Here is a 72,089-nt window from a genome sequence, read left to right as displayed (position 1 = left end):
GGCCCAATATGCCTTATGTTATAATTCTACGGGAAGGTGACAACTTTTACCATACACCATTTGGAATGGTGTAAGACCGATCGGTGCTTTGAAAGCAGTCTGATATGCCCACAAGGTTTCATCAAGTTTCATTGACCAATCCTTCCTAGAGCTAGACACAGTTTTCTCAAGAATTCTCTTGATCTCTCTATTGGTCCTCTCAACTTGCCCATTAGTTTGTGGGTGATATGGAGTAGCTACCTTGTGCTTTACTCCATATTGCTCCAACACTTTCTCAAGCGGGGCATTACAGAAATGAGATCCCCCATCACTAATTATCACTCTTGGCGAGCCAAACCGCGAAAATATATTTTTCTTCAAAAACTTTATCACGGTCTTACCATCCGCTTTGGGTGAAGCAATCGCTTCCACCCACTTAGACACGTAATCCAGAGCTACCAAGATGTATTCATTTGACATTGAGGAAGGGAATGGTCCAACAAAATCAATGCCCCAACAATCAAATACTTCTACTTCTACAATACTTTGGAGGGGCATTTCCTCTCTTTTCCCTATTCCACCAGTTCGTTGACAACTGTCGCATGAGGCAACATGGTGGTAAGCATCTTTGAACAAAGTAGGCCACCAAAATCCCGATTGAAGGACTTTTGTGGCCGTACGCAAACCATTAAAATGACCACCATACGGCGAATTGTGGCAATGCCACAAAATGCTTTTTGTCTCCTCATTCGCGACACATCTTCTCAACAGATTGTCGCTACTCAACTTAAACAAGTGAGGATCATCCCAAACATAAAAATTAGCATCGTTTAAAAACTTTTTTCTTTGATTCCAAGTTAGATCCTCCGGTATCCAGCCAGATGCTTTGTGATTAGCCATATCTGCGAACCAGGGTCTAACTTCTTGTACCATGTACAGTTTTTCATCGGGGAATTCTTCCCTCACTTCTTTTTCATTGTTTGTCACCTCGGTATTCACTAACCGAGACAAATGATCCGCAATCAAATTTTTTGTACCTTTCTTATCTTTCACTTCAAGATCAAATTCTTGAAGCAAAAGAATCCACCGAATAAGCCTCTGTTTTGAATCAGGCTTGGTGAGAAGATATTTGATTGCGGCATGATCAGTGTAACACACCACTTTAGAACCAATGAGGTCAGAGCGAAACTTTTCCAATGCAAATACAATTGCGAGCAATTCTTTTTCGATAGTGGCATAGTTAACCTGTGCCTCATTTAAAACTTTGCTCGCATAATGTATAGCATGGAATTTTTTGTTCTTCCTTTGGCCTAGGACCGCACCAACTGCATAGTCACTCGCATCGCACATGAGTTCAAACTCAAGCGACCAATTAGGAGCGACAATTATGGGTGTGGTGGTCAAATTTGCTTTGAGTTCTAGGAAAGCTTTTAGACATGATTCATCAAAATTAAATTCCATACCTTTGTTGAGTAAATTACTCAAAGGCTTTGAGACCTTGGAGAAATCCTTGATGAATCTTCTATAGAACCCAGCATGTCCCAAAAAGCTCCTTATGCCTTTCACATTCACCGGTGGGGGAAGCTTTTCAATAACCTCGATTTTTGCCGGATCGACCTCAAGCCCCTTTGAAGATACCTTGTGGCCAAGAACAATCCCATCCGTTACCATGAAAGTGCACTTCTCCCAGTTGAGAACCAAATTTGTTTCAATACATCTTTCCATCACCACATCAAGATTTTTCAAGCACAAGTCAAATGACGACCCGTACACAGAAAAATCATCCATGAACACCTCGATACTTTTCTCGATCAAATCTGAGAAGATAGCTTGCATGCACCTTTGAAATGTTGCGGGAGCATTACATAGTCCAAATGGCATTCTTCGGTATGCAAAAACGCCAAAAGGACATGTAAAGGCCGTTTTCTCGTGGTCCGCCGGATTCACTGATATTTGATTGTACCCTGAATAACCATCCAGAAAACAATAGAAGTTTCTTCCGGCTAACCTCTCTAGCATTTGATCCATAAAAGGTAATGGAAAGTGATCTTTTCTTGTTGCTTGGTTCAACCTCCTATAATCAATACACATAAGCCACCCGGTCACCGCTCTCGAAGGAATCAACTCGTTCTTCTCATTTCTCACAATCGTCAGTCCACCCTTCTTAGGAACCACATGCACCGGACTCACCCATTCGCTATCGGAGATGGGATAAATCATCCCCGCCTCTAATAACTTCACAACCTCTTTTCTAACAACTTCTTTCATGGTTGGATTTAATCGCCTTTGAGGTTGTGCCACGGGCCAAAAATCATCTTCTAACATAATCTTATGCATACAATAGGCCGGACTAATACCCTTCAAATCGGATAAAACCCATCCTATTGCTTCTTGATTCTTTATCAAAACTTCCTTCAATCGATGCTCTTCCTTGCTAGACAAACCGTTATTAATGATAACCGGCTTAGTAGAATTGTCACCAAGAAACACGTATTTCAAATGAGATGGTAACACATTCAACTCCACCTTTTGCTCTTCAACTCTAGGTTCATCCTTCAACTCTTCAATTTGAGTTTCAAATGGATTCATCTCATCACAAGCCTCTAAATTTCTCAAGCAATCTTCAATTTCTTTCTCTTAATCTTTAGTGAGAACTTCAAGAGCTTCCATTAAAGTCTTCTCAAGAGGATTCGAAAAGTGCATTTGATTCTCCACTTTCATAATAGCCCTTTCGGTAACATCGATTCTAAAACAATCATCATCATCACTCGGATGCTTGATGGCTTCAAAGAGATCAAGACATAACTCTTCATCTTGGTACCTTAATTTCATTAAGCCATCATCAATATCTATCATCATTCGGGCCGTCTTCATAAAAGGCCTTCCTAAGATCAATGGAATATCAGGATCTTCTTCCATGTCTATGACAACAAAATCAACAGGAAACCAAAATTTGTCAACCTTGACAAGCAAGTCTTCCGCAACTCCATGAGGATGAGCTGTGGATTTATCCGCTAATGATAACGTCATTCTCGTCGGCTTCAACTCATTGATTCCTAATCTTCTCACCATAGACAATGGGATCAAATTAATGCTAGAACCGGTATCCACCAAACCTTTGCCTATGTGAACATTTCCAATAGACACCGGTAAGGTTACCCGTCCTGGATCATTTGATTTTATCGGAGTAGTGCGTTGAATTAACGCATTACAACAAGAGCTCACCGTTACTACCTCCGAATCCAAGAATCTTCTCTTCTTAGTGATGATGTCTTTGATGAATTTTGCATACATCGACATTTGCTCTAATGCCTCGGAAAAAGGAACATTGATTTTCAACTTGCTAAAGATGTCCAAGAACCGAGCATAGTGCTTTGCATCTTCTTTCTTTGACGGACCGGGAGGGTAAGGTAGTTTCTTCACTTGAATAGAATCATCCTTCTTCTTTCCCTTCTCACTCACACTCACTTTTTTTCTCTCTTTTTCTAATACTTTCTCAAGATTTTCTTTTTCCACTAATTCTTTTTCTTTCTCATTTTCAACTAAATCACCCTCAACATTTTTTTCTACTTCGATCACCCTATCTTTTTCACTCTCAACAATTTCCTCCTCAACTATCTCTCCTACACCCATATCAATATTTCTACCGCTACGAGTTATAATTGACTTACAATGCTCACGAGGATTTTCTTGTGTAGTAGCCGGAAAAGGACCTTTGTTTTGATCGGCAAGTTGCTTTGACAATTGCCCGACTTGAGTTTCAAGGTTCTTTATTGCGGCATCCGTACTCTTTTGGCTTGCAATTTACAATTGCATGAATTGGCTAAGAGTGTCCTCGATTGAAAGCTTTGTTTGTTGAGGTTGTTGATTGTAACCACCTTGATAAGGATTTTGACGATTCGATGGACCCGCATCCGGCCTCCATCCTTGATAACCTTGATTACCTCTTTGTTGGTAACCTTGGTTATTGTTGTAAGGTTATTGTTGTCTCCCACCATAGCCTTGATTCGGATTTGCAACATAATTCACCTCTTCACCCGGTGGAGGACAAAAACCAGTTTGATGGTCACCCCTACACAATTCACAACACATCACCTGTTGATTTTTAGAAGGGATCCCATGTATCTCTTTGATTTGTTGAGGGAGTTTTGACATTTGTTGAGTGAGCAATTCTACTTGTTGTGTCAATAACTTGTTTTGAGCAAGTATTGCATCACTAGTATTCAATTCAAGAACTCCTGGTTTTCTTTGCGATGCACTACGGTTGTGTTGCCCTTGATGATCATTCAAAGCCATCCTATCAATGATAGCAATTGCTTCAGCAGCTGTTTTTGACATCAACGAACCACCCGCGGTAACATCTAAAAGAGTTTTTGGTTGAGGTTGAAGTCCATTCCTAAAGATATGGATTTGAGACAATTCATCAAACCCATGACCTTTGCATTTTCTAACCATGGACTTGAACCTCTCCCATGCTTCATTGAGAGATTCATTCGAACCTTGAGAGAACACCGCAATAGAAGTTTTCGCTTCCATGAACCTATTGTGAGGAAAGAACCGATCCAAGAACTTCTCTTCTAACTCGTTCCAATTTGTCATGACATTATTTGGTTGATCAAGGTACCATTCCTTAGCTTTTCCAATTAAGGAATGAGGAAAGAGTCTCCTGAACACCTGTTCTTCTTCGGCTTCCGGAGCACCAATGGTTCCGGCGATCTCATAGAACTTTGTTAGATGAGTAAAAGGATCCTCGTGATCTGCTCCTGTGAAAGGATTCTGATAAAGTAATTGAAGTAACCCCGTTTTCATCTCGGAGTTTCTTCCATTGGCTTGATCACGAGCAAATTGTGCATTGAGTCGAGGGCTATTAACACAAGGCCCTCGAGGTGGAGGAGGTGGAATTTCTCCGGCCATTTCTCCTTCAACTAAGTTTTCAACCGGTGTTGAAGAAGAAGATGCTTCTTGTTGTTGTCTTCTTTCCCTAGCTAGTTGTCTCCGTCTACGAGTTTTGCTATTCTCTCTACAAGCAGTCCTCTCAATCTCAGGATCAAAAAGGAGTTGATCTGCAGGTATACGTCCTCGCATAAACTGTAATCTGAAAAACTAACCAAGCAAATTAACAAACACAAGGAAAATAAATTTAGAAACAAGATATTAATTATAAGACTCAATACAACACAAACTATTGCAATGCTTGCAATATCTAAACAACAATCCCCGGCAACGGTGCCATTTTGTTGATAGAGTATTGTGGTGTACTTTTCGTTTATATCGTATCCACAGGGATTATTGCGATATCACCGCCGTTCTATAGCCTATTTTGCCTTGAGTTAATGTTACTTTAGTTTTAAGTTTGCAAAAGATCATTCAATCACTTTTAGTAGCAAAGAGTAAATTAATGAAAGTTCTAAGTTAAAGAAAATGTATCAAGATTTGATTTCATCAACCTAAATTTTTATGTCTCCTTATAAATATATGTATATGAACTCGGTAACGATCAATATAATTACGTATCGACGCCTATATCGTCCGTGTCCGCAACGATATAGTTAGATTTACCGTATTGTTTAACCGACGATTTCTCCACCGTTTAAACAATACGAATAACGTTTTTAAAACCGATACTAAGTAAACATCAAACGCTAAATCCATGTCTGCAATTTATAGTTTGATAGATGATAAAGTTAAGTCTAGATACAAACATTGATGTCTCAAACACTTATACCAAAGAAAAGCTTTAATGAACAAACTAAACCATCTATATTGATCATCACTTGTTCATACATAGTATATTCACAAGAAAAACATAACAAAGGCTAGGAAGATTACATCTTATCTTGATACAAAAGAGATTTAGCTATCCATGAAAATGGTAGCTTGCTCAAGAAGGAAAGGATGAAGATCAACAAGCATCTACGGCGATTAATCGACGATCAAAGCTTCGAATCTCCAATTCTTCACTTGCTATAGTAGTTAGGGTTCCAAGATCTCTTTAGAATGTCAAGAAGAAAAATAAAATATCAGAATTACTCCTTATATAGTAAAACAGTTTTCTGTCCAGGGCGCGTCGCGCCCTCCAGCGCGCTTCGCGCCAATACACTTAAGGAATATAAACCTCCAATGAGCGTGACGCGCGCAACTCTCTGGTTTTGAAGCTCCAAAATATCTTGCCCATATCTCCGCGCGACGCGCGCTATCTGCTGCCCAGCACTCTCCAATGAAGGCCAAAACAAGCTCCAAACTTCCAAAAAATGGCTAAAACCTACAAGATCACAACTAAAACACATATTATCAAATAAAAGAAAGCTTAAAATTATAAATTATAAATAATTATCTAAAACTTCAGGGAATTGTACGAATATCCGATAAAAACGGTCGAAAGGTGCCATTAATTAAACTAAATATTAACACAATTTGGCACCTAACATAACTATATTCCAAATTTCCAGATTTCCAAATTTATGACTTTCATAACTCCATACTTGACAGGTTTGTAAACATTATTCCAAGCAATTGGACTTCTATTACTTGGTTCCACACCACTTGTCCATAGAAACGTATGACAAATTGTATTGATCTTCTTAATTACAAATTTTGGTAACGACAGACATTGTAACCAATAATTTGCAATTGCGAAGGTAATACTTTTTAGGAGTTGGAGACAACCAACATAACTTAATAACTTAGTACTCTAGTATTTCACCCTGTCCACAATTTTATCCACCAATATCATATAGTGATTGATAGAAAGTCTTTTCGTCGTTAGAGGAATATACCTAAATATTTGAATGGAAGCAATCCTTCATTAAAGAAAGTCTTCTGCAAGATTTATATCTATATTGTATCTTCCATTCCACCAAAATAGATACGACTTTTAGTAGCATTGAGCGTTAATCATGTGGCCTTTGTAAATTTTTTGAAGGCATACATCATAATCTCAATTGATCTTGGATCCCCCTGGAAAAGAGTAGAATATCATCAGCAAATGTCAAGTGGGTGACACTCAACTTTTCACATTTTACATGATGATTATAGTCAATTTTTTTTCATCTTATACAATACTCTTATTGCCACAATGTCTATTGCTTGGGTAGACTTAGCTTGTTTCCCCATTAGTTTCCCATAGAATTTAAGAACTTCTTCCTTGTTGTCTTTTTGCTCAGAGATAATTGAACCATCTTCCAGCTGCAACTTTTCGATGCTTTTTTCATTATGTTTGGCTCAAATTGCGGCGTGGAAATAAGAGCTATTCCCATCCCCCAATTTTAGCCATTCAATTTGTGACCTCTGTTTCAAAGTCTCTTCATCTATCTCATTCCAAGTAATGACATCTTCTGTAGATTTTTTTTACCATTTCTACTTTCTCTTTATTCATCTTGTCTTCACCAAGTGATTGTTGTGTGGATGTAAGCTTTTCTCTAGCCTTTGTAACACCCCATTTCTACCCGGCAATTATAATGCGGAAAATATCAAAGTATTTAAAAATTTCTTGACAAACAACTGAGGCGTCACATATTCACTTCAACAGTAAATCACTTCATCGCATTTAGCGGATACATAGCACTTTCTAAAACATAATAACTTCTTTTATTAATAAAACAGCGGAGTCATGATTCTCAATTTCTGAATCAAGTAACATCTTAATCACATAAACAACATCATATTAATAAAGCAATTTCACTTAACATATCATCCTAATAAACCAGGATAGTCACAATAAACAACAACATCATAAACATTATAAATCGCCCCCGAGTGCTACGTATCAGAGCGACAACCGACTCGATTAACGACAACTAAATCTTCATACTCGAACACCTGCACGTTACCAATATAAAGGCAACGACGAACAATAGAAAAGAGTGAGATATCAAATCATATAAGTGAGCGCATGATAAATTGTATATTAGGATTCAGACATATATAGTTATCACATCGCAGGTATTAATATTGCCATACACTTTATGCTTTCACTAATTCAGAAATATCACATGTTGTACATCTCACAACAACTCACAACACTTCATATTCACATCAATTATATATATATACTTCATTTACTTTGCAAGCCAAGTCACAATTCATCATAAGTATAAATCCCAATTCTAATCCTAAAGCATCACCGCATATAAGTCATACATCTAGTCACAAAAACATCACATATAAGTCACCAAGACATATTCAGTTAATTGCACTCACAGGTATTGATGTCATCATACTATTCATAAAATCATCAATTCACATTTTCACATACTTCCATCATTTAACAAGTCACCAAATACAATAACAATATATTCACAAAACGTCACAACTATGAATCACATAAGACACATGGGACATGACTCATGTATATGCATGTGGTACCAATCAGAGCTTCAACCCCCGTCACCAATTGCCATTTGGCCCGTCATGTTTGCCATAGTTTTCAGGCCGTCACAGAGTATGCATATGGAATGTGACTCGACAAACAAGACAACACAACATACTCATCACAATCACACATCATCACTAGGCATACGCCCACGTCACTTATAATTACCAATTATTAGAGGTAATTCAACGTCACAATTACTCATTCATCTTCACTTAGTCACAAAATTATCATCACAAATATATAGAACATCACGTATTACCAATCATCACAAACATCATCATGTTTCGACACATTAAGCCAAGTCAAATTCGTCTTATAATTCTCTATAAATTAGTCGATTTATTAACTCACTAATCCACTATCAACTGACCAAAATTATTCACCTAATAATCTTTAATTAATCAGATATATCCTACGTCACTACCGGTTATCTAATTTCCGGTTAAATCCTTAATATTCACGACTTTACGAATTATCGGGTTATACTCCCAAGTCACTAAAAACACAGCTCAACCGGTTAATTCGGATACAATTCTATTCTTTACCGGTTATTCGATTCGTTGGCTAAATTCTCAAGATAACGCTATTTACCGACAAACCGAATAATTAATCTAAGTCTAAATATTTTCTAATTAAATAGGTTTATTGAAAATTAATTCAACCATTAATTTAATCGACCGATTAATATCACAATTTCGACAAAATAACACCACCATGTTAATGTACTAATTAAACTTAGCTACCACGTAAATTTTCATCAAATTACAAACAATTATTTATACCGCTTAATTCGGTTATTTCAATCAAACGGGACTGTTTTTGCATTTGTTAAACAATTCTACTAATTATTAACAAACCTATTAGTATATTATTAAACAATATTATATTTTATATTTTATGTTATACTTTATGTTATTAAAATATTAGTATTATTATATATACTAGTAATTAACCATATACTAGTAGTAATTAACCAAAACTATGAAACAAGCAGAAACGTAAACGAAATAAAAGAACTTTGTGCCGTCGTCATCATTGGCTTTAGCTTGCGCCCGTCTGCCGTCCATCATATATACATGTATCAATGCTCACGAATAACACAAACAGCTGCAACATTAATGCAACAACAACAAGCAGAAACGACAGTTAAACATAGAATTCTAAAGTTTTCAATTTCCAGAAGTAACTTAACACGGCAACATCAAACAACAGCAACAACAATTAACAGAAATAATATCTCATAGGTTCCTAACTTCCAGCAACAATTTAACACAACAATTGCAATAATATAAATCCCTAATCCCCACATACAAGGTTTCATAAGCCCCATTATAGGAAGAGAACCTCACCCTTACCTTATCAATTGAAGCAACTCAATGGGTCTCCAATTTGACACCATGGATGGAAGTTTCTAAGCTTTGCTCATCTTCTCCAAGACTTGCCTCATTCTCAACTTGATTTTCCCCAAATGACAACACTACTTTTCTATCTCTAAAACCCTAATTTATCATTTCCAATTGGGCTTAGTTAACACTTCCTCTTCACAATCAATTTTAGGCCCAATAAGATAAAATAACACCAATTAAATTAAAATATCACTTTTAATAATATTCCGTCTATATAATATTTCCGACTTATAAATAATATTATTCTTAATATTATTCTTCGACCATCCGATTAAAATCCGACTTTTAACTTAATAAATTCAAATACGCTTCTTAAAATAACACCACAATCCAAATTCGACCAATATATCATATTTCCGGTCTAATCTTAATTACTCTGAAAATTCCCAAAACTTCAAATATTATTCCAATAATATTTCTAACACTGAAAATATCAAAATTCTTGATTAAATATCAATCCGCTATCCCGAACTAATACCGACTAAATCGTCTCAAAATACAAAAAACTTCACTAAACACTCCGAACGTCTAGATTAAGCGAATAATCGAATTTCCGGGCGTTACAGCCTTAGCTAGGTGAATTCAAGCATGTGTAAGGTGTTTGATCAATTCGCCTAGATATTTTTGTAACCTCTTCAGTTTCTTTCGTACCACCTCCATAGGACTTCCATAAACAGGATTGTTCCAGCTATGAGCAATAATATTATCATACCCTGCCATCTGAGTCACACAGTTCAAAAATTTGAGTTTTCTCTTTCTGTATTGTGGTTTCTCCTGGCCAGTAATGAGGTGAAGGATAGAATGATCTGACACATTAGGAGGTAAAACACTTAATGTATGACTTCTTGATAAGCTTGAAACGAGTCCACATTTCCCAATAATCTATCTATCGTTGAATAGATAGGATTTATGCTATGTTTGTTAAACCATGTATAGTAATCACCCTTGGACTCCAATTCAAAAATGCCAACCCTGTTCATCATACTTCGAAGATCATTGTATTTTGCTTCTGTTACTTTGCTCCCATCAATTTTGTCCTTAGTCCGTAGTACATTGTTGAAGTCTCCTACAATACACTAAGGGCCTGGTTGTTGAACATGTTTTATATCTTGCCACAGTTTGCTTCGAAGTTCAAGTTTTGTTATGTGCATATATAACAGTCAGCCAGAATAGGAATTTTCCCTGCACATCCTTTACTTCAGAGTGCACCATCAAATCCGTGCTATTAATTTATGTGATTTTAATTTTACAATCATTCTAATTCAGTCAAATCCTCCCATTCACATGATAATTATAATTCTCCAAATAACATCCTAAGAGTTTTAGTTTATCCTAAAAAAAGTCAAACATTTAAGAAAATTTAACGGTTAGTCGAGTATGATTCATTGATAATATAAACCTTCTTTATATTGTCAGTGTATTTTCAATTAAATTATTATTTTTATTAATAGTCGATTACTGATAAAATTGACGCTATCAAATTTATATGATAAAGTAACTTATTTAAAATTACTTTCTTTGCTATTTGTTCAACCATGTCATGATTTCTTCAATGATAAAAATGATTTTAAAAAAATATTAAATTTTTTTATTGGTTTCATAAAATCCTCTTAAATATTTTAACTGAAAATCTTATATATAAAAGTTGGTTAGTCATTTAATAATTTTTATATTTATTTATTATTTATTAACTTATTATAACGTGTTCTATAATTAGTCTTTCTCACTAATTTTTTAAATTATTTAATAAAAAAGTTTCTTATTATAAAAGTTGTCATGTAACTTAACAATTTTGACGTCAAAATTAAAAATAAATTTATAATTTCATATTTTTATAATTATATTGATTAATTCATTATTATTTATTTCATTGCATTCATCAAGAGAGAGAATGTTAATACATTGATGTGGCAATTAATTTCTCTCTCTTGATGAATTCAATGGTTAATATTTATTCCTCTCATATCTCATTATAAAATGCTCTCACTTGATATATATGGGGACGACTCAGGTGAGAACACTTGGTTATTATGAGAAAGGAGAACAATGAATCACGACCGTTAAATTTTGATTTTTTGATTTTAATGAACTGGATTGGTTTCTCTTTCTAAAATTTTTAATATTTATTTTAAATCAATATAGAAAGAGAAACCAATCCAGTTCATTAAAATCAAAAAATCAGAATTTAATGATCATGATTCATTGTTCTCATTTCTCATAATAACCAAGTGTTCTCACCTGAGTCGTCCCCTATATATATATATATATATATATATATATATATATATATATATATCGGAGAGGATCATTTAACATCGGTGTCAAAGTATTAATTTTGACACCAAATCCTACCCATTTATTCTTAACAATTCAATTGTTAAGATACATTCACTTAAAATTAATACATGAGTTTTTTAATGGAATTTATCTTAACCATTTAATTGTTAAGAATAAAGGAGTAGGATTTGGTGTCAAATATATATATATATATATATATATATATATATATATATATATATATATATATATATATATATATATATATATATATGATCGTACCTGATCAGAAGGATCGTCAAGGCCTGCTCGGAACTGGGTCTTTGAGAAGTGAAGGGGGTGTACCTGCAAGGTACTCCGATGCCAAAGTAAGAAAACGAGCAAGGGAGTGCAAGTACGAGCTAAAGGTTGGAAGAGATTGAAAACCTGACCCTCTAGTGAAAGAGGGTATTTATATCTCCTAACGCTGGGCCATGATCTCGCTACTGGGCTGGATTTCCAGGCCCAACTAGGAGACTGTCAGGTTTCCTAAGCGGAAATATCGGAGATGCGTGAGTGCTCTCCGTCCTGGTCAACCACTCCAAAGTTTAAGGGAGACGCGGTCTTTTAGGGACCACGTGGACTCCGCATTAATCAGAGGGTTGGATATGAAGGAGCCCTACGAGGAGTAGGGTCCTCGGCAGAGAAGGTGCTCACGGGGAGCACTTGTGCCGGGCGCCAGACAGCTCGTGGGGAGCCCTTATGCCGGGTACGGATTAGACGAGTGTTGTTTGCTCTTTGTGGGTCATGGGATGGTTTGGACTCCCAAAGTTAAATGGCCCGAAAGTAAATTGCGTCGAATCTTGGCCCAGTCCAGAAATATATATATATATATATATATATATATATATATATATATATATATATATATATATATATATATATATATATATATATATATATATATTATTTATTATTTATTATTGTTAAGTCACTTAACAATTTTGACGTGAAAATTGAAGATAACTTTGTAATTTTATTTATTTATTTGTCTGTTTGTTATTTGTTCTATTAACTAAGCCTTTTCCACTAACTTCTTACAACTTTTTAAATTATTTAATAAATTTTTATTTAATAATTTTTAATATTTATTATATTTTGTTTTGTAAGTTAATTAGCACTTTCAACTATTTATTATAAAACCAACTTTATCCCACTAACTTCTTACTTTATTCATTTTTTTCTTAAAAGTAACTTTATCCCACTAATTTTCTTAATGTATTTTTTTAATTTTCTAAACCCCGCATTTTTAAATAAATTACATTTTTTTCTATTTTTAAAAACTAACTCTTTTTACTTTACTAACTTTACATTTATAAATAAACTATCTGTTTTTCTACTATTCTAAACTAATTAACTTTAGTCTACTAACTTTTTATGTTCAATCTTATATATAAATGAATTTGTAATTTCATATTTCTATAATTATATTTCTCTATTTATTTTTTTAATTTATATTATTTTAACCATTTAAGATTTTAATCTCCCACTTATCCATTGGATCTCACGTTTTAGTTAATTTTCAGTCTTCAATCCATATGTCATTTAACACTACATTTCAATTTATTTGTAATAATAATTAAATAAAAACTAATAATAATAATAATAATTAAATTTAAAAATACTAATAACTCTCTATTTAATTTTATTTAATTCTTATTATTAATTTATTATTATTTGTTAAATTGTCTAGTCTCCGCCACTAATTTCTTATAATATCAGAAGATATTAGCAGAGAAGTAGGTTAGGGCATATCATATCGTTGATGTTTTACTTGTATGTCGTGGCATTTTGGATATTGCGGAAGCGAGTAGATAGAGGAGACTTTTCAGAAGACATTTTTGAGAGGGCCGATATAGATGTCATTCTAGTTGAGGCACGCACGACATTGCAGTATAGGAGGTAGAGAAGGAGCAGGGGGTCCGTTATATCTAGAAGGATAGTATTTGTATTATTGGTTATGGGTAGTATTATCGTTTATAATTTTGATAGTGTTATGGATTGGATTAATTCTAATATATGGCATTTTCATCTTATTACATTAGTGTATAGTTTAATTAAAAATTATTATGATAGTATAATTATAATATGGTATATTACATCAGTATATTTTTTTTGAAAAATGTCAAAATTTACTACCTAATTGGTGAATACGGAAGTGTATATCCATATTTGTTATGGAGATGCATCTCCCAACTAAATTATGGCAAAATGAGGATGTGACTCAGTTACAAACAGATATAGTGCATATTGGGTTATTACGGAGATGCGTGTTTGGACTCATTTCTGACAAAAAGAGGGCGTGACTCATTTACGCATGAATTTGGTATATATGAGTGCGTTCGAAAATATACTTTTGAATTAATGAAGGTCAATTTCAAGTTTATGTAGGGTGACTCCCCACGGCTAAGGATAGGAGAAGTAATCCCAAAAGTTGGTTATTTATAAATTTAAATTTGGCCCAATGATAGCCCAAACTAGTTAAACCAAACTTGAAAACCGTAAACCAATTAAACAAGGAATTAACTTGTCACCCTCACACTTACACATGGTAGCATCCATATTGCATACTTTTATCATTATACCTTTGTTCAAAGTAATCAATTTTTAAAAAGTATGAGTTTTCACCGGAAATTTCAAAACTATACCATAAATTCTGAAAAAAAATATCGGAAATTTCAAAATTTCTATGAATTTTTACAAGAAATTTCTAAATTATATCGACAAGTTTTGAAAGAATAACGAAATTTTCGGTAAAAACTCATGAAATTTTTAACCGCAATTCGAAATATATGCATTTTTACCGGAAATTACAAATTTTTCGATAAAGAATGTTACCAATAATTTCGAAATGTGTACGTTTTTACAAAAAATTTTGAAATTTCCGATAAAAACACTTGTATTTTTTACTAAAATTTTCAAAATGTATGTTTTCAAAAATTTTGAATGAACTATTGAAAATTTCGATTGCACTTTTTAACTAAAATTTGTCCATAAAAATTTTGGAAATTATCAAAATATAGGAGTTGGTTCAACTTGGGGGGCAAGTTAATTCATCCAATTAAATCTAACATAGTTTTGGCAAAAATTGATCTAACTTTTTCAACCATAAGTTAAGTCGGTTTGGCTAATATAGGCCCAAATCCACCCATAATCGACTGCTGGCCATGAGTTTACCTCGATGAAAGTCATGAGATTAGGCTTCCTATCATCTCATACAACGCCCCTTAATCATGTTCGATCAACTCAAAACGATTATTTCCACCATGACATTAAAAACCTTTTCCAAGCACCCACTTTTCAGTTTCACCCTCTAACTTATTACTCGGTGTGTAATTTGTGGCTTAATTTGAAACTTTTAGCATAAAACTTGTACTTTCGAATAAGATAGATGATATATAGCTTTTCTAAAGGGGTTGCTAGATAAACCCTCAAATTCTTATACACTTGGCAAAACACAACCATGTTTTGAACTAACCATTATTATGAATGTTATTCATCCTTTTTGAATTCAATAGAAGTGGACAACTTGAAAACAACAACAGCAGAAATTCTCTATACAATTCGTGGGTTGACAAACAACATTACTGATCAGTTGTGCTTCCCATCATAAAACTGAGCATTTTTGGAGGACTTGAAAGTCTCCAAAAAAGCTTTAGCCTTCTGAAGCTCTTCCTTCTGCCTTGATTTGTCCCATTTGTGCTCAGCTGCCAATAATTGAATCACCCGAGGTAATGCTCGTCTTGCTGCATCGGTGTCGAGGAAAGCCAGGCGAGATCTCCTTGCAATGAAATCAATGGCTGATTCACAGTATTCATGACGAGCACAGTAAGCCACCTCAGCCTCCAAAAATGGGTAGCCATGGGCAAGCCGCTTACCCAAATTTTCATTCTACATACAAAACATAATGTATAACTAATATAAATCTTCCCATGGATGAAATGGAACCATAAGCACATTGTTCATTTAGAAAAATAATCACCATTTATAAAGCATGCATAGCTTTTCTGTTGATTTTTCAAACTAGACATGTTTTAAGTTACTCATAGAAGCTAACCTGAGCAATGGCGGCCACGCGTTCACCCAATGTTCCATATGCATGAGACAAGTGTTTTGCTGATGCAGTGTCCATTACCCCAGGAACAACTTTTCCCCCGTGTGTTAGTTTCATGCGTACATACTGTTGTGTGAGAACTGTAAAAGATGCAGGATCCCACCCTTCACCACCAAGAATCCTAAGGTTGTTGGTCACACATCCACCAGCGGGGGTCAGTTTCCCAGCCTTTATAGCTGCATTGACTGCATCTTCAGCCATGCTGAAACACAATGTAATATTCAGAATGGCTTTTATGTGTAGTAGGAATATAGCATGCTGGAATGGAACAATGAAATGGAAAAACTCTAATGAATGAAGCATGAAAGTAAATATTTCTTAAATGGATTAACATCATGGTTGGTATTATATGATCATAATATGCCTAGCTGGAGAAACATCGGGACTAACTTCGACAACCATCAACTTGAGAATGATTACCTGCGATAGGTGGTCCATTTTCCACCAGTGATGGTGACTAGACCAGGGTGCTCTTCAAAGACAACATGATCCCTGGAGATGCTTTCAGTATTTTTAGCTGACGGGTCTGTTGCTAATGGTCGGATGCCACTCCAAGCAGAAAGAACATCAGAGCGTCGGACCTAAATTGTTTTGTTCTTAATAAAAAAACCATGAAGGGACAAAAGTATAAAGTAAAAGGACATCTAGATTGTGTGACAGCTCACCGAGATCATTTTTTTGGACTTAATTATGTATTTATGAGGACAAAACCAGTTAAATAAAAAATAAGGGCAGTGAGAAAGGGGTGTTCCTACAAATTGAAAGATAGAACACAATAGCAATAGAGCTAGCAGATATATGATGCAGAATACTATCATGAGTTTGGCTTAAGATTATACAAAATTATTTCCACACAAGTAAGATTGTTTTATTTCTGCGTTTTTTCCTGCATCTAACATTTGAAAGAAAAAGAAGAATAGTTGATTAAAAGTATCCTTTATTAGAAGCTATATCATACCTTAACATTAAGGTAGTCAGATATGGCGTCCAATATAAACTGTATTTCATCTTCATGTGGTTCTGGAAGAAAAGTAATGGCAGTGTTGGAATCTGTAGTTCCAGCAACGGTTCTTCCCAGCCAAGGCAGCATAAAAACAACACGCCCATCTTTAGTTTTAGGAACAATTAAGCCCATGCCCTCTGGAGAATAATAATCAGGGAGTATAATATGTACACCACTGCTTGGACAAATCACATCTCGTACATTTTTGTCAGCCATTTTCCTCACTGAATCACAATACGGACCAGCAGCATTCACAATTACTTTTGCGTAGGTATCAAACTCTTTGCCTGCGTAATGTAAAGTAATAAATAAAAGAAATTAACAAGGGAACTGTTGAAAGATACTAGTAAGGAAACTGTATTCATTATACTCAGTCCACAACCGAATCGTCACTCAACTCACATGTAACAGAGTTGCTAATTTCCTCATGAAATTAATTAACTGCTGAGTATTTGAACAGTCCTTGTGAATAATAATAAGTGTGCAAAAATAAAAGATTATACTTCTAAGAAATAATTCTTCTGATTGTGTGTTTTCCATACATTGTCTAGTCTCTTGGTCAATCAAATATAAAGGCCAATCTTATGCTATAAACCTGGTCCAAGAACGGGTCTGACTCATTGTGAGTCCCGTCACACAATAACAACTTCAAACTCCACGCCCCGACTCCCCTAGAGCATCCGGAAGAGCTTTTGTGGAGCTTAAATGGCCTTATCTTAGATATACGTATAAAAATCAACTGTCATAACCTCTTATAACACAAACTCTCATGTCATAAGTGATTATTGAATAAGGTCTTAATTATATTGTCTATCTAAACGTGTACTCGATCAGATATGCTATAACCAAGAAAGTTAAAAATTGTCTTACATAATAGAGGTCAATGGTAACAAATAGAAATAAAAGGTGTTACCAGTTAAATTGTCTCTAATCCGTGCCCCAATTATCCGCTCACCAACACTATCCTTCAATAGGGATACAACTTCAGCATGGTTCAACACTGCTGCACCAGCCAACGCAGCTGTGCAAGCCAATCCAACATTAAGTCGTGCATCATTCATCTGTCCATCGTAATAAACAACCGTACCCCTGAGGCTTCTACCATTTCCCTCCGTTGCCAAAGTAGGAAAAAGCTCAACGGACTCTCTTGTAGAATAATATCTTGATAAATGCAAAAGTCGTGCTCCCGCTACCAGATCGTACATTTTCAAGCCCATCCAGTAGTACACTACTTCAAACCAGTCAAAACACGGCGTCATGCAAGGTAAAGCATTGCATAGGTGTGGTGCATTGTCAATAACCTGTTTACGCTCCTCAAGAGCGTGGAATACTAACTTGAGTTGGCCATAGTCAAGTTTAAAGACAGCTTTCTCCAAGTAACGAACACCTAAGATCAAAAACCAAAATATTTATATCAACAATATAGCCAATCACATTGAAATTACAATGCCTAAAATATTTAGTACAAATTGACAAAAAATCCGCGTTCATTAGCAACAAAACAATTATAGTAATGATGATGATGATTATTATTATGATGATGATGATGATGATGATGATTATGATGATGATAATGATGATTATGATGATGATGATGATTATGATGATGATTATTATGATGATGATGCATATATAGATTGCTGAGAAGAAGAACATGTATACCTCCATGTATGAGCTTTGTGGAGCGAGAGGAAGTTCCAGAAGAGAAATCCTCTCTTTCAACGAGGCCAACACGGAGTCCACGTGTGGCGGCATCAAGGGCAACGCCGGAACCGGTGGCTCCGCCACCAATTACGAGAATGTCGAGAGGGTTAGCGGAGCTGGAGCCGATGAGTGACGACTGCTGAACTTGTCTGGACGGGAGGACAGCGGCAGGGTCGTGGATCTTCTGTTGGAAGGCAGAGAGCTGTGATCCATGATTGTTGGATGATAAGGGAGGAGAGAGAAGGATTGAACCGCCGTATGCGGTGGCTGCGACAGCTCCGAGAGTGGTGCCAAGTTTGCTCAGGCGAGTCATGGAGATCTATGAAGACATACGGAAAGGGAAATGTGGACTTTGTTTTTGGGCGACGACCAACAAGTCAAACAGATTGACCCATTTCTTACTTAAAAGGGCAATTTCCTTGGTATGTGAATCACACTTTGAAAACTCAAAAATACCTTCATAAATTTTAGAGATGTTTTTCCAAATGACCATATATTATTTTTGTAAAAATTATTTCTGAAATATATTTGGATATGCATCATCAAAAATTCCTATTTTAAGTATTTTCGAAAACTTTTCTGTATGTATTATGGGCAGAAACATTGTTCGAGTTTGTATTTTTTTTTATTTCGAAGTTATTAACATCTCAAAATAATTTGATTCCACCATTAACAGCTCAAAATGTGATAATACATTAATGGGAAAAGCTATTCCTACACCATTTTTTCCACATCTACACCGTAAATGTAGATATATGGTCTACTAATTTTAGTTTTTTAATAATTAAATGTACTTGAATTCTGTGCCATACAATATTTTGCCTTAAAGTCCTATACGGTGTAAATACAGTGTACCAATTTGAGTGTACAAATAGCACAGCTCTACATTAATAATTAATAATTAAAAAATGTTTCAAAATATTACAAACATCTCAAAGTATGAAAATGAGTGGTTAAACATCCAAAAATAAAAAATAAAAAAAAAAGAAAAAAGAAAAAGAAGAAGACATAACCTACTGTGGATAGTTCTAACTCCCTGACTCATCCTCTGCCACCAGTAACCCAAGGCATTTCGTGCCTTAATAAGAGTGGAACGTATTAGGGCAACTGCATTATCGCCACCTCTCTCAAAGAATCCAGATTTTATGCCCTTTCTCATAATTCGCATATTATTATGAAAGATCAGCAATACATCAACGACATTGTCATCCATGACCTGCTCATTCTCTAGGATCTCCTCATGAACACGCCTAGGTGGACGTCCAAGAGCGTATTGTGTCATGACAGAGTGTGACATATAGAACCAAGTCAAGTAACCCTCAGCATAATGCCACTAAGATGCGGTTGACATACTCCGGTACTCCTCTGGTACCAAATGACTATTGTAATCTGCCAGTATGTCATCAAGATCTCTGTGAACGATGCTAATAAGAGCAACCGCGAAGGGGGATCTCGGAATTATCTACACAAATCCAAATTGACGCATGCATCGCTCTGGCAGGTACCTGTACATCAAATTGCTCCCACATGTTAGTCATCTAGAGTAATATGAAATGGGGTCGAAGGAAATAGTGTCCCGCTGAGTGGTGTATGGTGTCTAGTCGATGTCATCATGTTGAGTCTTGGATGTCTCCATCTTTTCAAGAAATATACCATTATTTCTTGAAAGAATGGAGACATCCAAGGATTCCAACAAGGACATCTCCTTAACAGAGATCTCTGCATCCTTGGCCTTCATATCCTCCATCTTCTTCTCACATGTATCTTTTTCTTCTACATGGTCTTCAAAAACCTCTAACTATCATTATAGTTATCCATATACTTCTTGATTTTCACCTCCATCTCCTTCTCAACCTTATCTCGCATATCCTAGTCGACATCCTCTGGCATAAAGCCCTCGATAAAAGGTTATCCTTCATGCTTACGATTGCAAAAGTCAACTTAGATTGGAAGATCTGGTAGTCACTAGGAAACTCCTTGGAGAAAAAGAGATGAGAACTCATGAATTAGAGAGTGTCAAAACTGGAGCCACTCCACAAAGTAGAAGGAGAAGGTAAGTCTCGCTTTTAGGTGGCGTCTGAATGCTCGTTTTCCCTGAAATGGGAGAGACGGTACTAATAGCGGGAGAAAAGCCATCTTCCAGCCTCTTGGTCTTCACACTGGGCGAATTGGGAGCTGGTTCCTCAGCTTGCCTTTTCCTTCCCTTAATGGTGAAGCCCTCAGGGTGACTCTAGGAGCTATCAGTCTCCACTCAAGCAATATAGATCTTCTCTCATCTTCTTCTTTTCTCCTCGGCATAAAGTTTTGTCATCTTATCTATAAAATAATGCATAGAGGTCACAAATGTTGTCTCAAAATACCTACAAAATAAAATAGGGTATCCAAAACTTACTTAGGTAAATGGCGTGAAGATCGCTGTCCTCCAACCACATTTTAATTACTGTGCACAATTCCATGGCTTCAAACTTCCCTAGGAGGCGAACAATCCTCACCTCCTCAAGGGTAAGATATTTCTTGTCATAACATGTGATCACCATAAAATTATTCATCTAGGTTAAAGGAAATAATGGGCGCCATCGGCCCCTAACACTCAGATAGAACCCTCTCGCCACCTTACGCGGGAAAACCTCTCTCTAATTTTTGAAGTGGTTAAAGTGAGACGTATAAGGGGTGTTCCCTAACATAATGCCTAAAGACACACAATTGTCTTTCTCAGGCTTGGTAGTATAAAAAGAGAAAAAAACTCCTACGGTAGAAGGAATCTTCAGGTCTTCACAGACCATCTCAAAAGCCTTGATAAAACTTAAATTGTTAGGGAACAACTGGGAGTGCATAATATTGAGAACCCTCAAAGCATCTATGGAATAAGGATAAAGGGGGAAAAGAACCCCTTATATGCTAAATAAGAGGAGGTAGAAGTAAAAATAAGGGAAATGAGGATCGGAGGAGACAGACATGGTCACCATTTCCATCAACGAACAAGTCTTTAGGATAACCATCTCCTCATCTACTGAAGAGGAAACCTCACTTCTGTTCGAAAATGGAGGATTTATTCGTCAGAAGTGTAATAAGTTCCAATGTCCTTAACATCCTTGGGCACGACGGAAGGGACATCCATTATCATTTTGTTCTTTGGAAAATAGTAGAACAAAAAGAAATCACTACCACCTTCGCAATCTTCAAATGGGGTGACTATAACCCTTTAAAACCTACATCTCTATACTAACCTAAACCCTATTTTGAACATTTCTTTATAATCACTACTCACTATAGAAGAATGGAAGAGAAAAGGAAATGCATACCTGAAAATGGTTGTGAACGAAAAATCATAGGTGTAGAGAAGTTATGCAGTTCAAAGAAGTTTGCAGAAGTCGTGGGAGAAAAATAGAATAAAGAAATGGAAGGAGAAATTTTTATAAGGGAAGTAAAATCATAAGGAACCTTTTAGGCTCCCCCATAATTTTGAGAAACTCAACACGCTCCTGACACATGGCACTAGAATTTGAGGTCTCAAAAAAGAAGTCATCATTACTTACATCAAATGGAAATAAGTGTTACCATTTGAATGATTGATTGACATTCCCAACTGATATTTTAGTTAATTAACAAAAATTTGGCAAAGGAGGATGACTCACCCCCGAGTAGGGACTAATGCAAATAAAAATATAAACTCTCCCCAAGTTGAGGGACTCGCCTCCCATTAAAAAGTCCGCATTCAACTGAGGAACTCGCCTCCCATCCAAAAGACTGTCTTCAGCTGAGGGACTCCTCTTCTATTAAAAAAAAGCCTTTGGCTTAGGGACTTGCCTCTCGGTAAAAGGTTACCTTCAGCTGGGAGACTCATCTCCCATTAAAAGGCCATTTTTAGCTGAGGGAATCGCCTCAAGCTAAGGGACTAGCCTCCCGTCTGAAGGGGTTATGTTCCGAAATACTGAATTTTTCTTTTATCGAATGGCTTGCCCTAGACTGTGGGACAAGACCCGAAAGAAGCCTTAAAACACTTCGTCATTTAACAACCCTCGTACTTGAGGGACTATGTGGTGTTATATTTGTTATAGTCTCAAACAGGGGCGACGCCAAGGTCCTCGCCTAGCGTGACATCGCTTGTGCGACATCTTTATATAACGCGAGGACTCGCCCTTGAGAGAAGTGATGTATATAGTATCGTTATCCTCACATTAGTTAAATGAGAATATAAGTAAGGTCCTACCACGACTCCCTAAAAGGTAGGTAGTCACCAATCTTCTCTAGTCAATGGGGGAGCAGTTACTGCCTTGAAGAATTTCTTAAACCCTAGGCCCAAAGACCTCTATCAATACTTCTCCCATAACGGGAGAATGGGCATATCATAACTTGCGCATAATATCCAAAACACAATGCTAAGATACAGATTCTCTCACCTCATGTGAGCAAGTCCTCTAAAACTATTGTAATAACATCGTACAGGGATTCTCGGTGCAGTGAGTAAGCTCTAACTACCTCAAATTGTTATAAATCTACTAAGACCTCTGAGTATCTTATACCCTTGTAAGAATGTCATGCACATCTGTACTTTTTGACCAGTATAAAACTCAAATGTATCACACAAGATAAGAACGTGAAAAAGTTGGAAATTAGACCGAGGTTTCCTGTAGTTAAAAGTTTGTCGTAAGTAATCATGCATTTAACACATCCACAATTATATAACAGATTCAAATTTAAATTATTTGATCTTGATCCAACGATTATGAATCCATGAATAAAGAGAGCTTGTGATTGTTGTATACTCTAATTTCAGAGATAAAAAAATAAGGAACTGAATACACGCATAATATTATTATAATAATATCTATTAATACTAGTTAATGAAAATATCGAAAGAAAAAAAGAGATGTGCATTGACAATGTAAATTATATTTACACTGTTGTAGCGCTAAAAAATACTCGAGTTGTTTACAAACTCGAAATAGAACAGAGTCGCCACCGATCTTTATTTATTCCAAGAGGAAAGGGAAAATATCGAATAAAACCCACGAATGAAAAGAAATGGATAAGATGGTCATCACAACCAAATTAGGGTTCGGGAATCGGTTATGTGAGGGGAAGGTATTAGCACCCCTCACATCCATCGTACTCGATGGTACCCATTTAGTTAGTTTATGAATGAGTGTTTGCGTAATGTTTGCGTTCTTTAGTTTACTAATCGATAAAAGAGAAAAGAAAAAGGATTTTTATTTTTTATTATTGTGAAGAAAATAAAATGATTTTATTATTGTGCTCGCCAAGACGTTTGAGTCTTGTGCCTACATATCTTCAATGGAAGAATCAGAGCGATTGTAGTTCAAAACGAACTACTAGATCATTGATTGATTTTAGGATGGATGATTGCGGACGTTTAGTAAAGTGTTTGAGCATAGGTGTTCACCTAGCGCGTCCTTTACCCAAGGTATTCAACAGGAGCGAGTCTCATTGTCACTTGTTGTCCAAGTTTGATTAATGTATTTTTTATTCAAAAGATCAAGGTATTCAAGAGGTGTTCACTTCTTGTCACTTGATCACTTTGATTTGATTAATGTGTTTTGATTCAAAGGATCAAGGTATTCAAAAGGTGTTCACTTCTTGTCACTTGATCACTTTGATTTGATTAATGTGTTTTGATGCAAAGGATTAAGGTATTCAAGAGGTGTTCACTTCTTGTCACTTGATCACTTTGATTTGATTAATGTATTTTGATTCAAAAGATTAAGGTATTCAAGAGGTGTTCACTTCTTGTCACTTGATCACTTTGATTTGATTAATGTGTTTTGATTCAAAAGATCAAGGTATTCAAGAGGTGTTCACTTCTTGTCACTTGATCGTTTTGATTAAGAAAATAAAAAGTTTTGATCCAAAAGAATCGAGGTATTCAAGAGGTGTACACTTCTTGTCACTCAATTTTTTTGGAATGGTTTAAAGAATTTTTGTAAAAAAGAAACTCGACTTTGGATCGAGAAATTATTTGACGACTTGGCGTTGGACCAAGATTTATTTAAATGAAAATATTAATCTAATATTTTTTGATATTTTTATACAAGAAGTAAAATCTAACAAGCCTACATAATAAAATATATTTTTTGTGTTTTGTTATAAGAATAAAATTAAAACTACACAATATTAATACATATTTTTTGTATTTTCAATTAAACAAACAAAATCATAGTTATAATAATCATAACAAAACAATTAAAACAAACACCAATTAAATGAACTAAAAACTAAACAAATATGGGAGGTGTAGCGCAGACTGCAGGGTGTGTATGGTAAGGAAATTGGATTTGGGCTTGATGACATAGGCCCAGGAGCTAGCTAAAGTTTAGAAAACCCAAACTACCCCTGACTTCGGAAATGCATTTCCAAAATGCAAGAAAAAGGTGTTTTCGGAGATGCAACTCCGAAAGCGCCTTTTTTAAAAAAAAATTGACTTATTTCGGAAATGCATTTCCGAAAACACCATTTCGGAAGTTCATTTCCGAAATATTGCGCGTTTTGCAGATTAAGCAAAACAGCCCCCCTCCCCCCAAATCATTTACCCTAAACCAATATCAAACTCAACTCCTCTGAGATTTTCTGCAAACCCACTTCCAAGGCTGCATTAAAGGCTCCAATCACCTTGCTATACTATATTCAAAAGCCCTCCAATCACTCAATTTGTAAGTTTTATATTTGTTAGATCCATATTTCAAATGCATGTTAGGGTTGTTTTCAATTGCATAAATGATATAGGGGTAGGTTGTTAGTAGTATTTAGGTTGTTTAGAAGCATTATGGGTTGTTTTGAAGTTTGATTTCGGGGTCTGCCATTGGAGGTTGCAGAGAAGTTCTGCGCAGGGGTGTTTCGGAAGTTCATTTCCGAAAACACCTCCATCCCAGTTTCGAAAATGAACTTCCGAATTGTATCACAAGTGCAATTTTTTTAGTTTTTTCTTTTGTCTCGCATATTAATCGATTTCAATTGTTTACAGGAACATGTCAGGCAACCAACCAGCACGCATCAGACAAGGTAGAGAGACCCAGACTGCGTCGGCTAGACGCGAGCGGGCGGCGGCGCAGCTGGCGTCGACACAGGGACGGGGGTAGGGCCGGGGACGACGTGTGCGAGTTCCCGTGGACGTGGGAGAGGGTACCTCTTCATCTGGATCTAGGAGTCGGCTGGCTCGGGTATCTTCTTCCCGCCAGCGAGAGGAGGAGGAGGAGGAGGTGGCAGTGACATACCACGAGTCGGAGGGGGTACCGGATGTTGACCCTCCATCCGGGGAGGAGGATGAGTAGGAGGACAGCTACCCGGGAGGGCCCTTTGACACTTCCGTGCTGATATCCTACCGCGATCACGTCGCTCGACGTATCTGGGAGGGAGAGGTATTTTTTTTAATTTAACCGTTTATAATTTAGATGTTTATTCCATATTTTCTTAACGGTCTATTTAACATATGCTTTTATTTGTTTTTTTGTAATAGGAGAGAGATCCTTTGAAAATGGTGAACCATGCCCGAAAGATTTTCAGTCTATTTAAATCGACTGTCGAGTGGTTTAACAACGCGGTGCGAGGTTCAGGGCTTAGCGGGCTCTGCATGACGGGGTACACCACCATCAGCCACGACATGCAGGGGGCTTTTGTGGAGCGCTAGCACAAGGAGACGTCTTCTTTCCACTTGCCGGTTGGGGAGATGACGATCACCTTGCATGACGTGCAGTGTCTTCTCCACCTGCCGATCAGGGGTCCGCTGTTGGCCCACACCCGGATCCAGAGGGTCGAAGCCAGTCAGTGGATGGCGCTCTATTTGGGCATGGAGCCCGAAGCTGCTGACTATGAGTGCATCACGACATCTGGGCCTCATATCCGGTTCACCACACTGAGCTGCTATTTCGAGCACCACCTAGACGCGGCAGCCGAGGCTGAGGAGGCGGGTGACGATCTATTCACACAGTATCACCGCGGCTGCGCTCTCCGGTGCTGGTACATGCATGTGGTAGGCGCTGCATGCTTTGTGGACAAGAGTGAAAGGTATGTCGACGTGACCTACCTCCGCTACTTCATGGACCTGGATACCGTTCACCAGTGGAACTGGGGGGCAGCTACTCTGGCATACCTCTACCAGAAGCTGAATGAGGCCTCCAACTAAAGGACGAGGCAGTTGGTCGGATCCTGCACACTACTTACGGTACGTTTCATTTTAATTGTTTCGTACTTATTTATGTTTGTATTTATTTATAATACATTATCGTGTGTACGGCCTCCACATCGATCCTGTGTATGTTGACGCCATGCCCAGGACCGCCAGATACGTTCTCCAGAGGGGGAACAATGCGGTAGGACCATACCGTGGATACCTGGACCGCACGATGCATGACGACGTCACCTGGAGGCCGTTCAGCGACTACGCTCAGGTTGTCCCCTTTGACGATATTGCTTTATATTCCGTGCAGCAGATACCCAGGTCACCCTTTGAGGCTGCTCCCGACACAGTGACCCGAGTGCAGCTCACTGCCATATGGGAGGACTGGCAGCATCATGTGGTACCGGAGGAGTACCGTCGCATGTGGGTCACCCAGGACTGGCACAGTATGGAGGGGTACGTCACATGGTTCTATCTGGTGCAACATCCTCTGCTGACACTCGACGCTCCCGGCGCTCCTAGGCCAGCACACGAGGAGATCCTGGAGAACCAGCAGGCTAAGGATGGCCACGCCATTGATCTCCTGCCGATCTGCCAGCGGATAGAGATGCTTGGGCGGGACGCGTTGGATCGAGGTGTCGTTCATCAGGGCGGTCCAGAGGCAGTCGCCGTGATGGAGATGATCGTCACTGATGCGCGCCGTGCGGTGGCATACAGGCGGCAGAGGAGGGCCCAGGGTGAGAGGGTTAGGCACACCCAGTAGTGGTCGGGTTTATTTATTTTTTGTTTTCGGATTGTATCTTTAGCACACTATTTTTTTTTTGGATTTGGATCGGCTTGTATATATTACTTTTTTTATCATTTAGTTTTTTTGTTTATATGTCATTTATTTTATTTTCCGGTTTCCTTTAATTAAAAATACGAGACTGTTAAGAAAAACATAAAAAAAAAACACAGTTTCTGCATAATTCGGAAGTTCATTTCCGAAACCCCCCAAAATCTGAACAAAGGTGTTTTCGGAAGTTCATCTCCGAAAACACCCCCCATGAGGTGTTTTCGGATATGCACTTCCGAATTGTGTAAATTTTTTTTTAAAAAAAAAGTGCTTCGGAAGTTCATTTCCGAAGCAGGGGTAATTTGGGTTTTTCGCTGGGGGTGACCCCCATAGGGAGGTGGCTAAAGAAATTTTCAAAAAAAAAGTGAGCCGCCTCCATCCCTATATTCGTATAATCTTCAACCTCACACTAACAACAACAGCAAACTCGTTCCTCTTCTTGACTCGGTTTCCAGAAACAAAAAAAACAAATTATACCTCCTTCCCTCATATCACTCTCTCATGGAAATTTCTCTCGCTCAACTTGATCTCTTTCTGCCGATTGCTCTCTCTGAATCATGAATCAAGAACAAAACTCAAAATCCTCTCCCACTCTATGTTTCGGTGAAGACGAACATATAACAACAATCAAGCAACAAGAATAAAAACTCATCCCACAACAAACCTAGCCCTAACTTCACTATTTCGGATGTTTACACATTACAAGCTTTAATCGATAAAGGGAATGGAAACAACAGATAGGAATATCGAAAGAACCAAATCAACAAAGGAGTTAAGAGTTACCGTGACTGATTCAGTCGTGAGCCCAGGTATGATTCTCTGCGTCTTTCTTTCTTCTGCTTCTTCTGTCGGGCTGCTGTGAATTATGTTTGTTTTTGGTTGGTAGGCTGTGCGGCAGGCCCGGCCCAAGGCCTAGGCAAGTGAGGCAAGGGCCTCATTTTGTTGAGCTATTAAAAGGGGCCTCCAAATAAAATATTCAAGTAATATATTTAGCACTATTCTAACTTGAATTCATGTTGTTCTAAGGGTTGCATGCAGTATTAAATCATGGTTGTTGGCTTCTATTTTCCAGTATTATATTTGTCATTTTATCATTTAATTATAAATTGGTCTAACAAACGCATCCAAAGAAAAATTTGGTTCAATCAATTAATTCAATTATGTTACAATTAACTTATTATTTTTATATTTATATAAATATTATTTTTTAATAAAAATTATAATTAATATGGTTTAATTTTTACAAATTAAAAACTGTATTCATTTTTCCATTTTTAATTAATTATTATAGTTTAACAAATTGGTCTAACAATACACTATACACTTATGTTATAAATAATTATTTATTTTTAAAATTCTATAAATATTATTTTATAAAAAATTATAATTAATTGAAATTTGCTACACATATGTTTTATTTTTTATTTGACAAAATCATGTATAATTTGATATTAATATGTTATTTATCTTCTTTTAGGTTAAAAAAGTGATTGAAATTTACGATAGTTTCCGCACGAATATTTTGTAATGTAATTTAAAGACTAAATTGATGAATTTAAGATATTTTAGTGATGATTAGTTAATTTTATATTATTTAAGGATTAAATTGAAGAGAATAATAATTTAAAGATTTGATTGATAACTTATTCTATTTTTAAAAAAATTCATAGAATTTTAATAAAATATATTTTATTTTATGAATTTTTTATTTTAAATTTTGTCTTAGGCCTCCAAATCTGTTGGGCCGGTCCTGCTGTGCGGTTTGAAATGATGATAGAGGGTGAGGGTTTTTGTTGAGTGAGCACAATGAGGTTTGAGTGTGATGTTAAGTGCAGAGTAAGTTGTTGTCAGAAACGTTGTCAATGGTGTTCTCGTTGGCTTGTGTTGTTATGTAGGAAGGTTTGTGGAAAGGCCCCGAAGGTGGTGGTGTTGTTGATAATGTGTATGGGTGACGCACAGTTTTTATGAGGGAATCATTGTGTGTTTGAAGGTGAGTTGTTGTGTTAAAATGGAGGAGTCTTGAGTATGATTTGCATAGAGTTTTGACAGAGTTCTGCTAGGCTAATTTTTGGTTTTTCTCCCCCTCTTTTTTTTGCTGTGAGCTAAGCCCCTGTTTATAGATGAAACCGGATGTGTTTTAGGGGGGAAAATGAGGGAATTTGACCTGCATGCCACCCCTTTGAAATTTTAATCCCAATATGCCACCCTCCCAAAATTTTGTCCCAAAATGCCACCCTTTTGTACCTTTTTTCCACTTTTTGCCAGACTGCATTTATTTTTTTGCGTGCAAAGCAGGTGCCCGCCATTTTGAATGGAGGCCATGTGAAGGCCTTCTTGAGGCCGCCATTTCAAATGGAGGGGACCCTTTAATTTATTTTTTTTTTCATTTTTTCTATTATATTTAATTTTAATTGTTTTTTAATAAATAGTTAATATGAAAAATTATTAAATAATTATAATTTAATTATTTAAAGTATTTAAAAATTAAAAAATTAAATTTGTGAATAAAAAATAATTTATTTAAAATAATTTGTGAATATAATTATAAATAATGATTATATAAGTTAATTATTTTAATTATTTAAAAAAAATTAAATTTTTCCATTAAAGTTAATATCTTTTTATACATAAGAGAACAATAAAATTTAATAAATATTATAAATTAATAAAAAATAATAATAATATTTCCCGCCAAAGCAAAATATTGTACTATATTTTCCCGCCAAAATTATGGGTAGAAGAGGTTTGATCTTCTATAAATAGAGATATGTATGTGAGAGTTGAATTATCAATTCTTGTGTTGTGGTTAATTTTAACAGTTAAAAATCATGTCTGTTTGGGCTGTAGTATTTTTTGAGGAAGGCAAACACATCAGGGTATGTCTGAACCCGCATTGGAATTTCAGCAGAGTTGTTAGAGCCATCAACACTGGGTTTCGACAAGTTGACGGTCCTACCCGCAAAGTTAAACAAATAGACTATCGATGTCCATATATAACCTTGACGGATGCAAGCCCAGAAGGAACCTACATGTATACTGGGATCGTGTGAAAGATGATGTCGATGTGGATCTAATGTTTTGGACATACAGTGGAGAAGTTAATCGAGGCGTTCAAGATCCACTCGTTCTAGCAGTTATACTTGAGTAGTTTAAATGTTGTATGTTGATTGAGTCATGATATGATCTATTTGTGTCTAAAGTATGTCTTTTGCTGTTTTGATTATGTTGTTGTAATCTAATTTTAAATCGATGTGTTGTTGTAAACGTTATTATGATGTTAGTAGAAGTTGAAGATTCTAATTAGAGTTGTCATTGATATTGAAAGAAACTACAAGGCATTGATGAAAATAAATCAACATAAAAACTTAAACACAACTAAGATGATGGTCCAGTTCGGTTTGGACATGTCTTGCGATAATGTCCGAACTCGCGACAAATACCACATCTTCTTTTTTCCTTCTCATAATCATCCATTTCTGTTCGTATGCGGGTACTGTTTGGGCGACCTTTCTTTCTTCTTCTCATGGCGTCATTGTGGCAAAGAGTGTCTCCTTCGTATCGAGGCCAGTCAGCCTCAGTCCCCACCCCTATGAAACTTTCTTCGTAGACCTTAAACACGTTAACGACCTTGAAGACATCAGCTATATGCATGGTATAATCCTGATGTATGCTCGCGCACGCTGCAATGACATGCGAGCAAGGCACATGAAATGTTTGAAATTTTCCACACTCGCATGTTTGATTTTTAAGGTCGACATTGAAATGACGAGTTGGTCGACACTCATTATGGTTCATAGTTTCCTCCACCAAGAAGCAGAACCTTAGACGATCAAATTGCCTAACGTGATGACTACTTGATTTGGCAGCCTCCTCTTCAATACCTTTCAGGCAACTTTTGGTGTATTGTTGTCCAGAACCCAATTTTTTTGTCCATTCATGCCCTCTTCTGCCAAATAACTCACCCATCCTAAAGTACGTAGATCTTACCAATGCTGTAACGGGTAAATTACGAGTGGCCTTCAAGACTGAATTCATTGACTCTGCCAGATTGGTAGTCATGTGACCCCACCGTCGCCCATCATCGAAAGCTCTGCACCATTTTTCTCTTGGAATATTTTCTACCCAGTTGTATGCATCCATATTTGACATACGTATTTCACCCCTGTAGTAGTTGTAGGTTGATTCAGTTAACGCATAACCTGTAAGTGAAAATAAGAATATTAGTTAGTTAAGCAAAATATTTTTAAACAACATTATCAATTACAAATAAAACCTTGGATGTTGAGAATTACCCATGTTAACGACTTTTTTGCGAAGCTCCTTGTCTCTGATCTCTCGCATGAAGTTCTGGGCTATATGTCTAATGCAATAGACATGCGTAGGCGGTGGGTATTGCCAACCATTTTCTAGATGTAGGTCTTTGTTGTTTCAATTTGATGAAATTTTTTTATGTATTTTTTGTTTAGCTAAATAGATGCAAATTTTGGACAGATATGGACAGCAATGGTACAGGTTTTGGACAGATATGGACAAGTTGGAGCAGAGATGATGGTGATGTGCAGAGAATCAAACTTGGGAGCATAGTGAATCGGAAGGGACCCATGAAGAAAGAAAACTAATTTTTTTGTTTGCTTTTTTTGGTGTAATGGGCCTCATGGACTGCATTCTTTTCTTTTAATGTAATGGCCTTTGTAACAATGCTAAAATAAAATAAAATCAATGCATACAATACAATATATAAATCCTATGATTTACATTTAATCTTTAATTTAAATTGATAATAATTAAATAATAATTTAATCATTAAATCAATCTAAATAAAATTTCAAAAAAAGAAATGTAAGTTAATTTATTAAAGAGGAAAATGCAATGATAAAAATGAATTCAAGATGCAAAATTTAATGAAAATATGCAAAAATTAAAATGATGAGAAATTAATTGCAAATTAAACACTAATTTGAAATGCAATGCGCGGAATCAAAACTTAATTTGGATGCACTTGAATTGATCGATGCTAATACGAATGAATCATATGAAAAAAGCTTAGGGCAAAATTATGGGTATGACAACTGTCAACCACAACCATAAATATCTGTGTAATACTTTTTTACACTGATAGTGCACTATCATTAAACTCAAATCAAAATGACATGATTTTGAATCTCATTTTGAAGCATGTATCAAATGAGATGCAAAAATATGCAACTAAATATTATTAAGGTCATGCTAACATGTGCCCTTAGGGCACATGTTAAGAGCTAAATGTAGAAATTTTTACTTAGAAATTGTGCATTGTTTTCATAAAAAATTTATAATTAATGTGTTTATTACGTATTTCAATACAAATTTACTATATTTAGGTTTCTTAACATGTGCCCTTGGGGCACATGCTAGCTTTATCCATATTATTATGACAATAAGGGTCCGTTTGGTTGGAGGATTTTGGAGGGGAGGAGAGGGGAGGGAATATTTTAAACCAATTGTGTTTGGTTCAATTTTTTATGAGGGGAGGGGAGGGAAGGGGAGGTAATCTGAATCCCTCCGAGAACAGTTTTTTGTTCCCTCCGAATTGGAGGGATTTGGAGGGGATGGGAGGGAGAGGAGTTATATTAAAATCTATTTTTATTATATTGACAAAATTATCCTCATTTTTTTAATTATAATCATAAATTGACCTTAATAAATATTATATGCTAATTTGTCATTTTATTAAAAAAATTCATATTTTTTAACGGTAACTCCATTATTTAACTACTATGACTGAATTTTTTTTCATGTGTTTTATTCTATTTTTTTTTTGTGTTTTATTTTGTTTATTTTCAATTTTTTTTGGTTTTGTTTGTAATAACGTAATTGTTTTATAAGTTGTTGTGTTGTATTACATATCGATTTATAATTGTAGTATATGAGTTATATATTATATATAATTTAATTTTATAAATATTTTATAAGATTAGATGGATCATCAAGATGAAAAAATGATTCATTTGAAGATTGATAACATAATGATTTTATGGCATTTATCAATATTTTATTTACGCTTTAATATATTTCTGAGTATTTGAAATATTAAATATTTTATTTGTGATTATCTATGTTGTTAATGAGTTGACAATTTTTTTTTGTGAATATCATTTTGTTTTTATTTTATTTAGTAAGAGTGTTATGATATTTTAAGGGTAAAAATGTAAAGTAGTTTTAAAACCCCTCCCCTCCCCCCCTTGTGAACCAAACATATATTTGATTAAAATGTTTCCCTCCCCTCCCCTCCCCCTCTTTTGAACCAAACATACATTTAATTAAAATACATCCCTTCACCTCCCCTCCCCTTTATTAAAATCCCTCCTCTCCTCTCCCCTCCCCTCCGTTGAACCAAACGGACCCTAAATAACAAATAATCAATTTATCGATATATAAGCTTCAACTCTCACTGATCTTGGTGACAACTGACAATACCATAGAAATGCTTCCTATCTGTTTCTCTTTCCCACTCTGATTCCCCTTTTACAGTAACAGTAGCTATATAAAAATGTTAGGGTTAACCAACTCCATACCCTCCCTCTCAATTCCTTCTCACGGATATAAATTCCCCTTTTCCACCATATCTCTCACCTTCCAACCTCGACGAAAACCACACCCACTTCCATTGTTTGCATCATCCAACAACAACAACAATGAAGAAGTAAAGGAAAAGAGAGAAAATTCACAACAACAACAATCACCCTCTTCTTCCAATTCCAATGGAGAAGAACAAAAACGGCCCCTTTTTGGTTTCAATTGGAGTAACCTTCTAGACCCAGATCCTGACAATATTCTTGCACTGGGATTAACGGGTCTTCTCACATGGGCAAGTGTTCAAGTTCTATGGCAACTTTTGTTTATCTCTTTCGCTATTATTGTTGCTGCTCTTAAATACTCTTTCATTGCTGCTCTTCTCATTTTTATTCTCATCGCACTTCTGTAATTCACTCCGTATATTTCTCTGTTTATATCCATATAATACAATACAAATCTCGGGAATCTTTGTTCCATTTTCTGAACCAGAGTTGTGCCTTTTTGTATACTATAATGTTCATATATGTTATAAATTTGAGAATTTAGTTGTTGAGATGGATAAACCATTATTGTTGTTATTGTTTTGATAAATGTTAAGTGATAATCATTTTCTGCTCCAACTCATGGTTTGGATTGATGGAATATGATGGAATGGGACGAAATGGAATGAAATAAGTTTATGTTCCATAGTTTGTATCCATAGAAAGAGGATGAATTGAAGCGGAAATCCCATTCCATCACTTACCACAGTTTTCTTACCCTCTGATTTGGGCGGAATGAGAAAATGGTTTTGTTCCGTCTTGTAACATGTAGTCCACTTTGTTCCATTCAGTTCCATTTCGTTCTTTTCTATTCCGTTTGTTTTAAAAAACCAAACATAGCCTTAGTTTTTATTATTTGTCTAGTTTTTAAGGATTCTAGCTGTTATTGCTGTTGTGGATCTGTAGTCTTTTTTCAATGGCCACATCTTTCTAGTTGTCATTTGAAATAATGTGAACTAGTTTAGTGTTTCTGCCATTACTCTAGTGGTTCCGCTGTGTTTTCCCTCAAATTTTGTGACGTATAATTTCTCTCTATAGTGAAAAGTCAGGATTTTTGGCTTTTTTTTGGAAGAATGGCTTTTAAATTTTTGATGGGTTGTGTCTAAACTCTAAAAATCCTTTTAATGAGATTAAGATTTAGGAATCTTCCAGAATTCAGATAGGTTTCAATTGATCAAACTTGTGTTCCATATTTCTACAATTTGCACAAATTGCCATAGTTGATGTAGAAAAATGGAATGGATTCCTATTGTCATGGATGAAAGTGTCTCATTGTATTTTTGCTTTGCATTAACATTCCATAGATAAGTCTAATCTTGGGTATCAACGTGTTTAATGAATGATTCTGTTTGTTTAAGATCAACAAACAATGATGTTCCCAATTGAATATGATCTCCACTTTATTATGTGGCCAAGTGTGACTGAGAAGATGCATAAATTCAATGTCTTAATAGTTTTAATATTTTAGATGAATATGTGATATCTAATTCACGTTTGTGGTTTTTTTTTTTTTTCATGTGATAATTCATATCATTGATGTAGGCTTTCATGAAAGTCCCAACAATAATATCATAGCCCGATTTGATTGGTCGGAGGAACATAAATGGTTCTTAGTGTTGAATTAAGGGCTTGGAGAGAGTCTTGCATTTGAGAGTGATAATATTTGTGATGTATCAAGTGTGACTTGTTAGAAGTTTTACATTGAATAAAACAGTAGGTGTTTAACCATATATTAGTGAGATGATGGATACATCAAATGTTTTAAATTTGAGAGTTGTTTAATACACTGTGTTTCTTTAAAATCTTATGAATTTTTTAAATTGTCCTTGTTTGGAAGATAATCCAATACGCACATATCAAATGTTCAAATGAGTGGCTTTGGATAATAACATTCAGACACACCATTCAAATAGTAAAATTAGTAGAAACCCTTAATACAACATGCACTACGTTTTCTCTCCTTGTTCAGTAACTTTTGAATACAAAAGAGCAAATATTTCAACTTCCACTCACAATCATCGATTAGACTTTATTTGCGAGTTTGGAGTGGAGGAGAGGGAAAGACTTTCGAAAACGAAAACTTTAAAAAAATATAGAAAAATATTTGACATTTTTTAAAAAAATAATTTTGTTTAGAATGATAAAAGAGTGATTATCATTACTAAATTTTTAATTTTTAGAATACTATAACAACCTAAAAGATATTTAGAAAATTTATGCAAGCCCTCCAAAATCCTCCTTCAATATAATTTTTGAGTTCTCTCATTTTATGGGGTTTTTGGTGTTATAAATAAAATCAAACCCTCTGAAATCTTCCTACTCAAAATTTTTCTATTCTTTTCACCAAATCCTTCCTATTTTTCAAAGTCTTCTTCTCCCTTCTTCTTCAAACTCGCAAACAAAGCCTTAAAAAAAAATATCAATTCCTCTTCTAACTCATTCAAATTAAGTTTGTTAATCAATTTTGGAAGTTAACTTCCATCAAATTGTAGCATTTGAAGAATATTTGATGAATTTAACCACTTCATATCCTCACATTACACGTAGTTAGTATGATACATTCATTTTCTTATTAGTATTGAAGTAATGTAAATTATATTTCATTTGTTCTATCTATTGTTGATTGTTTGAATTTTTATTTAGTTTGATTGAGGGGTTAGGGTTAGGTGCGTTAATGAACTTTGATTCACAATTGTCTGGATAGTGTTATCTGGAGACACCCTTTGGATATTAATCTTTGGATATGAGATATATCTCAAATATTGAGATTAAATTATGTCTTTGTGTTGGGTTTGATAAGTATATGTATGTGTAGAACCAATAGAAACACATAAATATGAATAATAATTTGTATATGTTTACTAATATTGTCTCTTGTCTCTTGTATTGTGAGTATAGAAAAACTGTTGATGAATAACAAAGATACAAACATGGTTGATTATCACAACATGCATCAATTTATAGAGAGAAAGTTAAATCTTATAGGGCCAAAAGTGAAGTAGGGAAATCATATGGCACTGTAGAAGGATTGTTGTTACAAGGTCATGGATCTCGCTCTCAAGTCAGACCACGAGTCTGTGCATCTGCTCATGCACCTGCTCACACCGCACCTAGGCATGGCGAAGAGGCGAATCGAGAACGGTTTTTACATTCCCCAAACGCAAACTCAAATCCCTAATAAATACTCGCTACCCGCGCCAATCTACTAAACCCGTCCCCTGGGTCGATGATGAAAATTTGAATTCCAAACTTGTCTCCGAAAGGGTTTGGGTTGGGTTCGAGTATCCCCGTCCCGCTCCTATCTCTCCAATGTAATCAATTTTTAAATTAAAATCATATTTTTCCTTAATATCAAATTACATTATAAAAAATAAAAAAGTAAAACAATGTTTTTTAGACATACATTTCAAATAATAAGGTAAAAATCAAAATACGAAAGCATTGACAATACAACTAGTATTCAAAATTATCAAAATTATATAGTAAATTAGAAATTGATATAAACGGTACAGGTTTGGGATGGCAATGAATACTTATGTCTCAATTACCTGATCTGTTTTCATATTTTGCAATCGGGAAAAACTCAAACTCAAAAGCCAATACCAATCAAAGCGGATTTTTCTTGTCAAACTATGGGCTGGTTCGGATGAGTATCCACGGGTTCAAATTTTGTTCTCATACCTAGCCGCACCTGAGGAATTGGAATACCATTAAATATGTCACTTCTTCCACTATTTGCAGACCATGTTGTTGCTCAGATTTGGAACGGAAAGGTAAAACAAATATTTACTTGTGATCATAAACATCTGATTTTTTTTATTTTTATATCGATATTAATCATCTGACATTAAGGCATTAATTTGTATAATTCCTTGAGACACTAAAATGTGTTAACCATGGTAGAGAAGTAGTGCAACTACACCAACCCGGTAAAACATAATTTCAGCAAGTATTAGTAGCATTCAGACTGAAGGGTGTTTGTAAGGCTAAATTTGGTTACATTGATCATGAATTTCTGTCTACCTTTGTTAAGAGATGCCACTTATAGACTTCATCATTTCATCTTCTCATTAGTAATATGATTATCCCTCTTGACAATGCATCATGTATTTTGCATTTTCTTATTACACATACATTATTACTAGTTCAAAGATTAGATTCACTAGATATAATGAGTACACACTTTGAAGTTAATTTGGGTGAGGCCCAAGAAGAGGTTGTCAGTACGTGAGGAACACATTTATAATTTTCATTTCTAAGAGATAATTATGTGGCTCATTTATCTATTAATAATACTCATGAAGGTAGTGATGCACTGGTTTTTATCATAGAAAATGTACACATTTTATTGTATTTAGTTGACAGAATCTTAAAGTACAATCTATGTGGATTTTTATATTAATTACTTCACAGACTTTGATAAGATTCATGAGTATATTTAGGAAGTATCTTATTTGACTTACTTGTACTCTAAACTAGATAAATCAAGTCATTGTAGGATAAGACAAATGACATGAAATACTAATTATTTCAGGTAATATATATATATATATATATATATATATATATATATATATATATATATATATATATATATATATATATATATATACATGTAGCTTTAATTTTATAGCATTTTTAAAAATCTTGTATGTAGATATTAATGATTTTATCTGAATCATTTTTCAAGTATGATTCCTTTAACATTTTCTTTAAATTGTCTAGTGGCAGATTATGAACGACTACAACAAAGAATTGTCCCGTGCTTGTATGATTAAACCACGTAAGCTAAATTTGGAAATTGAATTGTAGAGATACGATATTTACCATATAATGGCAGAAAATATTTGCTTCCTATCGTAAAATGAGCACCGTCAGACACGACCTTTAGAAGATATTTGCTTGTGCACTGGTTGACTGGCTTGCATGTCTCGACTTTAGTACCCACGTCTACTAAGAGAATGTTGAGGCTCTTCAAGTATTTGCAAAGTATCCATAGAGACCCATAATTAGTTGTACCTCCCTTAGTGTATTGTAGAGATGTCGACTGGATGTTTGCGGAGTACCATGAGCATTAGGTACTAGAGGATGTACGTAGTGTGTCAGCTTATAGTATATGGAGTATTGTATATAGTTAGATCCAATAGTATTTTAAATTATCCCACTTGTATATGACACCAACACTAGAAGGAGGTCCTCAAATATAAGCTCTTTGATAAGATGTTGACTAACAAGTGTATGATTCTCTACTCCCAAACCTGTTAAAGATGAAACGTGAAATTTGCAGTTACCATCACATTTAACATCTACAAACTAGTTAATATATTTATGCATAAAAATGGTCATTTTCTCGATGCATCTTAATTTTTTGATATAGGTGTTGAGGGCTATGGTTTGCTTATGTGAACGCCATTTCTAAAAAAAATCGGAGTGTTAAAAAGGAGAATCCAAATAAAGTGAGACAACATGCTTAAATAATGATGGTGACTGCTTGGTAGAATTTTCATTAGGAGTTGGTTTGATCTTCTTTAGAACACCTTTAATTTTTACCGATTTCACAGGTGGTTTCATATTTGTGGTTTTTAGACAGGATATCTTGTCTATCTCCTCTTAAATGTTCAATTTTTACATTCAGCTTTCAAAAATCTCTCTTTAATCACCTCTCGTTCTGCCATAATTGAAATATCTAATTTACCAACATGAATCATCCCATCATCTTCAAATCGTAGCCTTTTTCAATTTGTTTACCTCATCCATATGTATAAGCCTATCAAGTTTCATCTTGAATATTAAACAAGGACAAGAAAGACCCTATGTTCTTCTAAGTGTATGGTCACTCATGAAGTTATATGGACCAGTTATCAATCAATTGTGAATATAGATTTTTGTCTTTGAATTTATGTTCTAATATTGTGATACTTTGACCAAATGATGTATGTGAATCTACAATATAAGAAAAAAACATGTTGTGGAAAATACCGGAATGTCCCTTTACTTCTAAATTGCTCCACGTGGACATCTTCATCATCTTTCCCTATTCTAACTTTTGTTTCTTTCATTGCATGCTTTGAAAAGACAAAATATTTTTCAAAATGAGACTGCATAAAGTATCATCATTAGCCTGCAAACTATTCTCATGATCAATGCATTTTTTTCAAAATCTTTTTTTCATTTCTCTCTCCCACTACCTTTTCATTTCTTTCTACCACTACCACTACTCTACCCACTTTATTTCCTTCTTCCTATTTTCTTTCTTCCACTTCTTCCCCTTCTTTCTTCATCATCTTCTTATTATATTTTTCTCTCTTTCAAAATGATTTACAAAAAAGGTTTACGAAAAAAAATTGTTTATGAAAATGGTTTATAAATATTTTGATTATTATTTCTTCTCCTTATTTTTATTTTTTTAGAAATGGTTAACAAAAATTATTTCTTCCAAAAATTCTTGCAAAAACTTGTCTTCATAAGAAGAAAAAATATTTTTATTGATGCATGGTTAATGATTGGTTTGACTCATTATTTTCTTGATTAGCTTTTTAAATAGGTTTGTTGAGGAAGTAAGTGTTCATCTTCTTCATCCGAATGCAGGTATGATTTTTTTATAGAAATTGTATATTTCGAATTTGTGATTGTCCTTCTCTTTTTTCTATTAATGTCGGTTGGTTTCTAACAATCTTATCCCCATTAACATGATAATTTTTGTTGTCTTACTTTGTAGCAGAGACTATTAGATAGAGGTTGAGGATGAGATTCTTGAAGAGTTGGAGTTTTGGGTTTGATTTTTTGATTTTGTTAATTGTATGTTGAAGGAATTTGTTAAAAAGGATGATTGTGTTCAAAATTTTGGTTGAAGTTCTTGATTTATCTGAGTTTGTGGATGAATATGTCAGAAATGTGATTGAAATTTTGGTTGTTGTTCTTGATGTTTCTGGAAAATTTTGTGAATGGGGATGAATGTAGTGTAAGAGAACTTGAGGGTAGAGAGGAAAGAAGGGAAGAGAGAGGAAGAAAATATAAAGAATGAGATAAAGATAGAATTAAAATCTGAGTTTAGGTGGGAAAGGATAAAATGAAATCCTGGAAGACCAATAAGGAGATGACACTAGGATGGAGAGATGAAATCATATAAAAATTAAAGAGAGTAGATATGACTAGAATCCTGAGCAATAAGTGGGAAACAAGATTTAGAACATGATGATGATATTGATAGCATCTATATCTAAAATATTAATAATTAATAAATATCTTTAATAATAATTTACTATCATAATTTTAGTAAAAATTTATTATCATAATTTTAGTAAAAATTTATTGTCATATATTTGGTAATGCTGAGCAAAGAAATCATTATTTTTACGGGTACCTTGACAAGAATTAAATTTTTTTATAATTGTCAATTAATAACGAAAAACATAAAGAGTAAGTTTCAGCTATATTTTTATAGTATTTTTTAAAAAAAAAAAATTATAGACCTAGATCATTATCTTCTTTTCAAGTTAAGACATTTAAAAAAATTTAATTTTTTATTCTACTATTTAGATCTACAAAATTATCATAAAAACTAATTTTTATTTTGCTAATTTTTGGGAGAGAAAAAAGACATCTATGTAGAAAATAAGTTTTGAAGTTTCTATAATATTTTTAAGAAAAATTATTCATTTTCAAAAAAACATAAATATATTGTTTAGAAACAATAATTTCAAATTATTAATTTTTAATTAATAATAATAAAAAAATGGTAGTATGACGATAAAGTCTGAATGTTTGAAAAGATAATATCAATAGTTGCCAAATAAGTTTTTAAATCTTTTCTTGAAAAGACAAATATAATCTAAAATATTAAAAATCTTCCATCTTAAAAATACAAATATTTAGTTTCTATTTGCTTCTAATATTTGCTTTATTCTATTTTTTGTTACATTTCTTTAGCTTCTATTATTCACATATTTTATAATAAAATTGTATTTCGTATTAAAAAATCTTATTGATTCAAATACTTTTACGGGTACCGGACATTTTTCTATACATTTAATTAGCATTTTTTTATGGGTATCGGACATTTTTCTATATATTTAGATTATTATTTTTTCACGGGTACCAGACATTTTTCTAAACATTCAACTATTATTTTTTCACGGGTGTTGAACATTTTTCTATATATTTAATTATTATTTTTTTACGGGTACCAGACATTTTTCTAAACATTTATTTTTTTTACGCGCGGGTATCAGACATTTTTTTATACATTCAATTATTATTTTTTCACGGGTACTAGATAATTTTTTAAACATTTTTTTCACGGGTATCAGACATTTTTCTAAACATTCAATTAATATTTTTTCACAGGCACCGAAATTTTTTCTATGCATTCAATTATTATTTTTTCACAGATACCAGACATTTTTCTATACATTGAATGATTATTTTTCACGGGTACCAGACATTTTTTTATACATTCAATTATTATTTTTTCACGGGTATCAGACATTTTTCTATAAATTCAATTATTATTTTTTAAGTACCAGATACTTTTCTATTAAAAAATATACATCTAAAATAAATGCGCCCCGTACGAGAACCCGTGCGAACGCACGGGTTTGTTACTAGTTTACTGTTGAAAAAAATTACAAGTGTGAATAGTGTGGGAAAGTCTTACATTGGTTAAGAATATGAAGACTTGAGCATTTATAAATGGAAGAACCCACTCGTCTATCACCTTAAGATTTTAGGTGAATGTGTGATATCTCTCACTAATATGTGTTGTTAAAAAAAAAAGTCCCAAAATAGAAAATGCTACTCGCTGGATCCCTGAATTGCGCCAAAGTATGAATTTAACGTTTAAAATTTTAAATGAAAATGTAAAGTCAACTTACTTGTATATTGTATAGTTATTCTTAGTCAATATATTAATCCACGTCATTGTTGTAAACTCTCCCGAAAGTTCCAATGGTAAAGGGATTTCTAACACAGTTCATCTTAATATGTTGATTTAAAACTATATTGATTGTCATCTCTACTTGTGAAGTGCTTTTTAACTCAAATTTCATCTTAATAATTTTAAAAAATTTAGAGCATCGTTATTAGTAAAGACTTTTCTAATAACGAACAATATGTTTTGAAGATTTAGAATCTCTATTAGAGAATGATAGCTAATTCTTCCCTTGTTTCCATAACTACAACTAAACATAATGTGACTTGGGCATTATATGTCTTGTTTTGAAACGAAGGTTAGTGATGCTTATCGATATTTTCATTATTAAATGTCTTGTTCTAGTACGTCTTATTGCTTTCAGCTTTGGTAGTGAACTTGAGGAGCAGATGAGCTAAAGGTCTTAAGAGTGATTATTGATTGTTTCATTAGGATCGGGAGGATTTAACCCCCTTAATATTTTTATAATGTCAAAAAAGCTCTTGATAAAAAAAAAACAAAATGGAAGACTGAAATCTTCAATAGTTTATTCAAAATTTCCGATAACAAAATTTCCGATAGTTCATTCAAAATTTTCAGAAACATCTATTTCAAAATATTTGATAAAAAAATACAACAGTTTATATCAAAAATTTCAAAAATTCTGATAAAAACGCACACAATTCAAAATTGCTGATAAAATTTTCATGAATTTTACTAAAATTTTCAAAATTTCCAATAAAAACTCGTGAAAATTTCCAGTATAATTTTGAAATTTATGGCAAAAACTCGTGGAAATTTCAAAATTTCCGGTATAATTTTGAAATTTCCGATAAAACTTACACTTTTTGAAGTTTCCATTAAAAACTCATACTATTTGAAATTTGATAACTTTAATAGTAAAAGCATACAAACTATTTGAAATTTGATAACTTTAATAGTAAAAGCATACAAAATGGAGGGTGACATGTATAAGTCGAGGGTGGCAACTCAATTCCTCTGTCATTAGCCATTGTCCTTTTCTCTCACACCCCCATCAAAACCTAGCAACATTTGAAAATGTTAAAAAATATTTTCTAAATACCTATTCAGTTTGTGCCTATTATTATTTGGTTCATGTTGATACATAATTTCACCAATCAAATATTCTTGATTGGTTGCTAGCAAAATTACTAGTCAAACAAAGGTATAGTTGAGAAATGATAAGGGGTGCAGATAATTGGGAGAGGGGAGAATCGACAAAAAATAGCTAAAATATTATTGAGCACTTATCTACATTTATCTTCCCACTGTAATGACAATGTTGAGAAAAAATAGCATTTTCGAAAAGAATGATAAAAAGAATTACCAACATACATCAGCCAAAGCAAATAGTAATATAGAATATGTGTGAGTAATGATATTGTATATGTATAGAACATTAAAAGGTAGGCTGCTGCTCTCTAAACCACCAGCATAATTCAGCTCTTCAGCAAGATCCTGTAAACCAAACACAAACAATCAACAATATATACACTATAAAGCTTAATCGTCAATTGAAGGTGTATTAGTACATTTTTACCAAAAACTTGATGCAAAATGGGGGTGTTTTTTAGTAGAACTTTAGTTGGGGTACTTAATTGGAAAATTTTCATTTTGGACATCTTGGGGAGTTATTTATTGGTTGGCTTAGGAATATCACTACACTGGGCTTTCTTTGCGAATTAAGCTAAGTAAAAACATGAATTGCTCAATTTATTTGCACATCTATTGCAAACTATGTTCACAAATGATTCTGATTTTGAAATTATGAGAGCCACATTAAACAAAAGTAAGTAACAAAATGCTGCACTTAAATAAATTCAAATTAAGACGCACCTGAATAAATTGTAATCCAAGTATAATACTGTTCAATATTGATATTTATCATTAGTATAGTGGTTGATGTTAATCTGCAGGAACTAATTCACACTTTCGCGTCGGCAATTATTTGCAGCAAATATTTCATAATGTAGGAGAAAGAAGGCCGCCTCCTTGGATCCCTACAGTGAGAAATTATTATTTCAGATTCAACTATATGGCAAGGTATTACAAAAAAAAATGCAAACCAACAAATTATAATTAGTTGGCTTAATTGGTAAGAGTACACTACATTAACTAGTTGGTGGGATTTTAATCCTACCAAGGCCATTGTTAATGAGTTAACTGTATGTGTCTCTATAAGTTCATTGAACCCAGGGTATTACCCTAAATGTAGGATGAGACGGGCACAACAAAGCCTAAAACTTCATCTAAAAAAACAGAATAATTAAATTAATTATTTAATTTACTTACGCAGACCAACAGAGCTCAATCAAGGCAGCCACTTGAGGATTCACATGCCTTGGAATTTCTAGCCTTTTGCCCATAAAACCAACAGCTGCAACAACCTACACTAATAAAGAGAACTTTCTCAACAATCAGAGTTCAAAGAGACGAACAATATCTTTTCTTCTGTGTGGTATTCTAGAGATTAGCTTACAATCCAAAGTGTCATGACAAGGCAAATAACCTGTGAAGGATTTAACTGCCTCCATGGTTGTTGAAGGGTCACCAGTTCCCACAAGATTACACCAAAGCTGAATACATCACATTTTTCATCTGATTGTTCACCTCGGATGACTTCTGGTGCCATCCATTCAGGCTGATTTAGAATGTGAAACCATCAGAATTATTTTACCTAAAAAATATTAAAAAATAACGTTTTTCCGTTGAGGAGTAGAACTTACAGTTCCAGCAGCTGTTTTAGATGAAAGATATGTATTTGCTTTTGTACGTGAAAGGCCAAAGTCACATACCTGAGTAAATATCATAAACAAATGAATGTTGATACACCATAATCTATAGATCCATATATCCATAAATGTATGCAAGGAGATTGTACAAGGAATAGCTCTCCTAGGCAAATGCTTTTAGTTTGTATCAGTTCAGGTTTTATCTTCTTCTTATACACTAATTTTAGAGGGGATGCCTAGCACTTAGCAAATTTAGTTAATGATTTGGGTGAGTCACCTCGCTATGGACCTTCCTTGAAAACCATATCCCAGACTAAAATTGATGATAGCATCATAAGATGTAAGTGACAGCTTACTGTAGAGTTTTCCCTAGCTAGAAAAAGTTATGTTTATTAAATGAGAAATTTATTGCCCTGCAGGTTATCATGGATGGCCCATGAACAAAACTACTTGTGTAGTTGTGTCAGCTATTCAAAGCCAACAGGTACAACAAGAGGGAACAAGTTGAAAAGGCATTGCATTTGGAAGCAGAAGTCAAAAAAGGGCTCCAAGGGGTTATCAAATTTGTGAGTTGTTGAGTTTGTCCTCTATAGAAGACAAGTGTTTTAGGCTGCATAGGGGGATTGTTTCACTTGGAGATTAGGCTTTAAGTCTAATTCAATCCGGAAAAAAAACTAGCTCTAAATGTGAGGATTGTTCAAGTCTTATAAAGACTGCTTCAGCAACATCTCTAGTCAACATGGAATCTCAGCAGTTCAATTCCACTAATTCTAAATGTAAACACCAGACCTCATACAACCTCGCCAAATCATGTTTTTGGGCAAGGGCAAGATTGCTGTGTGACAAAAGTCAAAATAAGCAATCTCACGATTATGACTACAATTTTAACTATCATGTAATGAGAGACTTCAAAACAAAAGGCTATTGGGTGCACATGGATATACAAGTTGAGATCTCAGTTATTCCACCGGCAATAGTCTACACTTTAGATGTCAAGTCCTTGGTGTGATGGGGTGTGTTGAGTTATTCCATGAAGACTTAGTGGAAGAGATCTTCCTCGTATTCGATTCAAATAGAGGAAGAATCAAGATGTACAGGATAAAACAGGTTTTACACAAATTAAAGCAGTCTCCTCATGCCTAGTTTGAAGGATTCACGAAGAAAATGTTGTTCCTTTTTTTTTATTATTAGAGTTTGGCCTAACTCATCCTTACAAATATAAGCACATGTTTAAGTCATATATTGTCCAATGTGGGACTCTTAACACACCCCCTCACGCTCAGGGTTGGACATTTGGAGCATGGAAATAAATGGTGGGTGGCCCGATAACAAAAACCTGATAGCAGGTGGTCCACCGGATCTTAAAACAAAAAATAATATGATGTTATTGTTTGACCTAACTCATCCTTACAAAACCGACTTGTAGGATGAGGATTGTCCCACTTATAATCACATGTTCAAACCATATATTATCCGATATGGGACTTTTAACAATTACTAAAAAAAATGATGTTCCTAGGATACAATTAAAGTGAATGATACTTTCTACTTTAAATTTCCATTCCATGAGGTAAACTCGTTGTACCTCATATGCATATTTGATTGCATCATTACATCAAGCATAGACTACTAAGAAGCAAATCATAAAGGAGAAATTAGTAGCATTGTTAGCATTGAAGGATCTTGGAAAACTAAAGACCTATTTCATTTGTGTTTTAACTTCTAATTACAAAAAATGTCAATTTATTACCTTTTTAAAGATTTACCTGGAACATTAAACACTCCCTTTGTCCCTAATTATAAGATCCACTTTGTCTTTTTTTATAAAACCCTTTACAAACTTTCATGTGTAATAATGACTTCCCAACAATATCCCTGATAAATTTATAATTGGAAAACACAAAATTGTTTTCTCTTACCGATTATATCATTAATTATAGGGGTAGTTATGTAAAATTCGCATACTTTTTTTACAAATTTTGAAAACTGGAAATAAAATGAAAACAATGTGATATTTTTATAATGAAAAATCAAAACAGTAAATAAGAACATAAATCAAACAGGCCTTGATATACTTCCTTGGGATTAATGTATCCTTCAAATCAAGGTATCTACAGTTATCAAAGGACACGTGTTCTTTGCCTGCTATTTGTGAGACTTTTCCAGAGGTACTTGACTACTGAGAAGAAACCTGTGATTGGCAATTCAGCTCTTTTTCTTAAGGAAAGTATGTGTAATTCTCCCATTTAAGAAGTGCACTCTCTATTGAAATAATACAATTCTATTTTCCATATTAATTTCGAAAGTCTAGAACCTTCTCAATGAGATAGGAAAGTTTGGGTGTAAGGCTATACAGGTGTACCTATTAAGTAAATTCTTTGTATGCTATTTCATGGACCACCCAAAGTAAGGCCATTGCAGGCCTAGATCATGTTCCACAATATTTTTATGACCATGTTTGGAAGAGAACTACAATTAGGAAGGGCGAGATTTATCCATGGAACTGAACACAAATGCTCATTTTGTATGCTCAAATTCTCATAGGAAGTAAATATCATGTTGCTATTTTTTAGGTGGAAATCCGGTCATGGAGGAGCAAGAAATAGAGAATATAATTGCTTGATCGAGTTCAGAGACTCAGTTTAGGACAAATTATTTCTGTGTAAAATTTATTTCCCTTGTTTCCTTTTATTATAAGGACAATTTTGCTTCCTGGAATCAAGCGCTATTCTAGGCATGTAGTTATTAGCATAATAAATAGGAATAAATCTACATAAGTGTAAATGACCTCTTTACAATGAGTTTAATTAATAATATTCAGAAAATGGTCACATAAGATTCTCTAACATATTTGATTTTATATTAGTTACCTTAACAGTGTATGAATCATCAACCAAAAGATTTGGAGACTTCAAATCTCTATGAACAATGGGAGGTTTCATTTGATGAAGATAATTCATTCCACTTGCCTAGACAAACATATCAAATCTCAGAAAGTCTTGGTGAAAGTGGTATTTTCTGTCTGATGACAAAAAAAGTCATGTAAACTGTAAGACTAGCAGTAGAGATCAATGAAGACATACCACATCATATGCCATACTTAAACGACGCTTCTCACTAATTGAGGATACAACGGTTGGCATCTGCAGAAGTTCATACAAGCTTCCTCTGCAATTCAAAGAAATTATTTGCTTAAGAATAAAACATTAAGCCTAGAATCACTTCCAACCACAAAAAGGGATGATTGTGCCGGGAAATTATTGCACCTTGATAAATATTCTGTTACAATTGATAACTTCGGGGGTTGGATTACAGCACCCATTAGAAGTACAATGTTTGGATGACGCAAGCGCTTCATGAGTGTGACCTATGAAATAAACTGGATACTGAAGTAAAATCAATGGGGACAAAAAAAATGAATATGTGAAAATATAAAGTGAAAGTGTTCCCTGGACTCAATCTGAAAAAAACTAAGAAAGAATTCGAATAAAAATCATAATGAATACCTCCTTTAGAAACTCTTCAAATCGTTCAGAATCAAAACCTTGTACCTTAAGTATCTTCACAGCAACGTCCTGAATGGGAACACAGTTAGTATTTGGTTATCGGATTATACTCTATATAACCCCAGCCAATGCAGAAAGGACAGCATAAAAACATTTAAAATGGACTAATAGTTGTCACTTGTCACAATGGTAACTTGTCCTTTCTTCACTTTTGGAGTCAGCAGTTCAAGAGCGAACAATCCTCTACTTTCTTTACTTTTGTTTTCTTCATCTACATGATCATCTTGGACATAGTCCCCTAAATACCTTGAAGTCGTATCCCATTTTGGAGACCTCTTTTGTTTAAAATGGTGCATCTTTTTAGTTTTCTAAACAGTAAACACCATCAAGAAACTTAACCACCTAGAGTCAATAAATGGGTTTGCAACTTTGCATCTCGTTTTTTTTACTTGTTCACTTGTATACTCTGTGGATGATTACTCTCATGCTACATTGCTTTACACATCCATGCAAAAGTATCAGCATCATTCATGAAACGCCTTGTATCATCACTTCTCAATAAAAATGGAGACTGAAAGAAAAATCAGACACTTACTTCAAGTTGCCCAGGCTCTTTTGTTTCAAAGGAAAGTCTCTAAAACTATTCAAATTGTTGTAGTTTCTACAGCATGTTAATAAATTGATTGTTTTTCTCCTTTTGTTATAGATGGTCAAATCCCATACTTTATCCTCTTTCCATCTCAATCCCTTTTTCTCTTCCTCTTAGATTTTTTTTATTGCCTGTGCATTATGTAGAAATGTCCGTTCTCAAATCTATTAATTGGTTACTCATTCTCTCCGGTGAATTTTCGTAGGATATTCTCACGAGTCAAAGATGCTGTTCACCTAGTTTGCATTGTTGTCTTCAGTACAGAGGTCATGGACATGCTATTATTAAGGGCTTCTCGATGTTGACTGTGTTGAGATCCTTAGGAGAACCACTTATAGTCACCGTGTTCTTGTTGAAAGTGGCCCAATTGATCAGGGATGTAAGAAGACAAAGTGTTACTTGATCTAGTCTAAAAGTATCAGGCAATGGAACAGATAACATTTGAATTGATGCAGATAGTGGCAAATCTATTAATAAATGAATGGGAGCAAATGCCCCCGCAACAAAAATTGATCATTGTCTAGACTAAATTACACTCCTCTCTTCCAGTGATACTTAAATTACCCTCCCCTCCCCTCTTATACAAAGTATGAAAGAGAAAACTATACTCTCATTCCCTGAAAGATGATTTACATTTCATTCTCCTCTTGCATTAAAATCTACACTCTCTTTCCTTGATAAACACTTTAGTCCATTTTATTAATCAAACTTCTAATGCATATTTTTTCTCTATTCTTTATTCACAGTATAATTAACATAGAGTTTTAAACACTACTAGAATTTATGAAGCAATACAAGATAAAATAAAAATCTTGGAAAGTCAATAAAAAAAATGTTATTTAAAATGAATTCTATATTCTCAAATCATAAAACTGATAATACAATGATTAAAGTTAATTATCATTGACGTTAGAAGTTATTAAAAAAAAAAAAAAAGGAAAATCATTTCTTAAATGGTGGCTAAAAGTTTTTTTTTTTTGGACAGAAAATGGTGGTTTAGAATTAGTTGTTATCATAAAAATATCTATTCATGTTAAAATTGATTAGAGTGTAATACATATTTAACTCTCAAGGGAGCAGAGGGAAATTGATTTCTTAAATAGTGGCTAAAAGTTTTTTTTTGATAGAAAATGATGGTTTAGAATTAGTTGTTATCCATTCATGTTAAAATTGATTAGAGTGTAACACATTTTTAACTCTCAAGGGAACAGATTGTAATCCAAGCATTGCTTTGCAGAGGATAGTATAATTTACTCTATATATTTACTTCTCAAACTTCTTTAAGGGGAGGATGATAAATTTACTCCACTAATTGTTATATAAGTTGGATTTGTCCGTCCTATATTGTGTTTTTTATCTTTCAGTATAAATAAATATGGAGATAGGAAGATTAAAAACACTCAGTTAGCCATTCGCATTCTTCAATTTTTCCAATAATGAATGGCAGCAACAGCATGAATGTCGAGATGCTTAGACTTGAAGAAACAAATACTTACAGAGCCACGCCAGTCCGCACGAAGGACAGTTCCAAACGACCCTGAAAAACAGTCATTGTTGCTCTTACTTTACTGTTTCATATTAGATTTTCTCTAAGACACAAAGACTGCTTGGATAGAATCAGAAATTTTTTACTCAATATATCTTGAACAAGATTTCAAATACAGTACCTGTCCCAATGTTCTCTTTCAAAATAAGTTCACTCCACGGAATGTCCAGATCCTCCTCCTCAAGGTCAACTTCATGACTTGAATAATTCATTCCAGACTGATTTGAATCATTGAAAGACAAATGTTCCTCTGTGCCGGGAGCTCCAGGACCTGCATGAGATGGTATATCAATTTAGGAGAATCCAGTGCCATTATCACAGAAAACAGAGTACAGGTCATTTGAATTTATTTATTAAAAAAACCGATTAGGCATATTAAATATCAGTAGGTATAATCTGTTCAATGAGAAGGATATTGCTCATTCTTTCTCCTTCTCCTTTTATTGACAGAAAAGACAATTCATTCTTACTCAAAGCAACAATATGATGGTTGCCCCCAGCATAGTTTGCACCAAACATTTCAGTTTGCTGTAGATCCATATTGCCACTGCAATCAAAAGTACCACCTGTAATGATGAAAATCAGCAATTTTAGAGGTGTATAACTATGGGGACAGATACCATGTTAAACTTTAGATATTTCTCATTAACCTTTATATATTCAAAACTTTATTTTCTTCCTAAAATAATAATGACATATTAAGGATTACCCTGCATGAATAATATCACGCAAGATATTAAATTGATATGGTAGAAGCAATTAATATAGAATAACATAGAATATCAGGCAACAGAATAACAATACCAAAAAGACTAAAGTTCGTGCGCACAGAGACATGGTCAAAGGATTACACTGAAAAATTTAGTAGGAAAGCACAAAACAAACACAGTCCAAGGAAAAATTACAGAAAATGAAGCCAACACAGTATCCACGAAACTCTACTAGGAAATTTACTCGAAAAAACACCTATAACGAAAGGGATTAACAAATAATAAAACACAAAACAGCACTCCTTCTGTCTTCAATAAAGTAGAATATATTTAAATAACAAAATGAAAAACAACTCAAGTACAAGTTTTTTTTAAGAAGTAACTCAAATGCAACTAATACAAGTCAAACTCAATAACCTTTGCTCCTAATTATAAGAAGAAAAATCAAGAAACATCAAAACCAATAAACTTATTTATTGTTGTGGCTTTTTTATATTGTTTTTCCAAATTCACCCTCATGAGGAAAATTGTGAAACGTCCACTAATATTACTAAGACTAACTTTTTAAATGAGGGAAACATCCACTAATATTAAAAAGCAAATATATCTACTTTCACGGTGATTAAGAAATATATCTACTTTCTAAATTTCTTGCAAAACATAAGACAAACTTACTAAATTGTCCTTGTTTATCAACTACTTCCATTAAATGCTTTTTAATTAAATAAGGGTATATTGGGAATAATAGCATTAAATAAGTCAAAAGTAGTTGTGCTTATAATAGTTATCAAAATTTGAATTTTTTTTTTTTGCTTATGATTGTGACCGCAAGGAGTACCTTTTAAAAGTTGTAATTTTTTCTTACAAATGAAACCAAAAAATGCTCTTATAATTAAGATCAGAGGTTGTGAATAACAGAGTAATATTCCAAATAATGTAATATAACATATGATTTGCCACTTTTGTGCATTTCGGCAACTTCAAACATTTCATTGAAAGCCAAATATTTACTGCAGCAGTTAATATTTGAAAGTTTGGAGATATAATTATAAAAGCCCAGGTGATGAAAATAAGAGAAAGAAAAAAAAAAAAAAAGATAGTTATTTTCAGTAAAAAGCCAAATAAAAGGTTACCTCGCTTTTCTCAGTATCCTAAGTCCACCCAACAATTACTTTATTTTAAAAAGGCACCCAGAAAGGCAATAGAAACAACCTGATGTGGTATCAAATGCAAGATGTAGTGCCTGACTGTCCAAGAAATACAATTGAGCCATTGCCTTTGTATAATCAGCTGTTTCAACTGGTTTGAACCTTGGATGACATAATGGTGAAGGGATCAACATGGAAGATGCAGAGTTCACTGAAGAATCAGGTTGGTATGTTTCCCCGGGCCTTCCTACTAAATCAATCATAAACTCCCTGGAAAGATGTACACCGGATTCTATTAGACCTCTTAATAAGGATTATTATAAGAGTAGAAAATCTCACAGTATTAAAAGAAATTGATTTAGGAAATTTGTAATATCGTTCTTATTTATGCACATATTGATATAATTAGAAAAAATTTCTTTAGTTCTAGAGATTTCAACTAGAACAACATAATTACTATTTCATTAATTAGTAAAGGAATTTTGTATATATATTCCCATGTACCTTTCAATGTTTATAATATGAGAAATAATTTACTCATATGGTATCAGAGCATCCGTTCTGGGTGCCACTGTCCGCTGTGAAACATTAAAAACACTGGCCTCCATTGCGGCGCAACCTAAACACTTAGAAACCAGTCTTCCTTGCTGTTGCGATTTTGTGTGCATTCATAGCATATTATTTAACCTTTTTTTTATCCTACAATGTCTGGATCTGATACCGACTCAGATAAATCTACAGAGGCGCATTGACAGGAGATGTCAAGACTTAAAACTCTGGAGAACTGCAGAATATTCATTCTGCCCACGGACTGAATGGGAAAAATTACCTCAAATGGTCCCAACTCATTCGTACAATTCTGAAAGGAAAATGAAAAGTGAAGCACCTAACAGATCCTGCACCTAAGGAGGAGGATCCCAACTTCATCAAATGGGGTGAGGAATTATGGCATGGTTGTGGAGTTCCATGGTTCAAGAGATAAGAGACACTTGCATGTTTCTCAGTACATCAAAGGAGATTTGGGATGCTGTAAATGAAACATACTCCAAGGCCAAGATGTTGCCCAAGTATATGAAGTAAAGGTGAAAACTATGGCAGCAAAGCAAGGTTATAGAACTGTCACTGAATATGCCAATCAGCTTGAGACATTATGGATGGAACTTGACCACTATAGGGTCATAAAAACCAAGTGCTCTGCAGATGCAGCAATTCTGAAGGAGTTTATTGAACAAAACAGGGTGTATGATTTTCTGGTTGGTTTAAACTCTGAGTTTGACAAAGTTGGAATTCAAATCTTAGGGAAACAAAAAGTTTCCAACTTTAATGAAGTGCGAAGATAGCAAAACGAGTCTGATGTTCGACACTCCAATAGTTGAGAATTCAGCCATGCTAACAGGCCTTAACAAGGGAGAAGAGACAGCCAAGAGTCTTGACAAAAGGAATGGAGAATCAACAAATATGGAGAAGAAAGATGATGAAATATGGTGTACCTTTTGTAATAAGTCTCGCCATACTAGAGAGAAATGTTGGAAACTACATGGAAGCCTCAAAACCGAGGTAGAGAATGGGGAAGAAAGATGATGAAATCAGGTGTACCTTTTGTAATAAGTCTCGCCATACTAGAGAGAAATGTTGGAAACTACATGGAAACCTCGAAACCGAGGTAGAGAATGGGGACCCAAAAGGAGTTTTCCAAGAAAAGGAGGAAATGCTCAAGTTGCTACAAGTGAACTAGTGAAGGGAATAAATCTGTTGAACTTGAGCATTTCAATTAGAAGGAAATTGAAAAGATGAAGAAATTTTTGTGCAAATTGGAAAATTGCTTTTTTTGAGGAAAATTGATTTTCCTAAAGAGCATGGGTTTGTCAATCACTGGGAAAAACTTATCCCTTTGTTATGGGTTACTTATGCCTCTCAACTGTCGCATTTATTTCTTCAAGAAAAAAGATAAATCTCAATATATACCCACCCATACTTGAATATCATTTCAAAATTCAAAAGCACCAATTTTTAAAAGAAATAATCTAAAATCCTCATCTTCAAAATCTGATTATTATAACAGCCCCAAACAAATTTGCAAATAGTTCAAAAATATTCATATTGGAATTTCATGTAGTTTCAATAATTAACCGACTGACCTGTCAGAACCAAATTGCACTATACAAGAAGCACCCGTGTCCTTTCTACAATACTTGCAACCCTTAGCAATTCGACACGGTAGGTTGATTAAATCCGCTAACACCTGCAATTAAATTTGTTATAGGATATATTCACATGTAAGAAGTAACCAAACTTCAGCAGTATGCTAAAAAGAGGAACATAATTATGAAATGAAAGATAACTCTGGTAGTGATCACAAAGATACTTTTATTTTGCAAAAGCTCATTTCAGCAAAATTGAATTAAAAGAAATGTCAAAATAATGAATATTACTTTAAACAGCAATGCTCGATGGACACAAAGGCCAACAGGTAAGCTTCCAACAGGAAGAATGATAGACTGTAGACAGCTTTTAAGAATTTCAGAGCATTCCTTCCAGCGTGTACCTAAATTTTCTTCGTCGGAAGATCCTCCTCTATTAATAAGAATTAAAGCTGGTTAAAAAAACGTCGTCATTGCTAATGTTACTTATTCTTTTAAAAACAAAATCTGAAATCAATTGAATTTACCCCATCCTATTATAAACAAGATTTGCAAGCTGATCAGTTGCATCTTTGATCGTAATCCAGTTACTCGAGAGACTTAATACACCACTTTGCAATTCTCTCAAGGCAGGGTCTCTAGATTTGTCTATAGCAACCACTACAATTGACGAGTTATCAGATGGCTTAACCGACATGAGTGATTCAAATGACGGAATCGTACCAACATTCTGCATATCGGTGCTTATAGTCCATGTATATGCATCCATCCCATGAATTAGGTAAAAACCATCTAGAATTTTATCAGAGTATTGCAAACAACCATTAACCTAATCAAGAAAGATTAATCAACACCTAATAATAATATAATTCAAGTTCTAGAAAGATCAAACATGCAATTAAACAGTACATGGATGATTCGAAAGTAATTTACCCAAAAACGGTGTGAGAGTGATTGGGGGGAATCGGAAGGGGAAGAGGTGGTTTCGGAGTCCAACAAGCAGTTGGATTGAGAGGGAGAAGATGAGTGAGATGAAATGCGAAGCGCAAGTGCGAGCTGTAACTGATAACTTTCTTGTGTTTGCTTTGCCCAGCTCTTGAAGGAACCTTCTTCGTCTTCTTCGTCTTCGTCGTTGTGCATCCTGGTGCTGTCGGATTCGGATTCACGGTGACTACCGCCGTACATTTTTCTTCGTGATTTCCTGTTGACCTGACCTGAGTCTTCACGAAGTTCTAGGCATAACAAACTTTCGTCTTTCGACTTCTCCCTTTATCGTTACTCCTCTTCTATTTTTTTCTACTTTTGTCAATATTACATGTAGCTTTTTTTTTTTTCTTTATCTTTCTGGTGGCACTTATGGTGGTGGCCATATGATCTCATTTTTTCTACGGTGACAAAATGGTCAATATATCCCTTCAAATACTAGTTTAGTATTGAATGGACAGGATCTTTTAGAGGCAATTTGTAACTTTACATCTATTAAGAAATGTAGTCAATAATATGTGAGACTAGACTTTTGACTATATTTGATTAAGATTGGATAAAATTATATTAATGGTATATAAATAAAACAAAATATAACTTTCTTAAGGTGTTTAGCAAAACTAGTAACAAATCCGTGCATATCGCACGAGTTATATTGCGCATTTATTTATATAATATATTCATTTTAAATAGAAGATTAAAAAGAAAAAAATATTTAAATCAATAATAGATTTTTCATATGTAAAAATATTTAAATCAAAATTAGATTTTTTTCCGTATACCATTTTTGGATCATAAATATTTGAATCATAAATATCATCTTTTGTATATAAAAATGTTTAGATCCATAATAAATTTTTTTCCTGTATACAAATATTATTTATGTTTAGGTATCATTTACATAAATATCTGGATCAATAGTAAATTTTCGTATATAAAAATATTTAGATCAATAATAATTTTTTTCCATATACCATTTTTTAATCAAAATTTTGTGGATCATAAATACCATTTTTTCCCGTATACAAATATTATTTATGTTTAGGTATCATTTACAAAAATATTTAGAGCAATAGTAAATTTTCGTATATAAAAATATTTAGATAACTAATAATTTTTTTTCCCTATACCATTACTGAATCATAAATATTTGGATAATAAATACGATCTTTTAGATATAAAAGTATTTAGATCAATAATAAAAAAAATTTTTCCGTATATAAATATTATTTATGTTTAGCAGTGTCACCATGTACATGTGCAAACAGTGCTACAACACAGGACCTCAATATTTAAATGACATGTAAAAATCAATGCATCTTTAGTTAAATAATTATGAAAAATTATATTATTTTTATGTGTAATGATTTGGGCCTTAATCTATAGTAAAACGAAAAGCTAAGCCTACAGATAACCAAATTAATATTCTAATTTTTAAGAAAACGTCTTATATTAATTGTACACATTTTTTTTTAATTTCAAAAGTATGTATATTTATCATTATACTCCTCGAGTATATATAATTTAAAAAGTTTAAATTTTATTAGGAAAAAGTGCAAACCATAAAACTATAAATCTAAAACAAACTAACTATTATAAGTAATATACAATATAATTAGGGGTGTCAAACATATCCAAATAAATTTTGAAAGCGAATTTAAAATTAAATTTTATGAAATTAAATATGATTTTCTTTTTTTATCTAATTATCCTAAATTAAATCGAATCGTAAGTAATTTTATTTATGAATAAGATGTGTTTTTTACTTTATAGTCGATATAATCCGCGGTGTAAATATTTTTATTACGCCCATTTTTTATTCGAACGGGTCTCTGGATTGATTGGGTCAGCCCTAATGTTTAGGTATCATTTACAAAAATGTTTGAATCAATAGTAAATTTTCGTATATAAAAATATTTAGATCAATAATAGATTTTTTCCCGTATATAAAAATAACACCGTTTATAAAAATTCATGGATCGAATATATTTTACCCTGTACACAAATATTATTTTTTGTAGGCATCATTTATAAAAATATTTAGATTGATAATAGAATTTGACTTTGACCCATAACAAACATTTGACACATAATTAGACTAATAACATATATTTTAGAAACTAATTTACTTGTGAATTAAAAAAAGAGAATAATAATCATGCACCGAAAGTGTATAACTATTTTACACATGCAAAAAGTAAATTTTAGACACAAAATTTCTCTAAAATAGTACAATTTAGTTGCAAAAGTACAATTTAGAATCAAAAGTACAATTTAGTTACAAAAAATAAATTTTTGACACAAAATGCCCCTAAAATGATGAGATGACGGACAAAGACAAAAGGTTAAAATGGTATTTTTCAAAGCATCTAATTTTCTTATATTATAGATTTCAATTTTATTTCATGAATTTGAATATACGCATCAATTTTTGTTTTTTTAAGAGTGTTTTAGGAGATGTATTTCCGAATTCACCCATTGGTGGGTTTTAGAAGTGCATCTCCAAAATAATGATTTCTAAAAACAAAACCTAAAAAACAAAAAAATTTAACATAAATTTAACATAGATGGTCCAAATTACATAGATATTGAAACTGAAATTTAACATTACATTTTGTTATAAACGGGTACCTGAGGACGTTGCAATATTTTAATGACATATTCTCTAGATCTCTGAATCTTCGCACCGACTTCAATCGGACCCTTAGTGAGGTATCGGCGAAAAGTACTCTACATAACCTTTAAATCATCATTAGTCTTCAGTGCAAACTAGGTGAACTGCACCTTTCCTTCAGAGTCAAGTGATGGGGAATGATACTCGAACTTGACTACCTTTAGATTTTCTGGATATTACAGAAGAGAATTAAGTATGGTAATCAGCTCGGCGAGAGGCGTGTCCTCGGAGAATCTAAATTGAAGTGGCAGTTTCACATCATTGAAGTAAACAAAAGCAAGGTGAGGATATGTTTGGGTCATCTTTGATTTGTGGTATGTGATGTTGAAGAAAAATGGATTGAGAATGGATGAAGTTTATTGAAATGTTTTTGTTATGGGATGGAATGAGGTGAATAGAATAGTTAATGCCGCAAGGTGATTTATATTGAATATTTTCGAAAATACATCTCCAAAAATGTCCCTGAATGTTTAAATTTAACGTTCAAATGTAAACAAGATATTTTCGGAGATGCATTTTCGAAACATCCTAAAATGTGATATGAGGTGCATTCGGAGAGGCATCTCCGAAAGGTATTTTGGGGGTTTTCAAAGTTTCTTTTCACCCCTCCAAGATGTAAAAAAAATTCTCTTTGAAAAACTTATTTATATACAACGGTGGATAAAAATTAGTACATTGTTAATATTATCTGTAGGATATTGGGTCGAACTCTAGATTCGACAGGGATAACTTCATGGTCTAGCAGGGTTAGATGCATCTTGTAGTCAAAGTCTGTTCAAGCATGTAGGTGTCGAAGGTGTGCATGTTGTAGTCAAGGCGTGTTCTATCATGCAGTTGTATAAATTAGTTTGTTGCTTAAGTTAGCTTAATGTTAAAGTTAACTTAGGGTATAAGTTAGCTTATAGCCTATGAATAGCTTGCTCTCTCAGGTTGTTGAGAGAGATTTAAGCTTAGTTGTCATTTTTTTGTAAGGGTATTTTATATTGACTTTTCTGAATTTGGTATTATAACATTCATGCAAGATTATCTCTTTGGACGTGTTAAACAGGGGTGTACTATGAGAATCAGGACTACGCGTGTAGGGGAAACCAGCACGTGGTCTCCATCCTGAATCAACTATTCCGAGGTTTCAGGGGAGACACGATCTTCTCGGGAATGTGTATATTCCGCCCTATTCGGAGGGTTGGAGATAGAATGAACCCTACGAGGAGGAGGGTCCTCAAAGGGATGGAAGATAAGAGTGTTTGCATGACTCGCCTGCTCGAGACTATGAAGGCAGTTGTGCTCGGTCCACAGTCCTGCTCGAGGGGCTCATGGACTTTCTAGGTTTAACCCAGAGTGATTTTGCCCGGTGTGCGTACAGGTGTAGGCTCGGGCGACGAGGAGCTCGATTGGGCCTTTTCTTAGGTTAGGATGGATTTGGGCCTTACATTGTGTTTAGACCAAGTGTCGGCCCAGTCCAAAACAGTTTTTTTAATCCTAAATTTTCTATGTACATGCAATTTGTAACACCCCATAATTTCAGTTTATTAATTTAATTTGGATTTAAATTAAATAATTGGAATTTTAGAATTTTAAATTGGATTTAATTGGAAAATGATGGAATATGAGATATTGGGCTTATGGTGTGGTGATAGTAAAAGGGGGGTGCTAACTAGTTAGGCCTTTTACTAAGTTGTGGTTAATTTATTTTATTTTATTTTTCATAAAATAAGAAAAAGGGAACCATTTGGGGAGAAAAGGAAGAACACGTGAAAAGAAGAGAAGAGAAAGAGGCAAGAACGTGAAATCGGAAGGAGAGCATTCAAGAAATTCATCGAGGTAAGGGGGGACTCTTCCTTTTAGTATCTCTTATGTGATCTTAGGTGATAGGTAGATTGATGTATGGTTTGATTCAATTAGACATTGGGATTGTTAGGTTAGGGTGTTCTAATTTGGATTGAATTGATGATGATTGTGTGAACTATTTGGTTAATAATGCGTTAAATGATGTTTTTGTGGTGTGTAATTGAATATATGATGATTGTATGTCTGTATGTGATGTCTGGAATCGTTTTTGGGTGAAAGGGGAGTGAAATCGCAGGGTCTGTCGCAGACTTGGGGTTTGCTGAAATCGCAGGTCCGCTGAGCGGAGGGGGATCCGCTGAGCGGAGGTCCCAACGTAGTTCGCTTCTGTTTGACGTCGCTTGAGGTCCGCTGAGCAGGGGTTGGAAGGGTTTCGCTTCTGCCTTGCTCCGCTGAGCGAACCTTGCTGTGTGTGAATTTTTCCAAACTTCAAAATAACGTATCTTTTGATCCGTGTATCATTTCTTAGTGCCGTTTTGGGCGTTGTGCAATTAATTAAATGTTTTATATGATGAACGATGAATATTGGTATTATCCGACCTTATTTCTTTGAAACTCGATTTAATTACTTGATAAGAATTGAACATTGTGTGCATATGAGATAGGTGTGACAATGTGTTTGATGTGATGATGAATTGGTGTGATTTGTTATTATGATTGTGATGGATGCATGACTATTTGAATGATGTTGAAAACATGTACATACTTATTCGGTGATGTGGTGTTGAGATGAGTTGCTCATCGTGATTTAGTGTGTTTTAAGTATGTTATATGTGTTTCATTCATTCATGTGCATTGATGTTGGATCCCGGTGAGGTTTGGATCGTTGGTGGACATATTTCCCATTGTGTGGAAATTGTGTCGGTGGGCCGTATCTCGATGAGGCGTAGATCGGTTAGGTGGATTGATTACCACATGCATAGTGTCAGTTGTGTCATATGCATTTTGTCATAATATGATTGTATGGATTTCTGTAGTATGTGTTGTAATCTATTATTGTGTGAATTAATAATGGATGTGAATCTGAATATGTATAATTGGGTGAACGGCATATTATGATGCTTGTTGCTTATGAATTGCATAATATTTACTAATTGAGAATGAGACTCACCCTTACATGTTGTCATTTTCAGATTGAGGAGTAGCGGCATTAGTGCTTGGTGAGGATGACTCATAGAGTTTATCCGTTTATGTTGGGTCGTGTCGGTCATGCTCTGATCTGTAACACTGGGGAACGATAGTTGTAGAAGTTTTTATGAACTTATCCATTTTAATTGATGTTGAAATATGATTCCATTTGGTTGTATTTGATGATGTTTAGTATTCCGCTGTGATAAACATGATTATGTTTTGGTGAACCGTTTCCTAATGAAGCATGACTTTGACCTTAGTTGATTTAATTGTTTTGAATAATTTTGGCACCCTTGTGCATATGTTTTTACTCTGATTAATTATTAAAATTGCCGCGGGGTTTAGAAGGGTGTTACAATAGTGGTATCAGAGCATAGTCGGTCGTTTGAGTCAGAGTCTTAGTGTCAGTTAATCCCTCGTATGCGAATAGTGTAAGGTTGACACTATCGATACATCTTGTTCTAATGAATATTGTTTTATATTTAGCAGAACAATGGCTGGAAGAGGAGGAAGAAACGACGATGCAATTGCTGAGGCTCTGGGCATGATTGCTGGTGTACTGGGAGGGAATGTCAATGGGGCTGGTATTGGTTCTGACAGGCAGCTGAACAGTTTCCAGCGGAACAATCCTCCGTTGTTCAAGGGCACACATGATCCTGAAGGTGCTCAGAAATGGCTTAAGGAGATCGAGAGGATTTTCAGAGTCATCGATTGTGCTGAGAACTTGAAAGTGAGGTATGGTACTCATATGTTGTCCGAAGAAGCTGATGACTCATGGATGGCTACCAGGGATGAATTGGATGCTGATGGTGTAGCTATCTCCTGGGCTGTGTTCAAGAGAGAGTTTCTGAGGAGGTATTTTCCTGAAGACGTTCGAGGCAGGAAAGAGATTGAATTTTTGGAGCTGACTCAGGGTAATATGACGGTACCAGAGTATGCTTCGAAATTTGTCGAGTTGGCGAAGTACTTCGTTCACTACAACAATGACGAGGCTAGTGAATTCTCAAAGTGCATCAAGTTCGAGAATGGTCTTCGTGATGAGATCAAGCAAGGAATTAGGTACCAGAGAATTCGGCGATTTGTCGATTTGGTGGACTGTAGTAGGATCTTCGAGGAGGATAACCTTAAGCTGAAGTCATCTCACTCTCGCGAGTTGGTTGACAAGAAAGGTAAGAAGCCTATGGGGATTGGAAGAGGCCTAGTGGGGGAGATTCTGGTGCTCCCGTTAGGTGCTACAACTGTGGAGAGACTGGGCATAGAAGGAATGAGTGCAAGGGTGGAGAGAAGAAATGCTTCAAGTGTGGTAAGGCGGGCCATATTGCTTCAGATTGTAGGATGAAGATTGTGACTTGCTACAATTGCGGCGAAGAGGGTCACATCAGTCCGCACTGCACTAAACCGAAGAAGGATCAGGTTGGTGGAAAAGTCTTTGCCTTGTCTGGGTCAGAGACTACTCCAGAAGATCGTCTAATTAAAGGTACGTGTTTTATCCATGACACACCTTTAGTTGCTATTATAGATACTGGAGCGACTCATTCGTTCATTTCAATGGATTGTGCTAAACGATTGGGATTAGAAATATCTGTTATTCATGGAAGTATGGTTATTGACACTCCTGCGTCGGGTTCAGTAACTACTTCTTCTGCTTGTTTAAACTGTCCTGTTGACATATTTGGTAGAAAGTTTGGAATGGATTTAGTATGCCTTCCTCTTGAAGGACTTGACGTCATTTTAGGGATGAACTGGTTGCAATTTAATCGAGTTCATATCAATTGTTTTACGAAGACGGTTATCTTTCCTGAAGAGGTTAGTGTTGAAGATTTGACTATGCCAGTCAAACAGATGAATTTGGCCATCAATGATGGAGCGGTGGTATTTATGTTGTGCTCTTCAATGGAAGTAAAAGGGGGAGATAACACTGGTGAGCTACGAGTAGTGAATGAGTATCCGAAAGTGTTTCCAGAAGATGTTAGTGAGTTGCCACCTGAAAGAGAAGTGGAGTTCGCTATAGAATTGATTCCTGGAACTAGTCCTGTGTCGATGGCACCGTACCGCATGTCGACATCGGAATTGGCTGAACTGAAGAAACAGTTAGAAGAATTGTTGGAGAAGAAGTTTATTCGTCCTAGTGTGTCACCGTGGGGTGCGCCGGTACTGTTGGTTAAGAAGAAAGAAGGTTCAATGAGGCTATGTGTTGATTATAGACAACTGAACAAAGTGACAATCAAAAATCGATATCCTTTGCCGAGGATTGATGATTTGATGGACCAGTTGGTTGGAGCTTGTGTGTTTAGCAAGATTGATCCGAGGTCTGGATATCACCAAATTCATGTGAAGGCGGAAGATATTCAGAAGACGGCTGTAATACGGTGAACTGACTTTTTATCGATCGAAATGTCGCGGTTAAGCATGAGTCGCCACCGACTTTTATTTTATCCAAACTAAATCGGAAAGGCTAAAAGAAACAGAAAAAAACCTTTTAAAGAAATCTAAGTTCGGGGGGTAATTTATGCAAAGGGAAGGTGTAAGGCACCCTTTGCATCCATGGTTTTCCATGGGCTCTTAATTGCTTTGCTTGCTCGTTTTCAGAAAATGTAGATGAAAGAGGAAAAAGTGGACTTTAGCTCGTAAACGAGCGTAGCCAGTTTTCGAAGAATTGTGAGAAAGAATATTAAAGATGAGCATTGCAAGACAATTAGGGGCAATTACCTTAAACTCAGATGATAGGTCTCTTTTTAGCCTTTCAGAATGAAAGGATCTATCCTTGCCATAAGAGGGCAGGAAGCCTTTCGTTTGGAGGTTGAAGGGTCGTCGAAGCATCCTTTGCCATGAGACTGTCCCATGCCATAGAAGGGCAGGTAGTCTAAGGCAAGAATCAGAATAAGCCATTTTCGTTAGGCAACCAGAAGATACCTCAGCCTTTTTCCGTAGGCAACTTCCGAGGGTCGAGGTCATTTGTGTATCGAAGGCAGCATCATTTAGGGTCGTGACCTTTTTATCGAGGCAACATGGCTGAGGTATCCTCGTATTCGAGGGACTTGGCTTATTCTGCAAAAAAACACAAGGCAACAGGCAACAAGGCAACAGGCAACAAGGCAACAGACAACAAGGCAACAGAGAGGTTACCCAAAAGCGTGCGTGCACCAATCACGTGATTATATTCGATTATATTATCTTGTAAATTAGCGATTCTAAATTCAATTTAATGGTTGTCACTCCCTATTTTACTAACCACGCATTTAAATAATATAATTAAACAGACATGGGGGAGGGAAATTGTAACCAGCGGATCCCTTAATAGGGTTTGACACAAGTAATAATTAAACAGAAAAATAAAAGGTTAGGGTTTAGGGTTACCAAACTCGTGGCTTTGGCAATTTGACAAACCCTGGAAAAGGCAAACAAAATAGGGTGAGTGTATGGCTAATTCAGAGGCGAGGCGAACTAAATCGACCCTAAAATAAAGAATAAACGAACTTAAAGTAATAAAATAGGCAAGGTACTTAGCTTTGATTTGATCTGAGATGGTTAGTAGTCGGGAGAGACCTCAGGGTTAACCCTGAAAAAGACAAAGGCAAAAGAGGGATGAAGACAAAGCAACCCTAATTTTTAAAAGGAAACCAAATAAACTTTTAAATTAAAATAAACAGAATACTTAGCTTTGTGACGGGCGAGGCGCGTAATCGGAGTGTACTTGAAAGGTCAACCCTGAAAATAAGATACAAAACAAAAATACTCAGTGTAGGGTTATTTCTTGTGAACCCTAGCCAGGATTTGAATGGAATATGATTTTAATTAATTATTGGTCTCGCGACCTAATTAATTAAATCAGGACAGAAAAATAAAATCGAGTGAAAAACTGATTTTCATAATTTTTGGGATTAAAATAAAATAAATATGGTTTTTTTAAAGTAATTTAAATGTAAATCAAGAATAATTTAAATAAAAACAAAATATTTATTATTATGGTTATTATTATTATGATAAAAAAAGCAAAAAAACAAATGGTTTTTAGAAAACTAAATAAAGTTTTATTAATAAAATAAAAACAAAACAAAAACCAAAATATATATATATATAAATATAAATAAAGAGTTATGTAATTAAAAAAAAAAAATAGAAACTTAGCTGGTGGAATCTAGTGTGGAGAGTGGCTGAGAGTCTATGGTAGACTGGTATTCCCAGGGGCGTTGGATCTGCTTCTGTTGAGATCCCAGTGCTTTGAAAGTGAGGACGCATGATGGCCCTTTCCTGGAGGTATGTATGGGATCTGGAATCCTGTTATTTTGTAAAAAAAGCTGTTGGGACGAAGGATCGATCCCACGCCCTTTCGCTCCATAGACAGCGTCCTAGCCACGCAACCAACGCGCTTTGTTTGTCACGTAAACGCAGTTAATAAGAGAAATAAGAAAACAAACAGGGGTTTATGGAAACGCGCGCGAGGATTCAAATCGTCCAACCATACGAAGACACATCATCGTCTTCTTCGTAAAATTTCTTCAACCCAACTTTTACAGCGCTCATTACCAGTGAGCTGTAGAAACTTATACTTTTTATACCTGTCAAACGTTAGAGCCTCATACACGCATCAAAATCAAAAGCGAAACCATATTCTTGTTCGGTTCGACCATGCGAATATGATAGTACCTGCGTCAAGTCCTAATTCATGCTAAATCAAAGAACCCTAATTTGAAACTCACGAACCCTAACATAGCAACTCGGGGCAAATGACAATGGAAACGCAATTAAATGTCCAGAAAGAATCATCACATCATGCTAATTACAAATATGCAACAAAAATTCATTTAAAACGCAAGAATTGATGAAACCGAGCCTAAGAAAAAACGCACAAACCGTGGTAAAACGTGAGTATCCCCGAGTGCTGCGACCTTAGCAAATGACTGGAATTCCTTCAGGGATGTTCAGAGAGCACGTTTGAATCACCACCACTTCCTGAATTTGCCTCCAACCTTGAATCCGAACTCTCCTTTTTTCTGAAATTTTTTAAGTGTTTCAACTATGGTTTTGTCTGCATAAATCCTTATCTCTCCTCCCCTTGCGACTTGCATTTGTCCTTCTATTTATAGGGACTGTTTTTAGGTTAGAAACATGAAGCAAATCTAATTTAATCTTGATATTGAGATTTGGTTGAATTTGATTTTTCAATCTTTCCAAAAGTGTTCAATTTCAATTTTTCCTTTCCAATATTGTTTTTGCACGAAATTGACTCAAGGATATGGCCCTTAGATTAATGAAATTGATTGGGAATCAACATTTAATCAAATATTTTCATATTTTCTTCATTTATTTGATTTATCTATCTTTTTTAAATGAATAAAATTCATATAAAATCAAATAAATGTTAAAAATTCGTGCCAATTAAATTTGAAGTCTTGGATAAGTTGAGGATCAATATTGGGCCATAAAAACTTGGGCTCCTTTGCAAAAGAAATCAATTTGAGGCTTTTGGTTTCATATTTTCTCCCTCAAATTTGTCCAATTTTGACAAGACATATCTCCCTCCATTATTGAGCTATGGAAGTGTTCTAAGACTTTCTAGAAACCTTAGAGAGTCCTCTAACCAATGTCTTTGGTCTCACATCAAAATCTTTTTCCAGTCTTATTTTATGTCCTTTTGAAAAAAGTATCTTTTTGTTGACTTTTGAAAAGGACCTATAATGTATGAAGTCATATCTCTCAAACCATTGACCTATGAGCTCTGATTCTTGGACCATTGGATAGAGTAGTGAATTACCTTTAAAATGAGCTTTGGTGGGAATTTTTCTGATAAAGTATGAATATTTGGTGAATTTTCAAAGTTTGGTTGACTTTTTCAGTTCATGCCCAAAATAGTAACTTTTGACTTTTGACTTTTCTGATCTTTCAAATCATCATCATGATCAATCCTTGATCAAATGATGATTTTAAGTTTATGAGGATGTTGTGGACCCAATATCTTGAATTTTGACTGTATATTGACTTAAAATGACTATTTTGCCCTTGAGAGTTGACTGTTGACCTAATCAAGGTTTGAGGGACTCAACTTGCCCTGATTGGCTTGAAACCTTGCATGGAGATTCTTTGGGATGTTTGTGACCCTATGGATTCCACCTTGAGCCATTGATTCAATGATTTTCTTTTGAATGACCTAAACCTTAATTCAGGGCCTTGTATAGGAGAGTGTATTTTGGAGCTTTGTGTTTTGATTTGATTTTGTGCAGGAGAAAATGTATGGGCAAATTTTGGGGTATGACAGCTGCCCCTGTTCAATTATCTTAAACCTGAAGATGTAGAGTGGTTTGTATGCCAGTCGGTATCTGAAGGTGGAAGATGATTGAACACTAGAATACCAAGAAATTTGCCCTAGCTGAAGTAGGGATTTTTGTCAGAGATGGGCTTGGAGATGCCATCCAGATTCTTGGGATTTGATTGTGATGGGTTTGAAGATGCCATTTGTCTCGATAAGTTTTGAAAGTCAGAATGAATCATACGTTAGATTATATCTGAACTTGAAGTGTTGAGAAGTGGTTGTTAAATGTTAATCGTGTCATTTCTGTTCGTAGTAACAGGATTTAGACTTTGACAGTTGATCGCATCTACCTCGTTTGTGATGATAGATTTAGATCTTGTAAATAGAATACCATAACGGGTCATACATTAGACCATATATGATAGAGGACGTCAGAACGAGTCATGCATTAAACCATATCTGCAGGAGAATATTAGATCGTATTTGTTGGAGGGTGTCAGAACGAGTCATGCATTAGACCATATCTGATGAAGGATGTCAGAACGAGTTATTCATTAAACCATATCTGAAGGATAATGCCAGAACGAGTTATTCATTAAACCATATCTGAAGGATAATGCCAGAACGAGTCATACATTTAACCATATCTGACTGACAATACCGGAACGGGTCATACATTAGACCATATCTGATGAAGGATGTCAGAACGAGTTATTCATTAAACCATATCTGAAGGATAATGCCAGAACGAGTCATACATTTAACCATATCTGACTGAGAATACCGGAACGGGTCGTATATTAGACCATATCTGATTAAGAATACCGGAACGGGTCATATATTAGACCATATCTGATAGAGAATGTTTGTTTGTTAGGGTTGATGAGTTATTTGACGAAGTTTTGGAATGTAAAAAGGCTTGTCAGAATGAATCTCCAGCTCGCTTATATCTGAGAGGAATGATTGTAGAGGCGGAACCTGAAAACAAAGTTAGAAATATGCAATGTCATGATGCATGTATTGTATGACGAGTTTCTCCTGTATGTTTATCATAAAGTAATGTATGCAAAGTATGAATATGCATGTGATGTATATGATGTATGACCGATGTTGTTCTGAGACAACGAATCTATGTATCCTTGTGGATTGGATATTTGATCTTGTTTTGAAGATGTGTAGCTGGGGATTTATGATTTCTGCTTGGGGATGATCAGTAACTTGATGTACCCTGACTGGGGATAAGAAATATTAATAAACCATGTTGGAGAAGAACAAAGTGTTGGAGAACCAGCAGTGTTGAAAATGTAAACTTTGTTGAGGAGCTATGTCTTTGTCAGGACGAGTATGTTTGGAAGATATCTTCTTGAGGATTGCTCTGTGGGGATATGATTTTGTGAAATCGGAATTGCGGGAAGGCATGGATGCCTTGCATATTTCCCCCAGTATTATAGCAACTACCATCCCTGGATTTGATTAGGACACGTCACTGAGTATTGATCAAGATGTCGAACTGGACTTGCATAGATTTGCCCCTGCTAGTAGGAACTTTGGGAAGATTCGCCTTGCGAGGACTTTATGAGATGTGCACTATGGGCGACATGCCCCTAGTAATCGTATGATGCCCCTGACTGATCGGGAAGTAGCTTCGGGCCCACTTGGGTGTACGCCCTTGACTGTTTAGAATTTGAGAGATTCTTCGATTCTTGACTTGATTGCCCCAGATTGATTGGATAAACTGCGTCGTGCCCCTTGTATATGTAGGATACATTGCTTCTTTGGAGTAATCTTTGCTGGTTGGGATAACTTTGAGTCATTAGTCATACCCTGTGCTAGTTCTTTCTGATGCTAACATTTGAAATTATGTAGCAGAATATGTTTAATAATTAATTCATGAGATGCAATGCATATGTCTGTCTTGAGTTTGTTGAAAAACATTAAAATTGGATATGTAAAAGCATGATGTTTATAAAAACGTGATGTTTGTAAAAAAATGAAGTGTCAACTCAGCATTTGTGGTAAACCTTAAGGAGTCAGGATACCTTTTTTATGACAGTATGCTTTCGAACTAACCATGCTTCAGTTAGGACTTTTAAGGGTTGTAACGTGGCTTGGTTCACGGTTTAAGAAACGAAGGATAAAGGCTCAAAAATTGATTGTACCCACCCCTCTTCGTGATGATCTTCGATCCTAAGCTCAGTTAATTCAACTTGTGCATTCAGGTTCCAAGAGACTTTTGGATTTGCACCTTTGATAATGATGATGGTTCACCAGCAAGGAAAGCTTTTGAGATGGCAGTCGCTTCTTCCTTTGGTAGTCACAACATTGTGTTGTATATTGACTTCTCTTTCGTCTTTTTGATATCCCTAACTTTTGCCTGAACTGTCTATTTTGAACTTACAGTCAGCGAGATGCCTTGATTTTTGCCTAAGTCATCTTTTTTATTTTTGACTTAGCAGGCTTTTCCTTGTATATATGTTTTTTCATTTTTTTCTTTTGAAAGATATTGACTGCCTTGCTTAATGATTGATGAACCATCATTGGCTTTTGATTGACATCTCCAACACTTCTTTGATGTGTGCGGATGAACGCTTGTGATTGAAACCTTTGTTGAAAGGTGTACTGAATGATTCTCTTAAAATAGAATGCACAGCCAAATTAACTGAGAACTACCCTGCCCCAGGTTATGATCAAGGGTTTTAATTAGTACAAGAAAGAAACTTCTACTTCTTAGGCTCAAAGGGGTTGACGAGGGATTAACATCCTTATATCTCCAATGTTTAGGATTTGAAACAATGCCTGTACATCGTCAGCATAGTCCATTCAAAAGCATACTGTATGAGGTTGCGGTATCATTTTCGTCATCCTCCCTCAAAAAGGCTTACAGCTTTAGCAGGAATTGAGTATCATAAAACATATGCAAAGTAAATACATAATTTAAAATGAGTGATAGCGAAATAAATTACTCAAGACAAACATATGCAGTGTACTGATGATGATTATTAAAACAGATAATGTCTATCATAAGTCGAATATTTAAACAAACAAAAAAAGAAATTGCGACTGAAAGTAAAACTAATGATCTTAAAGTCCACCCTTCTAGCCATCCACAGTATTAGCATTCTTGTTGTGATTAGGCATGGTTGCAGGAGAGTCGAACTCAATTTCTCCAGCGTCAATCATATCCTGGATTTTGTTCTTCAGCGGCCAACAATCATTAGTGTCATGTCCAATGCTGTCGGAGTGATAAGCGCACCTTGCATTAGGGTTATATTGGTGAGACGCGGTATTAGGCTTCAGAGGAGGATCCTTTAAAGTAATCAACCCTGCTTTCAGCAACTGTTGTAACGCTTCAGCCAAAGTTATGTTGATCTTTGTGAATTGTCTTT

At 34.8% G+C, this 72,089-nt stretch overlaps 2 protein-coding genes and 1 long non-coding RNA gene across 5 annotated transcripts; 1 reads left to right on the top strand and 2 right to left on the bottom strand.

Annotated features, from left to right (window-relative positions):
* Positions 1-15,451: 15,451 nt before the first annotated feature.
* Positions 15,452-19,325, bottom strand: LOC131595653 (glycerol-3-phosphate dehydrogenase SDP6, mitochondrial-like). Its single transcript, XM_058868069.1, has 6 exons — positions 18,855-19,325; positions 18,106-18,579; positions 17,148-17,479; positions 16,610-16,770; positions 16,133-16,391; positions 15,452-15,966 (listed from the first exon to the last, which is right to left on the bottom strand). Exons 1-6 carry the CDS (start codon positions 19,207-19,209, stop codon positions 15,667-15,669), a joined length of 1,881 nt encoding a protein of 626 aa, XP_058724052.1. The 5' UTR covers positions 19,210-19,325; the 3' UTR covers positions 15,452-15,666.
* Positions 19,326-40,413: 21,088 nt separating this feature from the next.
* On the top strand, positions 40,414-41,377 carry LOC131600057 (uncharacterized). The gene is made up of 2 exons (XR_009282984.1): positions 40,414-41,046; positions 41,180-41,377. It is a non-coding gene; the product is annotated as an uncharacterized LOC131600057 (long non-coding RNA).
* A 3,221-nt stretch (positions 41,378-44,598) lies between these two features.
* Positions 44,599-57,188, bottom strand: LOC131595652 (serine/threonine-protein kinase CTR1-like). Of its 3 annotated transcripts, XM_058868066.1 has the most exons (17): positions 56,753-57,186; positions 56,347-56,648; positions 56,111-56,252; positions 55,817-55,920; positions 53,743-53,948; positions 52,291-52,386; positions 51,942-52,091; positions 51,771-51,811; positions 49,626-49,694; positions 49,386-49,486; positions 49,203-49,287; positions 48,990-49,088; positions 46,114-46,182; positions 45,897-46,028; positions 45,680-45,774; positions 45,224-45,387; positions 44,599-44,845 (listed from the first exon to the last, which is right to left on the bottom strand). In XM_058868066.1, the coding sequence occupies exons 1-16, from the start codon at positions 57,002-57,004 to the stop codon at positions 45,312-45,314; spliced, it is 2,019 nt and encodes a 672-aa protein (XP_058724049.1). In that variant the 5' UTR covers positions 57,005-57,186; the 3' UTR covers positions 44,599-44,845; positions 45,224-45,311. The 3 variants fall into 3 exon arrangements, with proteins under 3 accessions (XP_058724049.1, XP_058724050.1, XP_058724051.1); XM_058868067.1 differs by lacking the exon at positions 44,599-44,845 and having other exon boundaries at positions 45,247-45,387; positions 45,680-45,779; positions 45,867-46,028; positions 56,753-57,188; XM_058868068.1 differs by lacking the exon at positions 44,599-44,845 and having other exon boundaries at positions 45,247-45,387; positions 45,680-45,779; positions 56,753-57,187.
* Between the last annotated feature and the right edge of the window lie 14,901 nt (positions 57,189-72,089).

The sequence above is a fragment of the Vicia villosa genome, linkage group LG4 (genome assembly GCF_029867415.1).
Source record: "Vicia villosa cultivar HV-30 ecotype Madison, WI linkage group LG4, Vvil1.0, whole genome shotgun sequence".
Taxonomy (NCBI): domain Eukaryota; kingdom Viridiplantae; phylum Streptophyta; class Magnoliopsida; order Fabales; family Fabaceae; genus Vicia; species Vicia villosa.
The sequence above is the reverse complement of the archived record's forward strand: the minus strand, read 5'-3'. Positions and strand labels throughout refer to the sequence as shown.

What these genes read in the sequence shown, in the direction of transcription:
- LOC131595653 (XM_058868069.1), bottom strand. Translation starts at nt 19,209, where the DNA reads ATGACTCGCCTGAGCAAACTTGGCACCACTCTCGGAGCTGTCGCAGCC. An exon ending in GATTAGAGACAATTTAACTG is followed by an intron (nt 17,480 to 18,105) that starts GTAACACCTTTT and finishes TACATTACGCAG; the next exon opens with GCAAAGAGTTTGATACCTAC. An exon ending in AAATGGACCACCTATCGCAG is followed by an intron (nt 16,392 to 16,609) that starts GTAATCATTCTC and finishes ATTGTGTTTCAG; the next exon opens with CATGGCTGAAGATGCAGTCA.
- LOC131595652 (XM_058868066.1), bottom strand. Translation starts at nt 57,004, where the DNA reads ATGTACGGCGGTAGTCACCGTGAATCCGAATCCGACAGCACCAGGATG. An exon ending in GTAACAGAATATTTATCAAG is followed by an intron (nt 49,288 to 49,385) that starts GTGCAATAATTT and finishes TTTGAATTGCAG; the next exon opens with AGGAAGCTTGTATGAACTTC. An exon ending in ATTGAGCTCTGTTGGTCTGC is followed by an intron (nt 45,388 to 45,679) that starts GTAAGTAAATTA and finishes TTCTCACTGTAG; the next exon opens with GGATCCAAGGAGGCGGCCTT.